This window comes from Salvelinus sp. IW2-2015, linkage group LG12 (genome assembly GCF_002910315.2).
Source record: "Salvelinus sp. IW2-2015 linkage group LG12, ASM291031v2, whole genome shotgun sequence".
NCBI lineage: Eukaryota > Metazoa > Chordata > Actinopteri > Salmoniformes > Salmonidae > Salvelinus > Salvelinus sp. IW2-2015.
Window position 1 is genome coordinate 7,491,525 of NC_036852.1, and position 66,528 is coordinate 7,558,052.

A 66,528-nucleotide genomic window follows, 5' to 3' on the forward strand; every position below is an offset into this window, starting at 1 on the left:
TGGGACGGCGCAGGTTCTACCCTCAACGCCCGCTCGATGTCCGCGTCCACTCCCATCACCGGAGCCACCAGCATGAGGCGGGAAGGATGGGAGTCGGATCGATGGGCCGGTCTCCGTGTCATAGAGACGAGACAGCGCGTCGGCCTTTGTGTTGAGGAACCTGGTCGGTAAGAGATCGTAAATCTAAAACGAGTAAAAAACATGGCCCACCTCGCCTGACGCGGATTCAATCTCCTCGCCTCTCGGATATACTCCAGATTGCGATGGTCAGTCCAGATGAGAAAAGGGTATTTAGCCCCCTCAAGCCAGTGTCTCACACCTTCAGGGCTTTTACCATAGCAAGTAACTCCTGTCCCCCACATCATAGTCCGCTCCGCCGGACCCAACTTCTTAGAAAAGAAAGCACAGGGACGGAGTTTCGGTGGCGTGCCCGAGCGCTGTGATAGCACGGCTCCACACCAGCCTCGGACGCATCCACCTCCACTATGAACGCTAATGAAGGGTCCGGATGCGCCAACACGGGAGCCTCAGTGAAACGTGCTTCAACTGGTTAAAAGCTCTCTCAGCCTGGCGACCACTGTAGACGCACCGGCCCTCCCTTTAGCAGTGAGGTATGGGGGCCGCACTTGGCCAAAACCCCGGATAAACCTCCGGGTAGTAATTGGCAAACCCTAAAAACCGCTGCACCTCCTTTACGGTGGTGGATCGGCCAATTACGCACGGCGTTAACGCGATCACTCTCCATAACCAACCCTGAGGTGAAATGCGATAACCCAGGAAGGAAACGGCTTGTTTGGAAAACACACATTTCTCAGCCTTGACGTATAGGTCATGCTCTACGCAGCCTCCCAAGAACCCTGCGCACCAGGGAAACATGCGCGGCGCGTGTAGCAGAATAGATCAGGATGTCATCAATATACACTACCACACCCTGCCCGTGCATGTCCCTGAGAATCTCATCTACAAAGGATTGGAAAACGGCTGGAGCATTCTTTAACCCATACGGCATGACGAGGTACTCATAGTGGCCTGATGTGGTCCTAAACGCTGTTTTCACTCGTCTCCCTCCCGAATACGCACAAAATTATACGCACTCCTAAGATCCAGTTTTGTGAAAAAACGTGCTCCGTGGAATGATTCCACCGCCGTAGCGATGAGAGGTAGCGGATAACTAAATCCCACTGTGATTGAATTTAGACCTCGATAATCAATGCACGGACGCAGACCTCCTCCTTCTTTCTCAACAAAAGAAACTCGAGGAGACGGGTGACATGGAGGGCCGAATGAACCCCTGTCTCAGAGCTTCCGTGACATATGTCTCCATAGCCAACGTCTCCTCCTGTGACAAGGGGTACACATGACTCCTGGGAGTGCAGCGTTCACCTGGAGGTTTATCACACAATCCCACCGTCGATGAGGTGGTAATTTAGTCGTTTCTTTTTACTAAAAGCGATAGCAAATCGGCATATTCTGGGGAATGCGCACAGTGGAAACCTGGTCTGGACTCTCCACCGAGGTGGCACCGATGGAAACTCCCACACACCTACCTGAACACTCTCTGACCACCCCTGAAGAGCTCCCTGTCCAGGAAATAAGGGGATTGTGAATGGCTAGCCAAGGAACCCCAACACCACTGGAAACCCAGGTGAATCAATCAGGTAGAAACTAATCTGCTCCCTATGATCCCCCTGTGTTACCATGTCCAGTGGAATCGTGGCCTCCCTGATCAGCCCTGACCCTAGTGGTCGGCTATTAAGGAGTGCACAGGGAAAGGAGGGTCTATCTGCACTAAGGAATACCCAACTTACGGGCTAGACCGCGATCCATAAAACTCCCAGCTGCGCCTGAGTCTACGAGCGCCTTATGCTGGAGAGAAGGGAAAAACGCAGGAAAAAAAATAACCAAAACATGTGACCGACAGGAAGCTCTGGTGAGTCTTGTGCCTACTCACCTGGGGTGATCGAGGAGTATTCCCCTGCCATCTCCACTCCCAGAGGCGCTCCTCCAACACCGGTCTGAAGTGTGTCCTCTCCTGCCACAATAGGTGCAAGAGAAGCCACCTCCTGGCCCCCCTAGATGCAGCCCCTCCAACTCCATCGGGGTTGAAGCGGGAGGACTGGGAGGTGGAACGGACAGGACCCCCTCTGAACGCCCGCGGGCAGCTAGCAGGTTGTCCAGTCGTATAGACATGTCAATTAACTCATCGAGAGAGAGCGTAGTGTCTCGACAAGCTAGCTCCCGACGGACGTCCTCCCGAAGGCTACATCGATAATGGTCCATCAGGGCCCTGTCATTCCACCCCGCGCCAGCACCAAGGTCCGGAACTCCAAAGCGAAGTCTTGCGCACTCCTCGTCTCCTGTCTGGTGGAACAGTCTCTCACCCACCGCTCGGCCCTCCTGAGGGTGGTCAAATACGGCCCGAAAGCGGCGAGTGAATTCTGGGTAGTTGTCTCGAACCGAGTCTGGGCCGTTCCAGACCGCATTAGCCCATTCCAGGGCTCTACCCGTCAGAACAGGAGATGAGGAGGCTAACACTCTCCTCTCCAGAAGGAGTCGGACGAACAGTGGCAAGTAGAGCTCCAACTGGAGCAAAAACCCCTGGCACCCGCCACCGCTCCATCGTACTCCCTTGGGAGCGCAAGACGCAATGCACCCGAACCTGATTGCTGACGTTGATAGGGAAGGTTGCGCCGTCTGGGAAGGAGCTGGGGTTGTAGTCGGGATACCACTCCTCTCCCATCGTTCCATCCTCGCCATCATCATGTCCATTGCCGTCCCTATCCGATGGAGAACGGAGGTGTGATGCTGGACACGCTCCCTCATCGATGGGAGAGGGGTGGTTGCTGCTTCTGCTGACTCCATATTGGGGTGCGGGCTTCTGTAAACAATTCCAGTGGTGGAAAACAGAGTCAGGTGCAGAGAGCAGGAATCTCTTTCAAAAAGGTGGAATTTTATTTCCTTAACGTAATCACCTACAAACCGGTGACGCCACACAAAACACTGGCGCGTAAAGAGAAATGTTCAAAGTCATAGAATAACAAAATCCACAAAATACACACCACAAACACGAAAACGAAAAACAAGCCCGCACAAAAGGGAGCGGGCAAACTGGGTTTAAATAACCCCTAATCTAAACCACAACAGGTGAAACAAATTAGACAAACTAAAAGATAACAGAAAAGGGGATCGGTGGCAGCTAGTAGACCGGAGACGACGACCGCCGAGCGCCGCCCGAACGGGAAGAGGCACATCCTCGGCGGGACTCGTAACAATTATATTTGGAGGAAAAAGGGGGAGGCTTGCAAGCCCAAAGAACACCATCCAAACAGTGAAGCATGGGGGTGGCAACATCATGTTGTGGGGTGCTTTGCTGCAGGAGGGATTGGCGCACTTCACAAAATACATGGCATCATGAGGAAGGAAAATGATGTGGATATATTGAAGCAAAATCTCAAAACATCAGTCAGGAAGTTAAAGCTTGGTCGCAAATGGGTCTTCCAAATGGACAATGACCCCAAGCATACTTCCAAAGTTGTGGCAAGATGGCTTAAGGACAACAAAGTCAAGGTATTGGAGTGGCCATCACAAAGCCTGACCTCAATCCTATCGAAAATTTGTGGGAAGAACTGAAAAAGCGTGTGCGAGCAAGGAGCCCTATAAACCTGATTCAGTTACACCAGCTCTGTCAGGAGGAATGGGCCACAATTCACCCAACTTATTGTGGGAAGCTTGTGGAAGGCTACCCGAAACGTTTGACCCAAGTTAAACAATTTAAAGGCAATGCTACAAATACTAATTGAGTGTATGCAAACTTCTGACCCACTGGGAATGTGATGGAAGCGAAATAAACTGAAATAAATCATTCTCTCTACTATTATTCTGACATTTCACATTCTTAAAATAAAGTGGTGATCCTAACTGACCTAAGACAGGGAATTTTTACTAGGATTAAATGTCAGAAATTGTGAAAAACTGAGTTTAAATGTATTTGGCTAAGGTGTATGTAAACTTCCGACTTCAACTGTATATACTGAACAAAAATATAAACGCAACATGCAACAACTTTGGCGATTTTACTGAACTACAGTTCATATATGGAAATAAGTCAATTTAAATTAATTAATTAGGCCCTAATCTATGGATTCACATGACTGGGCAGGAGCGCAGCCAATCAGAATTTGTTTTTTTCCCACAAAAGGGCTTTATTACAGACATAAATACTCCTCAGTGTCATCAGCTGTCTGGGTGTCTAGTCTCAGACGATCCTGCAGGTGAAGAAGCCGGATATGGAGGTTCGGCGTTATGTTAGAGAAATTAACATTAAATTATCTGTGAACATTCCTGTAGTCAGCATGCCAATTGCACGCTCTCTCAAAACTTGAGACATCTGTGGCATTGTGTTGTGTGACAAAACTGCACATTTAAGTGGCTTTTTATTGTCCCCCAGCACAAGGTGCACCTGTGTAATGATCATGCTGTTTAATCAGCTTCTTTATACGCCACACTTGTCAGGTGGATGGATTATCTTGGCAAATCCTCACCAACAGGGATATAAACTAATTTGTGCACAGAATTTGAGAGAAAAAAGCTTTTTGTGCGTATGGAACAATTCTGGGACCTTTTATTCAGCTCATGAAACATGGGACCAACACATTATATGTCGCGTTTATATTTTTCCTCAGTATATACAGTATAGTCTCTTCACTCTGTCCAGCTAGCTAACAGTCATCGAAATGAAAGCTTGACAGTCAATAAGCATCGAACATTCCAGAAAGCGATAGATAGAGGACAAGTTTTTAGCAAATTTTGGCGACAAGCTAAATTTGAACTGCGGCCCTCCGGACCTCGGTGAAGATCGAATGCGGCCCCCGTGGAACATTTGTTTGACATCCCCCCGGCCCTATAGCATCAAAAGTAGTGAACTATAAGGAATACGGTGACATTTCAGACACAAACAGAGACTCGGTCCCCTTTGATAGTTGAAGAGTAGCTGAAACAGATGTGATTCTCAACCTCAAGTAAAGAACCAGGTCATTAGTGCAGTATGACATCATCCTGACTCCTCACAAATACAGGCCGCTGTGTCCCAGGTGTTTGTCTTAGAGTAAGTCTCACCAAGCACCTTTGGGTCCCAGCTACTATACTCTCTCTGGCATATTCCTAGAAATGTACTTAACTCTCTTTGTAAACTGTCAAATAGCATAATTAATCCATTATAATATTCAACTAACTACAAAAGGCCTTAAGTCCAAGAGCTTATCAGAGTTGTTTTAGGCATTTGATAAGCAAGGCAATATTAGCGTTGTGTGTCAAGTATACTGTACATCATAATCATCTATTCCAAGAAAAACTATTTGAAACATTTTCTTGGAAATTAACTTTCATAGACATATAAGAAAAACTGAAAAATGTATTATAGATTAATTGTCATAGACGACATTTCAAACCCTAAACATTATAATGTTGTTAACACAGTGTGCCATTGTCTTAAAACCAACAACCTCTCCCACTTCAGAATTTCCTGGTTCAATGTTTGGGAGAACTTTTGTCTTGAGAAACCAAGCCATTGTTGTCAAATGGAGGTCTGTTGTAACCCAACACTGTCTTTTCACCACCAAGGGCTTACCCGAAGGCATTTCAACAGTAACTCAAGCCAGAGGTTTGGAACCAAATTACACAATCCCCGAAAACAAGTGAAAGTGACGACACCAGAGACGGGCCATGGGGACAATAGGCCCTTCATTCAGACCGCCTCTGTCCGTCCACCGTCAGTTGGACTCCATCTTGGATTCCCCACGCAGATGGAGGTCCCTTCATTGTTGTAGCACAGGTGTTATCACAAGTTCATGACAAATTCCAAGAGACATTAGCATGTTTTGATACGGGTGCACGTAGTTCAATGTTACAGTAGTGCATTGTTAATCACTGCAAGGACCACACAGTGATGTTTACATACTTATGTATAAATAATAACATAAGTGCTAGCTTCTTGTAGCATTTTGGCGTACATAATTAAAATGGCCAACCTTTCCATAAACAGTTCAAACCAGACGGCCTAGATCTGAACCAAAATAGAAAACAGACCAGTCTTCCAAAGGTCAACCTGATGGCTGAACAGAGGAGGCGTGAAAGAGGAACCAGCTCTAGGTAATCTGATATTGAGTGTTGTAACCGACACGAGAGGCCTGTGCACGTTCGGAAACAGCGGGGCCCAGGCCTGGATTCAAATAGTATTTGTTTCCGTTCAAATACTTTCAACATTTGACTTAGCCTGCACGGAGTGCCAGATTGGCAGTTTTTTTTCCCTTTTGGGACGATTCTATTGGTTCTTTTGCGCAAGGCGAGCTCAACCAAGGGCAGCTAAAGTATTTGAAAGTGCACAAATACTACTTGAGCCCGGCTCTGGTAAGGTCATTCTCACCCTGATAACCTCCAGTAGAACTCTATCTGTCTCTGGTCCACCACAACAAAACAAGACTGGAGTTAAACTCAGATGGCTCAACCTGCAGTGTCTGTCTTGCCCACCTCGCTGGTCCTCTCACCATGACTCATACTGTAGGTCCAATTCTTAAAACAATGGATGTGTAGTGTTATCTATCTTGGCAGAGTTTTACCATCTTATTGCAAGACTGCTTTCCCAGACTCCCAAACAAAGGTACTTTGTCTGAGTCAGTGTAGCAACAACCCCTGAATAAGATGAGGTTTTATGTCAAAAGTAATAAGTACATCAAAACTGTCTAACATTCTTTCCAAATTGTTTGGTAAAGAAGATAAAAAGACAAGGAAAATACTGTCTAACATTCTTTCCAAACAGTCAGGACACTGTCTGTGAAGTAATGGGGAAGGTAGAAGCCACACAGGTGGATGGGGAATAGGGGTCCCTTAAAGTAAAGCTTTCAAATGTGGGAATGTGAATGCATGACCCTCCATGGTCATCACCATCAAAGTCATATTAATCCATTGACATACTTGCTGCCAAAAATAGCCGAGTCACTTCTGGCTCATTGGGTCAAGTGTTCCCGTAATGAGCTTCTGGTGAGGTCTGTTACAGTTAATGTAGCCATGTGACATCACTGACAAGTGACAGGCCAGGGGTGGAGAGGTGGCCGAGGGTCTGGTGTGGACTGGAGAGCCAGGGTCTAACCTGTCTGTCTGCGTCTCTGTCTGTCTGTGTGTCTGTCTTTGTGTGTCTGTTTCCATGCCTGCCTATCTGTCTGTCTGTCTATAAGTCTCTTAGATAATGTGAAATGTTTGCTGAACTGTTGGATGACTCTCATTTGATTCACAATGGAATGACAAAGAGTCATGGATTTTCTATTCTAAAAGGGATTTTTCCTAGTGGAAAACTCCCCAACTAAAAGTCAGTGACCTAGTGAGAGTGGCTGACTGAGTATCATACTCAGAGCAATATCTACTAAAACACTAGCGATGCATCCCAAACAACAACATCCCAAACAACATCCTATTCCATATATAGTGCACTACATTTCCAACCTTCTGGAAATGTGATCGAGGGAGAGAGCAATGAAAAGAGAACGTTTCCATATAAGGGCTGATATAGAAAGTGTGGAGATTGGAGAAAGAAAATACTTTTTAAAAGTCGAGCAAAAGACTTGCTGTTGCTAATAGGCTCGTAAGGTTATAAGTCGGTAATAATAAAGTATTTACTCATACTTATTAACTCATTGAGTCCCACCATATCGCTGGTGATTTTTGGACTTTTAACCCCTTTTAAACATTGTGTGTTTGAGCTAGTCTTCTTGTACCATTGGAATCGTCTATATCTTCTGCATCCGTAAATACCAACCATTAGTCTGTTTGATTAGCGGAGGGATGAACTAGAACGGTGTTTGTGAGACAAGGGCGGAACCCGAAGGGGCCCGGGGGCGGGTCTTTTATACAAAAATGTCTGTAGAGTCCGAATGGTTTGAGCTACAAACTATTAAAAGCTTTCTATGAAACGCTAAGACTCCCACAAACAAGCACATGTGTTTTTTGCTCTATGATGCGTACAAGCCACACAAGGGTCATTAAAAGGTAAGGGGTTCTCCAATATAGAAGATCATTGGAAATCCCTGGACATGTGTCTATAACACTGTATGCTCACATAGTTGCTGACACAAACTCCAAACTCAACACAGTTGTCAGTGACTAGTTGGATATTCTTTTTCCAGTGAGCAAACAATTGATGTACTTAAAGCTTTCATATAAATTCATTTTTTATCAGGTTTGTGCTTAGACGGAACTTATTTTTTTATTGACATCTCATGAATGCAAATGTTTATGTAAATATAAGGGCTGGACATGTAGATAAATGAAAGTCCGATAAATGAAAATAAGATTTTTGCTGGAATCTTGGGACCAAAATGTTCTGAATAGTGCAATATATTTAAACATTAAAAAAAAAACGATTTGTTCAAGTTTTAAAAAATTGCCAGAAAATACAACTGTGTAACTTTGTGTGACTTAGAAATATGGTAATTTGCAGAGGAAAAAATTAAGAAATAAAAAAAGGTTTGTCCTCATGATTGGAAAAAACGCAGGACTATCAGATTACTAAATTTCGGTCCAATTTCCCTTGCTCTCCCTCCCCATGTAAGCATTTCGTGAGACCGCAGCCAATTTTCAACTTGATTATGACTAATGCAAGACTACCATTTAACCACACACCAAAATTAAATCTTAAGGTAACCCTAAAGACTTGAGGAAGCATGCTGTGGAAAATACTGAGAACTTAAATAGAGATTGTATAGATAAAAAATCTAAGGAAGATGGTTTGGAACGAGACAGTTGGCTAAATCAGTTTGGTATCGTTGCATCTGCAGAATCACTGCAGATACCCAGAGCTATACCAACTTTACGCAAAACTTAAACACAAACCCAGTATCATAATATGCATATTATTCATAGAATATGATCAATTATAGATTGATAGATAACACGTCAAGCAATGTGTGTATCGTAAAAATACCGCCATGCATTCACCCATAAAATTATGACAAAAGGTGGTGAACATGCACATCGGTCTTATTTGCGTAACTTGATTTAGTGAAGCTCAGAACCCATATCCTATAGTGAAAATAAGTGCCGCGCGATAGGCTACACAAAGTCTACTATACACATAATAGTAGAATAACCTTGATTAAACATTTCGTTTATTGTTTTGTATCGTTATAACCTGTATTAGTAGCATTGGTTGACCCGTAAGATAACGTCACCATTCCTTTTACACAAAGTAGCCGTATCTTAACTTGAAAATTATATTCAGAGTTGCTTACATTTTCTGAACAGGCTTCTTCCGTTTCTTAGCTGCGTACTGCGCCGTGCTCCCCAACATGATGTATCTCTCCCTAAGAAAGTCTATAGAATAAGACTATCCTATACGTGTCCCTCGTATTCTTGCAGGTCGTTATCGAAGACCCACGACTAGATAAAGCTCTGTATCATGTAAATATCCACAAGGAGTCCGCCGATGTACAGAACGTCTCATACGTCGACGCTCCAAATATGAACAGAAACTATAGACCAGACCGACAAAATCCAAAATTGCTTTTTGATATAAAAGTTTAGAGAAACTTTTCAAACTGCACAGCAGCTACAAATGGCTTGCGTGATCCGAATAAATTTGACACCGTCCTTCTTTTTTTTTCTTTTTTTTTAAGCTGTCATTCCTAATGCATTAACATACTGTACACTCCTCCAGTTGGGCGAAAGTAATGGCTGCTTTTTCTGCTGCTCGAACCAATCCAGAGCGCTGGTTCACCGTAGCTCACGCAGCAGGTACAGTAGGGCCGCTCGCTATTGGTGKAAAGCGCTTTCAGGAAATATAACACAGAAGAGAGAGATATACCTTTAAAGGGGCAATCTGCGGTTCAAACAATAATAAAGCGGCGGCCCCGTAACTATTTCGGTAAACCTGCGAGGGATGGGGCTGGAGAAATGTATCCACTCTGAAATTCATAGGCAGAGGCACAGAGCAATGGATGCAAGGACCGAGCATCCATCATATCAAAAGTATAGTTGTAACCATGTTTTGAGGCTATACAATGATCGTCTCTAATTACATTGTTACAYACAATAGAGTAAAACAAGCTTATATTTTGGGTTCTGATGGGGTACGACAGTCGAACTAAGCTCAAGAGGGAGTTAGAATTGACATTATTCAAGAATCCATACAGTATCATTAATTTACATGTCAAAAATTGGTTTAGAAATTGCAGATTGCCCCTTTAATGGTGGAGTTGTTTATGATATGTACAACGAGGACAAACTGTACATATTGTACTTACATATTTGCAACCTTTGATATCATGGAGAATGCGCTCAGAGCTATGTGCAATAACACATTTCAATTTAAATGCTGGCTATTGTCCTGGGCCTCTAACTTTATACTGGAATGCTAGATTAAAACATTTTTAATATACACAGTTTCAGATCATTTTATGTTAGTGCATGGAACTTTGGCAACCAGACATTTCCAAGGCCACTTTCTCCCATGCAGTAGAAGATAATAGATGGCCAGGTATTCCCTGGCTGCAGGGCTCTACCATAACCCTGTTACACTGTGGTTGTGCATGGTTCTATGATGCTGGGAGCTTTTCAGACACTCTTCCCATAAAGATGACTTATTGTTGCTGGTTCAATGATGAATGTGGTAATGGTTGCCTAGGGTTGTCTTGAAGAGTTGTTTGTTTATTTCAACAAAGATATCCTGTTATGTCCATGGGCTTTTGAAACTCCCCAAACCACAATCCATTAAATACACTTGCAAACTATGGACAGTTACTGTAAAAGGCCTTGTTTTATTCCGTCTCTTCTTCCTCTGTGATGGCTTAGCTTGGCCAATGGATCCTAGTAGTAGGACAGTAGTAGGACAGGACAGTGTCCTGTGTGAATTTAAGTATGCTCTCTCTAATTCTCTCTTTCTCTCTTTCTRTCTCTCTCTCGGAGGACCTGAGCCCTAGGACCATGCCTCAGGACGACCTGACATGATGACTCCTTGCTGTCCCCAGTCCACCTGGCATTGCTGCTGCTTCAGTTTCAACTGTTCTGCCTGCGGCTATGGAACCCTGACCTGTTCACCGGACGTGCTACCTGTCCCAGACCTTCTGTTTTCAACTCTCTAGAGACCGCAGGAGCGGTAGAGATACTCTTAATGATCGGCTATGAAAAGCCAACTGACATTTACTCCTGAGGTGCTGCACCCTCGACAACTACTGTGATTATTATTATTTGACCCTGCTGGTCATTTATGAACATTTGAACATCTTGGCCATATTCTGTTATAATCTCCACCCGCCACAGCCAGAAGAGGACTGGCCACCCCTCATAGCCTGGTTCCTCTCTAGGTTTCTTCCTAGGTTTTGGCCTTTCTAGGGAGTTTTTCCTAGCCACAGTGCTTCTACACCTGCATTGCTTGCTGTTTGGGGTTTTAGGCTGGGTATCTGTACAGCACTTTGAGATATCAGCTGATGTACGAAGGGCTATATAAATACATTTGATTTGATTTGATTTGATATTTCCAGCACATGATAATATTGGATAATTCAATTCTGAGGGAAACTGAAGTGAATGATTACCACTGACAATAGAGACTTACTGGTAAATATTCAACAACTTCAATGAAACACAATAGACAGGATTATAATCACATAGAATATAAACTAATAGAATAGGATAGATTAAAATAGAGCATCACTGTATCATGACTGTGCTACTACCAATCATGTGGACTGGGCCAGGGAGGCCAATGTTTGCTAACACGTCAATCTGTTCTATACTCAGGCTGCAGTGGTGTTGCCACCCCAGACTGTGATTGGTTTGGTTGGGTCGCCCAGGCATTGCTGTCTGACAGGGAGTGGAAAACCTCTGACCGACCATATTCCTCACAGAGCGTGAACTGTCTGCAGCACACATATTGAAACAGTGTCAGTGAAGACAAACAGTCACAGAAAGGACAGTAAAGCACACCACAGAATAGCTGACAGCTTTGACTCGGCTGGCAGAGAGGAGTGATACGTAATGTGTAAAATCAACTCACTTGACACTCCACAAAGTAGGTCCCCATACGACAACAGGCCATGGTTGCAAGTGAACTTCTTTGAAAAAGTAGGAGTTCAATCTATACCCTTCATTATTGTTCAATCTGTCACCCTTTACTCCTACACCCTGTCAGTAAACACTGAATAGAGGATTGGGGTTGAAAAGGTCTCTCTGTTCATGTTCTTGTTGATTAATCAGTCGATCACAATGTATTTTGGCCTCATATATTCAGCTGCTGGCAATGACATAGTGTTCCAACAGATTTCATAACCGCTGTTTATGTGTGGATCCACATATCGACAAAGTATTTGCCCATTTGTCAACTGAAGCAATGTATCGGGGTTTACACTATAATGGAAACTTTTAACACATGAAATCAGTCAACATTACTGTAGCACTAAAGCTTAATTGAATACAAAAACGTGACAAATGTATGTTGGGAAATACAGTGATATAAATGCAGAGGCTAAATTGAGTGCAATTCCAGAACTAACACCAGTTGGTTATTTTGTGCCTGTTTTTTTGTGTCTGTTATCCCCCTATTAACAACACTCACCAGAAATCATTTGTCATAGCTGCCTATTAAAGTGTCCTATCCAAGCCAGTATTGGAAATCACCGTCATAGCCAAGTCTCTGCCATAGTGAAGAACAAATGAACACATGGGGAAACCTATTTCGTTACCATAGAGCCACTGTTGTTGGTGCTTATAAACAAACCAGTTACAAGTAAGCAGCTATTTATGATATGCCACCATCTGGCATCATGAAATTACTTTTACGGTTGAATCCAGTTAAATCAAAGTTTGACTTGCAATAAAGAAAATCTGTCCGGATAACATACAGGAAACTGACACCCAGACCTTAGTTAGTGAAGTTGTCTTGGTAGCACTGTAATTATGTAGATTGCAGAGGGAGTGTAAATTGTATGAATTAAAATGAAGAAACGACTGTGAGAACAAATGGAGTTTATAAAACCCTTGACATTCATTCGACGCACGGTMRCATTATTGTCACGATGGAGTTRAGATCTGAAATTCTACTTCAATCTGAAATGTGATTTATAAAAGGCTGTTCAAATAGCTGTAGTATGATACGAATTAAATGGTTATCATCAAGGTAGAATTATCACATCAGTTTATGCAACCAGAAAAGAAGCTCTATCTGACTTGTCAAGAAATAAAGATGCAAACATTAACAAAATTGCACTCTTAACATGAGCTAATTAAAGAATTACACGTTTAGAGTTGTACAATTCAGAGAYGTTTATATTGTTTGGCGGGGACAGGGTGAAACTGTGGTTCGTTTCCAGTTCTAGATGGCGAATCAAAGATTGTTTACCATCGTTTTTAACAAGACACGCAGAGGTGATTTTAATACACTAGTAAATCTGTTGAAAACAGTTTTAAATGTTACCCATTGAACTTTTACTGGGTAGCATTTAGTTCTATAACCAGCTTCATGAAGTGAAATGAGCGCTGTGTCATTTTTGCATTCTTCTCAAGTTTGACATCTTTCTGCACCTGCATCCATGATATAGCSCTTCAGAAAACMGATGTGCTTTCAGGAGAAACAAAATAAAATGCCATTTATATATCATCTGCCTTCGCCGAGGATTTGTTGGCATGAAGGGACTAAGATATACTTGTTTGTGAGTGTCATAACCAAGGGCAGTTTAGGATGCACAATGGGAAAAGAAAAGAAATTAGCKGAGGGAGAGTATCTAATACAATACTCTGATTTAATAGATATGAGGCATGAAGTGGGTGGAAAATATACCTTCGCTGCCTGGTCTCTACCCTCAAATAAAGCTACCCCCCTGGTCCCCTCGGCTCACCCTGCAGTGACTGATTGATATTACAGGCGTATTAGAGCAAGGAATTCTGCCCCTAGAGGTCAACACCAGAACCTTTGTAGGATAGGTTGGCAATTTACAAGAACAGAGGCCGAGGAATTTGGCACTCTGACCATTCTACACAATCCATTTATAAGTATATCTGAAAATCGCTGACCATGGTTATTCATGTTCACAGCATTTCTGTTTTCCTGATACTGATGCCGTCTGACAGTGTTGGAGTCTAGCCTGACGAGTCGGCGTGGACGATGCTGTTTTGAATTGAGCGTAATGTCTTACTCTGCCCTTCGCCCTTCATTTTATGAAACACTGACTGAAGCATTGGTTCTTCAAAAGACTGAACTGGCTCGAAATTCACAACTCAAGCTGTTGGATGGCRTCCCTGTCCAGCAATCAACTTGTGCTGTACTTATAAGGGTGCAGAACTGGTGGAAAAACAACAACAACCATAGCTAAATCTGATACTATCACATAGGTCTGGGAACAGTTACAGGAGCTTACCTCCAATCAAAATGGCTGCCGAAGGTTGTGATTTGGCATCGTTTCATTGGCTACAAGTTGTTTGTGTTGACCTCTCTTTGAAGTAGAGAGGGGAAGTCCGGGGTTTGTCTGGTTCACAGAGAAAGGAAGGGAATAAGTCCATTGTTAAATCCAGAAGTGGCCCTTACCCTTTACTCAGATCTGAGTAGCCATATCTAAGCACTTGATCTGTGGAAGAGGAAAATAAAGAGTCTACAAGGGAATACAAGTCTTCTCCTCAGTGAAGTTCTTTCATCTCTCTGCACTCTCATTATATTTATGGGTACAGTAATGTACAGTGGGGCAAAAAAGTATTTAGTCAGCCACCAATTGTGCAAGTTCTCCAACTTAAAAAGATGAGAGAGGCCTGTAATTTTCATCATAGGTACACTTCAACTATGACAGACAAAAATGAGAAAAAAATTCCAGAAAATCACATTGTAGGATTTTTTACGAATTTATTTGCAAATTATGGTGGAAAATAAGTATTTGGTCACCTACAAACAAGCAAGATTTCTGGCTCTCAAGGACCTGTAACTTCTTCTAAGAGGCTCCTCTGTCCTCCACTCGTCACCTGTATTAATGGCACCTGTTTGAACTTGTGTATTAGTATAAAGACACCTGTCCACAACCTCAAACAGTCACACTCCACACTCCACCATGGCCAAGACCAAAGAGCTGTCAAAGGACACCAGAAACAAAATTGTAGACCTCACCAGGCTGGGAAGACTGAATCTGCAATAGGTAAGCAGCTTGGTTTGAAGAAATCAACTGTGGGAGCAATTATTAGGAAATGGAAGACATACAAGACCACTGATAATCTCCCTCGATCTGGGGCTCCACGCAAGATTCTCCCCCGTGGGGTCAAAATGATCACAAGGTGAGCAAAATCCCAGAACCACACGGGGGGACCTAGTGAATGACCTGCAGAGAGCTGGGACCAAAGTAACAAAGCCTACCATCAGTAACACACTACGCCGCCAGGGACTCAAATCCTGCAGTGCCAGACGTGTCCCCCTGCTTAAGCCAGTACATGTCCAGGCCCGCTGAAGTTTGCTAGAGAGTATTTGGATGATCCAGAAGAAGATTGGGAGAATGTCATATGGTCAGATGAAACCAAAATATAACTTTTTGGTAAAAACTCGTCGTGTTTGGAGGACAAAGAATGCTGAGTTGCATCCAAAGAACACCATACCTAATGTGAAGCATGGGGTGGAAACATCATGCTTTGGGGCTGTTTTTCTGCAAAGGGACCAGGACGACTGATCCGTGTAAAGGAAAGAATGAAATGGGGCCATGTATTGTGAGATTCTGTGTGAAAACCTTTCCATCAGCAAAGGCATTGAAGATGAAACTGGCTGGGTCTTTCAGCATGACAATGATCCCAAACACACCGCCTGGGCAACGAAGGAGTGGCTTCGTAGGAAGCATTTCAAGGTCCTGGAGTGGCCTAGCCAGTCTCCAGATCTCAACCCCATAGAAATCTTTGGAGGGAGTTGAAAGTCCGTGTTGCCCAGCAACAGCCCCAAAACATCATGCTCTAGAGAGATCTGCATGGAGGAATGGGCCAAAATACCAGCAACAGTGTGTGGAAAACCTTGTGAAGACTTACAGAAAACGTTTACCTCTGTCATTGCCAACAAAGGGTATATAACAAAGTATTGAGATATAATTTGCAAATAAATTCATAAAAAATCCTACAATGTGATTTGGATTCTTTTCTCATTTTGTCTGTCATAGTTGAAGTGTACCTATGATGAAAATTACAGGCCTCTCTCATCTTTTAAGTTTGGAGAACTTCACAATTGGTGGCTGACTAAAATACTTTTTTGCCCCACTGTATCATGGTACATAATATTGAATATATTATGAGTATATGCTAAGAGGATATCTGTCATCATTCTGATGCTGTAAATCATTTAAGCACTGCTCTCTGCCCGGTGGTGGACCTTGCAATGTTCCTCTCAACGAATAGCTTATACGTCTTGTATAGATGTATGAAACAATGATGAAAATGAAAGACACACTATCTCCTCCTTAAAATACCAAACCTGAGAGAGGCCATCCTTCAAACTCAGTCCAGGTTTGACCCTGGACCAACCACCACGCACATGCGCGCGCGCCACACACACCACAACACACACACCACACACACACAACACACACACACACACACCACACACACACACACACACACACACACACACACACACACACACACACTTTCAGTCTTATAGTCATCCTCAATTTAATTTACTTCTGAGAGACCCGTGATTGCGGACAGATGTTGGCGTAGTGGACATAGTGTGTGTGTGCAAAACAGGGTGGAGGGGGGGGGGAGTTGGTTGGTCGGGTCATTGTTTAAACTTTACCTTACCGTCTGGTCATGGCTTTTTCCATGGCAGCTCTAACTCTCTCTCTCTCCAGCCCAATGAATCACAATTGGGTTTATTGGAAGGGACTTAACCCCTGTGGTCGATCGGTCGGCCTTTTGGAAGACAAATTGGTCCCGTTTCTCATCTTGTTTTTTATGAGAGATTATTAGCTGTGAACTTTTTAAAGGAGGCGAGGGTAGTGAGTTATGCTCGATGTCACGCAGAGTACTGAGTGGTCTTTAGGACTGTAGTCTTGCCAGTGCATTCCTACTCAGGAAACYATTTGTTTGTATCAAACACTGAAGTCAGCCTTCACTTTAGCCTCGCCTCTATACTTTCAACAGAGACTGAAGACCACCTTTATTCAAACAGTGTGTGAGGTAGAGTACTCCTAAGTGCCTACCTAGATGACATGTTTTGAATAGTCAGGCTAGGGTGTGTTCTTGGCCTCTACAGTGTAGATGGAAGGGCTCTAAGTACGTTTCTCTCCTGTGAGTAGATCATGTCTACGCACACTGGGTCTCCTGACGGTAGAAGTGGACACGGATCCAGTCATCTCAGATCTCTACAATTTCCAAGGAGGTAGGAGATAGGAGTTGGTMTGGGATTTAAGGGATATCGCTGCTGCCCAACCTACTGGGAAATGTTGGGCCAACTAAACTGTAAACTCCGGTCTGTACCCTACAGGTTTAAGGGCAGGGGTAAGTTTGGCAGTGGTGGAAAAAGTACTTGATTGTCATACTTGAGTAAAAGAAGATACCTTAATAGAAAATGATTCACCCAGTAAAATACTGTTTGAGTAAAAGTCTAAAAGTATTTGGTTCTAAATATACTTAAGTATAAAAAGTAAATGGAATTGCTCAAATGTACTTAAGTATCAAAAGTAAAAGTACAAATTATTTCATATTCCTTATATTAAGCAAACCAGARGGCACAATTMGTATTTTTTATTGACAGATAGCCAGGAGCACACTCAAACACTCAGACATAATTTACAAACAAAAAATGTGTYCTTAGTGAGTCTGCCAGATCAGAGACAGTAGGGATGACCAGGTATGTTCTCTTGATAAGTGTGTGAATTGGACCATTTTCCTGTCAAAATGTAACGAGTATGTCACGTCCATTTCTGTTTCACCTGTCCTTGTGCTTGTCTCCACCCCCCTCCAGGTGTCGTCCATCTTCCCCACTTATCCCCTGGGTATTTATACCTGTGTTTTCTGGCTTTCTGTGCCAGTTCGTCTTGTTTGTTAATAAAGTCAACCAGTGGTTCGCCTCAGCGCCTGCTTTTTCCCAGTCTCTCTTTTTCTCYTCCTCCTGGTTTTGACCCTTGCCTGTCCTGACTCTGAGCCTGCCTGCCGTCCTGTACCTTGGCCCCACTACTCTGGATTATCGACCCCTGCTTGCCTTGACCTGTCATTTGCCTGCCCCTGTTGCAATAAACATGGTTAGTTCAACACAGTCTGCACTTGGGTCTTACCTGAAACCTGATTGTACTGTTGGGTGTCAGGGAAATGTATGGAGTAAAAAGTACATTATTTTCTTTAGGAATGTAGTAAAGTAAAAGTTAGCAAAAATAGTGAAGTACAGACACCCCAAAAAACGACTTAAGTAGTACTTTAAAGTATTTTTACTAAAGTATTTTACACCCCTGAAGTTTGGGTACCTTATAGTTTGGGTTTGAGTATAGRTAACAGGTCTGACTGCTAACAACCAGGCTAGCGTTCTCCTACCGGGTCACACCACTCCTAATGCTCAATTTTCTCCAAGTGTGAGAAAATAAACATGTTAATGATGAGTGGAGCTGCGCGTTGAATGAGGCCAGCTCCACATGTGCTTTGAGTTGGGAAGGGGGATTGGGAGACTCAGGTCTGACAAAGCCCCATTGGTCACTGATATAAGGCTGCAGCACTTTCAGGCTCTTCCATGGGCCACCCCATAGACTCCCACGCATGTTATAATCATTTAGGTGCAGGTTGTCATTGTTGAGCGAATTTGAATCAGAACATTAATGAATCAGACCGATATATTTTCAGATTGTCTAGATCAGAGTAACCTACTCTTAATCAGCTTCCTAAATCGAACACTTGTTGACTTAAAAACAAAAACAACACTTAACACAGGGAATAATTAATACAGGTAAAGGAGTAATCATCCAAGGCTGCCATCTCGGTGCTTTGGCAACCACGGAATTCCTACTGGTGCTATGTAACATAACGCATGTGTGTAATCAAAATCAAATCAAATCAAATGCTATTAGTCACATGCGCTGAATACAACAGGTGTAGACCTCACAGTGAAATGCTTACTTACGAGCCCCTAACCAACAACGCAGGTAAAAAAAAAAAAATACAGATAAGAATAAGAGATAAAAGTAACAAGTAATTAAAGATTTAATCATGCTTTTCAGATTGAAAACATTACCGCCATTTGTACCTTTGGTGAAGTGCAAACTGGGCAGTAGACTCACCTTATCTCCAGGCCATCAGACTTTTAAAGAGTCACCACTAGCCGGCTACCACCCGGTACACAACCCTGAACCTTAGAGACTGCTGCCATATGTACTGTACATAGTCATTAAAACTGGTCACTTTAATCATGTTGGCATACTTTTTAACCCAATATGTATATACTGTATTCTAGTCGAGGCTCATCCTATATAACTACTGCTGTACACACCTTTTCTATTCATATACTGTCCACACTGTCTATACACCCCATCCTATACTATATATTTATATTCCGGACACTGACATTTCTCGTTCTAATATTTCTATATTTGTTAATTCCTTTCTTTTTAATTTTGGCATTTGCGTGTATTGTTTTGTATTGTTAGGTATTACTGCACTGTTGGAGTGTCACGAACGTCGTCAGGGAAATGACCGGACCAAGGTGCAGCGTGGTCAGCGTACATTTCTTTTTATTATGAATGTCGCCAACAAAGAAACAACAAAAACGAACGTGCTTACTAGGGCTATACAGGCCACTAACAAAGTCAACTACCCACAACTAAGGTGGAAAAACAGGCTATCGTTGTCTCCCAATCAGAGACAACGATAGACAGCTGTCCCTGATTGAGAACCATACCCGGTCAAAACATAGAAACAGAAAACATAGAAATAAAGAAACTAGAATGCCCACCCTAGTCACACCCTGGCCTAACCAAAATAGAGAATAAAAGCCTCTCTATGGCCAGGGCGTGACATGGAGCTAGGAACGTAAGCATTTCACTACACCCGTGATAACATCTGCAAAATATGTGTACGTGACCAAAAACATTTTATTTCATTTGAATGTCCCCTTTCTTCCTTCACTCAACTCCATAAAAGTTCAGGTGGACTCACATGAATAATGAAGAAGAGATGCATAGTTTTCATCACTATCAGAATTTCATGGCAACAACATCCCACTGGGCATACACTCCATGTTTGTTCAACGTCATTTCATTGAAATTACGTGGAAACCAAATTGATTCAACCAGTGTGTGCCTATCTTCTTTTCCAAGTTCCCAAAATAATAAACTACAATAATAAACCCCACTTGATCCTACTGCCAAGCTCCACTGTGTAATGTATCATTATATTGAATATCACGTCTACCTGGCTGGCAAAACACGGAGAGATGGGAGAATGGGATTTATTCGGAATGCACTTCTCTCATGTTTATCTTACTGGAAGTGTTTTCAAGATCGGAGTTGGAGTTTTGGTAAAAATGTCAACATAAATAACAGAATAACAGATCATCCATGACAGCAGTCTTCACACATCTACTTTCCTCTACTTGACCGTCTGTTAACTGTGGCATCCTAAGCGGGTGGGGCGCTACAGTGATCTTGGAGGGAGACAAACAGCTCGCCTTGGGTCCAAGGGCATCGCATTTATGACAACTGGGTCTGGCCTCGATCCCCAACCTTTGGGTTGTCCCAACTGATGACCACCACTCGCTCTGGACAAGTAGCATAGGCACATGTCGTGGTCCCACAAAAGACATGGACACCACCTTACAGAATCATGTAAATGTTTCTGACGAAGAATGCAAATAAGGAGGCCCCTGAGGATCAACAGTAACTACATAAAATACATTTACAGAGAGGAAAAAATGTCAAACAACATCTGCAAATGTCARTTACAGTGTTTGTTCTATTAGCATGCAGCAGCAGTGCCATTGAAGAGTGGGCCTACTGTTTAACYCTGGTAGCTGCAGTGGAACCAATGTCTTGTTTTCCATTCATTCACATAAGCCCAGTAATCAGTATGGCTAATCAGAAGTTGGAAAAGCCAGCACAAATAAATAGGTGTGAAGGAATTCTCTCCCCCTCAGCCCGACCAACAGATGGGAACACTCCGAAGTGGAACATTTGTGTTTGGGTGCTTTCTACACGCCACACTTTCCCTCCGACTACTTTAGGATCTATTATGTGGGTTTGCCTTATGCCTTTTTATCGGACATGTGTGGTGTTTAAGTGTGTTTAGTAACACATCGACAATAACTCAGATCAAGGCCCTTTTTTGTACAGTAAGGCATTCATGTTTTGATTTTGTGGGACCAATGTCTATACTTGTGTGCGTGGTATTGCAGGCAATCTGAGGGACATACTTATTTCTAATTGTGCTACTTGCATGTCGATATGACCTGTTTGAGAAAATGCTCAGAATAACTCTCTTGGAGTTAGGATAGTAGTATACTACTCTGTACTGAGAACACAAACATGTGGTTGTATTATATGTGACCAGCACAAAGTCAAAGTTCCTAACCTCTGCGGCTTTGCCTTTTCATAAAACAGTGTGCTGCGGTGCCTCACTGCACGGTGGCCTACTGTAGCCTGGACACGAGAGGAGAGGCGATTGCGTCGAGTCAACAGCAGTGCCTGGTGTTGAGGCTATCCCTCTAAGTGGGTAGAGTGAGCCCCTTCCCTCTGAAAAAKTGTGTTCGCACGCAAGGGGCTGTGGGGCCCCATGTCCCAGCATTCTCAGGTGGTGACTTCAGGAGAAGACTGTGAAGCTGGAGCTGAAGAACTGAGAGTGGGCCAGGCCTATTTGGCCCATTGGGACCCGCCATCCACAGCCTCCCAGCCCCAGTCTGTTATTGAAGAGTGTTATTGAAGAGTGGGGCCTCCTCTGCTCTTGGCCGGGCTCTGTCCCTCCACTCATCTGTAGTTGATTAGGGCCCCAGTTGGTCGGTTGGTTTCTCCCTGGTTCCCCAGCGCTGACATGAGGTATGGGCCAAGCGAGGCCCAGGCTACACTCCCAGCGATAAACATGACGGCTTCCCATGAACTCATGCATCCCCTTGTAGTGAATGAGAAATCGAACATTTTCGACCTAACAGTTAACACTCACTTCAAGCAGAACAGAGAGCGATAAAAGATCCCAGTTAATGTTAATGTTGCTGTTAATGTTAATGTTACATTTGCTGATGTATTTTGTCCTTATTGGTGTTGATTTGATAGGGGAAGGTTGTGTTACAGTAGCAAGCATGTGGTACTATGCCGTAGCCAGTCTACTATGCCATAGTCAGCTGCTACACTATASSATGTGGCTTTGAGTAGCTGTCAAAAAACACAACGGCACAAGCAAGGAGCTGACACTTCCTATTGCGTACAATAACAGCATCCTTGTAGATGCAAACATTTGACAGTAAATACATTATACGTGGAAATATAGCCTAGTCCTTACATGTTTTTGTTTTTTTAGAATGTCACATTTAGTTTCCTTTCAGCGTTTAACCTTGGTTTTCGTTACGTCACTGTCTGATGAAAATGTCTTATCTCCAATACAAACAGTTTTCAGGAAGTGAAAAATGAGCATATTTTCCCATTTAACTTCAGAAGCGATTTTGAGTACATTTTACATCTTGGTCTTAGTTATGAAATGTTCCGAGTAAATTTGGGGAGTTGATGCTTTTAGCAAATGTAAAAAATTACAATTGGCCCATTTTTTTTTAACGATGTTATCAGACAGCGACATTAGGTAAAGTTCCATTCTCACTATTAGTCAGTGGATGTCGTTATTATTTTAGCTGCTTAAKTTGATCTGATAAGACGTGTGAGTTAAAGTGCAAATTCCCCGCTACAGGCCTGCACTCTCTCGCCCTCTCTCCATGCCTATTGGCTTCATCCATGCATTTCAATGCATGGGATTATGGTCGCTGACTGGGAAATGTTTTTCCTGGAAACACGACAGTTTCCTTTTCCATTGGCCCTTCCCTCCTCTGCATCACTGAACACTTGCTCATGTCAAAAACATTTTTAAACTCACGCGCATAGGACCGCTGTTCAACACACAGACTTTAAAAGTCAAATGTCAATCAGCCATCACATTGTTCAAGGCACATGCAGAGGGTGAATTACGGTTAGGCCGTGCTTTTCATGGCAGTCTTTTCCCTATTTTCTCTTAGAGGGATGAATGCCAGCTGGGTATGTGCAGAGAGGAATGGTGTGGGCCTAAATTACAAAACAAATTCTGAGGTCAATTTACAATTTGATTTTGGATACCCCACATTCTGTCACTACTCTTAATATATGGGAAATATATCTTCTCGTGATTTAACTGGATATTTATACATTTATTATCAATGTATTATTCAAATGTTCAAAGGGTTGGATACATTAGATTAACGAGGCAATATATACTGAATAATGGTTGCAATAAACTTAACCAAGAATGAGCATATTGAAACTATTTGATCTGAAAAAGAGGAGGAGGAGGGAGCTACTAGATTAGACGCACAGCAGTTAAAAAAAACCTCTCTCTTAAAAGGGCTGATGGTCATTTCATAATATTGATAATGTTAGAGAGGAAATACGTTTTGGCCCTCCATATACTGAGCCAAAAGCATACACTTTCATGTACCGCGTTTTCAATCATTTCTCTGTGTGTTTAATGTTTATCTGTCCTTATTAACTTACTTTACAGTTTTTTTTGTTTGCTTTCTGTGTACGTCCATCCACACAGCTAGCAAGCTGAGCTAGCTACCCACTGGGCACATCAGTTCAATGTCTAGGAGACGGTCTTCAAGGTAAAGCCAAAGACGGCCATTACCGGATGTCGAGTGACGTCACTGAATTCAAATGTGAAATCGCCCAAAACCTGACTGGAGTTTTCAGGGAGAGTGGCAGCGAGCCAACCTCGAACTGGTAAGTCCCTATCCCAAAATATTGGTCAAATGGAGAAGATATATGAAATGCAGTATGTAACAACGTTTCATGAAATGTTTGGCCTCTTATTTAACAAGCTATTATACATTCTTAGAAAAAGGTGCTATCTAGAACCTAAAAGGGTACTTCGGATGTCTCCATAGGAGAACCATTTGAAGAACAATGTTTGGTTCCAGGTAGAACCCTTTCCTGACAGGGTTCTACATCAAACTCAAAAGAGTTCTACTTGAAACCAAAAAGGTTCTACCTGGTTCTGCCTGGAACCAAAAAGGCTTCTCCTATAGGGACAGTGCAGCTCGTTATTTGGGTTAGCCCAGTTGAACTTTGCATGTAGCCTACTGCCGACTATTTGACAAAGTGAGGAGGACGTTTATTGAATTGTGCCTCTGTCTCTCTAGGTGGCCAGGAGGTGCCGCTATAACCTCTGTCAGTGTAACATCAGATGAGAAGAGAGGCGAGAGAGAGAGATGCGAGAGAGGACGGACAGAGAGCGAGAGGAGAGCGGAGGAAAGAGGGAGAGAGAGAGGAGAGAGAGACGAGAGAGAGAGAAGAGAAGAGAAGAGAGAGAGAGGAGAGAGAGGAGAGAGTAGAAGAGAGAGAGAGAGAGAGAGAGAGAGAGAGACAGAGGAGAGAGACAGAGAGAAGAAGAAAAGGAAACACTATCTCAGACAGTTTTCTTGGTGGTAGTCCAGGTGTGGATGCATTTTTCTTTGATGCATTCATCGGCCTGTACAGTGTTTGCTCAGTTATACATTTAGCTCACCTTTTAACAGCTTTCGATTATGGATAATACTGTAAATCTAATTTGGCCAAGCCTAAGCCTGCTGTAAACACTCATAATAAACCCATAATATGCTTGCTTAGAACAGGGCTTTTATTCTTTCTGGAGATTGTCAGTATCGGAGACTTAACTGAGGAAGCTATGGACATGTTTTGAGTGACATTTTTGAACTTGTGTCTCTTCTGTATCTCATGACGAATCTTCTCGACCCAGAAAGGCTTGGAGAGAATCTCATTGCATACCACCTCGCATCCTCTCTCCTTTCTCGTCACCTATTCTCACAACCCATGGATGAGAAAGCCAGAGGCCCCTCCCCTATTGGACTCTCCTCCAATGGGTTTCGACAGGAAGCGAAGGGAGATGAGAGAGGATCAATTGAGATTCTCCACATAGAGACATCCATGGTAGAAATGACTGTGAGCGGGCCTAACTGGTGTGACCTGAGGAAGAACTTGCCCAAAACTGATGTAGATGAAGGACATTTATCAATGGTCTGCTATGCTCCTTATGGGTGCCAAAGATTCTAGTAAGTCAAGTAAAGTCATCTTCTGGTCATCTCTAAGAAGTCAAAGGCCTCATGTTTCATATTTAACCGTATCCTTTTGTGTTAAATTCGTCAAAATGCTTTAAGTTTATATAAGCTTTTTGAAGGCAGTCAATTTGGTGGGGAACTTCCCTAGCACCAACAAAACGTTTTTTAAAAACTGCCCCTATTGCGTTACAAAGTGCAGATCAGGCTATTGTTTGATTTGGACCAGAGAAACCAACTGCCAGTCTGGGACCAACCTCAAAGTGAAATCACAAGTAACGTGTAACATTGGGACAAGTGATCTGGGTGGAAAATGAGAGAGAGGTTGTTTGAACAGGGCAGGCGTTGGCAGATTTGATGAGTTTTCAATCCAGTGAGGTCCGGGTCCTCTGATCAGGAATCCAGTAGTAGTGCTTCACTTCATTTCACTCAGGACTTGGCTCTTACTGGTGTGTATGTGCGTGTGCGTGTGTGTATGTGTGTGGTGTTGTTACTCAAACCAGACATCATATAGTACTATTTTACTGCTTCAGACTCGTCGTCGTAAAAACATAGTGACCACCAGCCACTCAAAGCAATGGCCTTAATTGCCTCTGCATTTTCTCACAGTATCCAGAAAAACAATGACACTAAACGGCTTTCTGATTACTAAACTACTTAGCCTACTTTTTTTTCTGATGCATTCGTAAAGCTGGCATGTATGTTTCAGTCACTCAAGACTTTGGGCGAGGTGTTGTTGTGTGTGTTGTGTGTGTGTGTGTGGTTGTGTGTGTGTGTGTGTGTGTGTTGTGTGTGTGTGTGTGTGTGTGGTGTGTGGTGGTGTGTGTGTGTGTGGTGTGTGTGTTGTGTGTGTGTTGTGTGTGTGTGTGTGTGTTGTGTGTGTGTGTGTGTGTGTGTGTGTGGAGGATATTCATAAAGCTGTTCTTTGCTCCTGTAGAGAGAGGGATTGAGGATTGGGGCAGACAGAGTGAGGCCAGTAAACAGCGGGATGTTTTAGTTAGCTCGTTTTTTAATCCTCCTTTTTATTTACTGATTTAATCTGAATACTGTTCAGAGCTGGAGTGGTTGTTGGGTTTAATATATTCTGTCTCAGAGGCTGGGAGGCTCTGGTTGTATAGGGGTTTAATATGATTCTGTCTCAGAGGCTGGGAGCTCTGGTGTTATAGGTTATATGATTCTGTCTCAGATTGCTGGGAGGCTCTGGTTGTATAGGGGTTAATTATGATTCTCTGTCTCAGAGCTGGGAGGGCTCTGGTTGTATAGGGGTTTAATAATTGTCTCAAAGGGTGGGTGGCTCTGGTTGTATAGGGGTTTAATATGATTCTGTCTCAGAGGCTGGGAGGCCTCGGTTGTATAGGGGTTTAATATGATTCTGTCTCAGAGGCTGGAGGCTCTGTGTATTAGGGGTTTAATAGATTCTGTCTCAGTGGACGATGGTAACTAGAAATAGTGGGAGGATGGGGGACGCACAGTATAGTCGCAGACCGCATGGAGTCGACAAAGCAATGTTTAAAAAAAATCATCAAAGATGATTTAGTTAAATATATTTTTGTGAAATAGAATGGAATGAAAGTTGATGGTGACTGTTGGATGTACTTACACAGTGTTGGGAAGAGATCACAGCAGTGACTGAAAGGGGTTATAAGACATGAGTTGAGGTGTTCGAAAGCTTCAGTGCAGGGACAGGGGTTGAGGTTTCAGAGGCTTCAGTGCAGTTCAGGGGTTGAGGTGTTCTAGAGGCTTCAGTGCAGGACAGGGGTGAGGTGTTCGATAAGGCTCAGATGCAGGACAGGGTGTTGAGGTGTCTCAAAGGTTCTTCAGTCCGACAGGACAGGGGGTTGAGTGTTTCAAAGGCTTCAGTGCAGGACAGCCTTTGGCTGTTGATAGTGTTCAGAAGCTTCCGTGCAGGACAGGGGTTGAGGTGTTCAGAGCTTCAGTGCAGGACAGGGGTTTGAGGTGTTCGAACGGCATTTCGTCAGTGCAGGACAGGGGTTGAGGTGTTCAAAAGGCTTTTCAGTTGCAGGACGGGGTTGAGGTGTTCAAAGCTTCAGATGCAGGACAGGGTTGGGTGTGAAGGCTTCAGTGCAGGACAGGGTGCTGAGGTGTCAAGGCTATCACGTGCAGGGACATAGGGGTTGAGGTGTCTCCAAAGCTTCAGTGCAGTGACGGTGAGTTCAGAGTCCGTTGCAGGTGGTTGAGGGTTTTCAGAAGGCTTCAGTGCAGGAAGGGGTTGAGGTGTTCGAGCTTCAGTGCACAGGGTGAGGTGTTCAAGAGCTCAGTGCAGGACAGGGGTTTGAGGTGTTCAAAGGTTTTCAGTGCAGGACAGGGGTTGAGGTGTTCAAAGGCTTCAGTGCAGGACAGGGGTATGGTGTTCAGAGGCTTCAGTGCAGGACAGGGATTGAGGTGTCCAAAGGTTCAGTGCAGGTCAGGGGTTGAGGTGTTCAGAGGCTTCATGCAATCAGGGTTGAGGTGTTCAGAGGCTTCCAGTGCAGGAAGGGTTACATTTTTTGTCATTTAGCAGACGCTCTTATCCAGAGCGACTTACAGTAGAGTGCATACATTTTATTACATTTTACATACTGAGACAAGGATATCCCTACCGGCCAAACCCTCCCTAACCCGGACGACGCTATGCCAATTGTGCGTCGCCCCACGGACCTCCCGGTTGCGGCCGGCTGCGACAGAGCCTGGGCGTGAACCCAGAGACTCTGGTGGCGCAGCTAGCACTGCGATGCAGTGCCCTAGACCACTGCGCCACCCGGGTTGAGGTGTTCAGAAGTTTCAGTGCAGGACAGGGGTTGAGGTGTTCAGAAGTTTCAGTGCAGGACAGGGGTTGAGGTGTTCAGCGGGTTTCAGTGCAGGACATGCTCATCGTGGATGGATGCGGTTGGAAAGCTCAACTCTTCCACTGAGGGTAGGACAGGATTTTTGACTGGGAAGACAAAAAAACAATAACACAACACAGTTAGAAGTGCTAAGAATTTGTTAGTCCAAGCAAGGATTAATCTACCTGCTACTTCTCCTGTAGTTTGAAGAAATGAATTTGAATTGAATAATAACCTAAAAATGCTCATCTATCACTATTCACTATCTCAATCTTTCAATATTTCCAACAATGTCACCAACTCACCAAGCTTCTAAATCAGACAGGCGTAGGACTAGGTTAGTTCTCTGATCCTTTGATTGAGTGGACAACATGTTAGTTCATACTGCAAAAGCTTTGATTGGTTGGAGGTCGTACTCTGGAAGGCCTATGAAAGCGGGTGAAAAGCACGTGCCTCCTAGGTTTTGTATTGAAGTCAATGTAGTCAGAGGAGGATGGAAAATATCTGTTCTCCGGCTACACCATGGTGCTACCCTACAGAGTGTTGTTGAGGCTACTGTAGACCATTGCAAAACAGTGTGTTTTAATTAGGTATTTGGTGACATTTGAATATATTTACTATAGTTTTATCTGAAAAGGATTGCATTTTATTATTGCTTCACTATTTGTATTTTTATGAAATTCACTGAGAAGCATGGTCCTCCCCTTCCTCCTCCGAGGAGCTTCCATTGGTGTGTGTGTGTAATGTGTTAACAATAACTGTCTTATTAGGTCCAGACAGAGTGAGGGAATGTTTTACCTCATCCCAACACATCCAGTCCTCCACCCTGTCCTCACTCTTCCATCCAACTGATGTTACGCCCTCTGTCCTCTTCTCTGAAATCATCCTTTGTCCTGGCTTGGACCACATACAGTTGAAGTCGGAAGTTTACATACACCTTAGCCAAATACATTTAAACTAAGTTTTTCACAATTTCTGACATTTAATCCTAGTAAAAATCCCCTGTCTTAGGTCAGTTAGGATCACCACTTTATTTTAAGAATGTGAAATGTCAGAATAATAGTAGACAGAATGATTTATTTCAGCTTTTATTTCTTTCATCACATTCCCAGTGGGTCAGAAGTTTGCATACACTCAATTAGTATTTGGTAGCATTGCCTTTAAATTGTTTAACTTGGGTCAAACGTTTCAGGTAGCCTTCCACAAGCATCCCACAATAAGTTGGGTGAATTGTGGCCCATTCCTCCAGACAGAGCTGGTGTAACTGAGTCAGGTTTGTAGGCCTCCTTGCTCGCACACGCTTTTTCCGTTCTGCCCACAATTTCTATACGATTGAGGTCAGGGATTTGTGATGGCCACTCCAATACCTTGACTGATGTCTTGAGATGTTGCTTCAATATATCCACATAATTTTCCTTTCTCATGATGCCATCTATTTTGTGAAGTGCACAACCCCCACAACATGATGCTGCCACCCCCGTGCCTCACGGTTGGGATGGTGTTCTTCGGCTTGCAAGTCTCCTCCTTTTCCCTCCAAACATAACGATGGTCATTATGGCCAAACAGTTCTATTTTTGTTTCATCAGACCAGAGGACATTTCTCCAAAAAGTACGATCTTTGTCCCCATGTGCAGTGGCAAACCGTAGTCTGGCTTTTTTATGGTGGTTTTGGAGCAGTGGCTTCTTCCTTGCTGAGAGTCCTTTCAGGTTATGTCGATATAGGACTCGTTTTACTGTGGATATAGATACTTTTGTACCTGTTTCCTCCAGCATCTTCACAYGGTCCTTTGCTGTTGTTCTGGGATTGATTTGCACTTTTCGCACCAAAGTGTGTTCATCTCTAGGAGACAGAACGCGTCTCATTCCTGAGCGGTATGACGGCTGCGTGGTCCCATGGTGTTTATACTTGTGTACTATTGTTTGTACAGATGAATGTGGATACCTTCAGGCGTTTGGAAATTGCTACTAAGGAGGAACCAGACTTGTGGAGGTCTACAATTTTTTTTATGAGGTCTTGGCTCATTTCTTTTGATTTTCCCATGATGTCAAGCAAAGGTAGGCCTTGAAATACATCCACAGGTACACCTCCAATTGACTCAAATTATGTCACTTAGCCTATCAGAAGCTTCGAAAGCCATGACATAATTTTGTGGATTTTTCCAAGCTGTTTAAAGGCACAGTCAACTWAGTGTGTGTAAACTTCTGACCCACTGGAATTGTGAAACAGTGAATTATAAGTGAAATGATCTGTCTGTAAACAATCGTTTGAAAAATTACTTGTGTCATGCACAAAGTCCTAGATGTCCTAACCAACTTGCCAAAACTATAGTTTGTTAACAAGAAATTTGTGGCGAGGTTGAAAAACGAGTTTTAATGACTCCAACCTAAGTGTATGTAAACTTCCGACTTCAACTTTAGATGGATCTTTGTTGTTTTGAGACAGAGGAAGGGATGTCACAATGGCCTGTGACTCAGCACATCTGCATCTGCACCCCAATTCGTCCATCCTTCCTTCATCGATCCGTTTTCCTAGTGACTGATGGGATTGAACTAACTGTGTGGTCCTCTAATTCCCATTCTAACGGGAAGTTATGCTCTTGGCGGCCCAGGCCCCTCTTCTTCTTCACATAATCATTTGTCTCTAGCAGGCCAGAGAATTTCACTGGCGTCCCTCCAACAGAACGGTCTGAGTGTCTGGGCCTGAGCTAACTCAAACCCCTGGCTGTCTCTCTGGCCCTGCCCACACCAGCCGCCTGCCAACAGCCCTGCTTATCATTACTTGCAGAATGTGCCCATCCTAAACACCCTTATTTCTAGAAACAAACACTCCGTCTCTGCCAGTCTAGCCCACTCTGTTATTGGCAGATTATACCTCTGAATTCAGGTAAGATTTCAATTAGACTGGTCAGCTGGGTATTGCTTAATGGTAAAGAGCAATTTAAAGCATCCTTTGTATTTTGCTACCAACACTTTTCTCTGAGCCTACAACAGCCTTTTGCTTTTGCTTGTTTGGCATGGTATCCATTATGCATTCCTTACTCGAGGTACTTGGTACTTGGAGTTTTGAAGCATTTCACCCAGTGTACAACCTTCACAACAAGTCAGCTGTCTTGATGGCAAGTAAATCAGTCTATCGCCTCGTAATTCTCCATCAGTATTGCCACCCCTGTTTCATAAAAGTAATCAAACAGATGTCCGGACCACTTTTATTACTTGATAATAAAATACATCCATATCATAAATCTCCCACGGTGGAGTCCCTCACTTCCCCAGGCACTTTATAAAATTTGGTCAGGGAGTGATATTGAACACAGTCATATACGGTCATAACAGGACAACTCACAGTTCAAATGTACAAAGAAGTTCCCAAGCCAGAGTCTATGTTAACCCCTTTAAACCTCACCGTAATACATTCTCTCAACCTCAACTGTAAACCTAACCTCTGTACACTCCATCAAAATACAACTTGAACGTTAAGGTTGACTGAGAAGGATGCTTTTCACTAGTCATTTCACCACTCTATCACCAACTGTCACGTCTCTGTTGAACACGTTACTTTCATAAGGAGTGGTTGTTGATCAGTAGTGTTCCACTGTTCTCATTGCAGTACTCAGAATTTACCACAGGGTGGCGCAGTCAGAACATTTGACTTCCATACAACTACTGTATCCTTTTCACCACAAGAGGGAAGTGTCTCACTATCACAGAAAATCTAATACCACAGATAGAACAATGAGCCATATATTAAACTGGATGTATGAAGCATCCGGTTGGCATTTCCGCTCACTAGTGGCCGGCAGTGGGAGAATATCGAGCGAGATGGACTTTGGCCGACATTCTTGCTCATTTTCTCATCGATTAAACATTTGATCTCCATACAGGTTTCTGTTACCAAACTAAAATCTGTAACAAACAGAGTGGACTGCGTTTTGTAGACTTTACCCTTTGCCAAAGTAAAAAAAAGAAGTGCATTGTTTCGAGCGCACACGCGCACGTCACAGAGTAGGCGTTCCCTAACTGAAATATGCAAATAACGCGCCAATAAGATCTCACTAGCTCGTGCTTGACTCTGCCCACCTCCTTGCTCGTTCTGGCCACTATGATTAATTTGCTCCCATTGGAAACGACAGGCTCTGGTCTATCTTGGGTTAGTTATAAAACTCCTTGCTAATACTGTAGTGGAGGTGGACCAATGGATCGAGTCAAAGGCAAAGAAAAAATAGAGGTACTTTTATGAATGGACTTACACATCAAGAGCTTATCCAGGAGAGTGCAAGGCTTTCAGCACTGCTTGGTGCTTACCATGAAATAAAATAACAAATTCTCCTAGCTTATAAGGATGTCTCGTGATTAACATGACAGCTTTTATTACACTGTTAAATCTTATGGAATGAATGTTAATCACTCTTAGGTTTTAGGATTAAGAGGCTTTAACAATAAAACTTGAACAATAAACTGTATTTGCCCTGTCTGTGTGAAATTATGTTTTTTTTCTTTTCTCATCTAATAGCGAATGAGCACAAAGGGAGAAATCCATATGATATGTAATGATGGATAAATAGGCATCATTCATCCACCCTTCCAACGTGACAATGGGGCTCACTGTTCCTAAGAAGTTTGTGCAGAGGCTTGAACCATTTGTTAGATTTGAAAAAAACCCTGCATTGTGTGACGAGTAGGTGAGTCATTTCTAGGTGAGAAAATTGCTTTCCTTGTTCGTCCACTTTCCAATTAGTCACACTCATGCCGCAGACGCAGCTCTGTAATAAAATGGGGTTTAATTGAGTTGAAATGTGGGATCTGACACAAAGGAGAACTAGAGCCAATTAATTGTTATGTTTGGGGCCTCCGTTGGACCTGCATACCAAACAAGGCTATTGGTCCAGTCAGTGGCCTAACTCTCTTAGTCCACAGGAAAATAGTGTTCATTAAAAGGCAGATCACACATCAAGGCGCTGTGTTTACCATTAAGCACTGGGATGTACTCAATATTAGGAATAGTCACTTTAGCACTATCTTTATTCATTTGTATTAATTGCTGTTGAATAGACTGTATATTGTCTCTGGCTATTTCCCTGAAGAGTTGTAGCTATCTGCTCTAAATAATTCAATTTCATTTTGACAATCCTGTAACACTGAGTCAGTCCACAGCAGAAATGACAGTGGAAATGTATCTGGCCTTCTAAGAGAGTGTCGAAAAGATGCTGGAGATGCCTCTGCCTTTCAAGCAAAACTTGGCAGAGGCCATGTAAGGTGAGCAAGATGTTTTGTGAGATCTATTTTCCCTGTTTCATCTAATTAGAGACAAAGCTTTTTAGCAGATMTCTCACATCAGTCACGCCACACACCGTGTGTGTGTGATGTAGTTAGTCTGTTTACTGAATTTCCSGASTGATAATTGGCAGTGCAAAGACACAGCCATGCTCCTACCGTGTTATGACTGTGGGGAACCTGGAAGGCCTCTGCCAACACACACACTCTCCTCAGTTTGTTACTTTCATAACCTAAGGATGTACAATTTGCTCCACTATATTTTGTCTGGTAGGATTATGCTGTAAATAAGATACAACTTTAGGAGATGACTGCCTGCTCTAATGAATGCAAAGCTGCAAAGTTAATGCCAGGGTGTCAGGTGCAATGACAAGTGATATTGGGCTCCCACTTTTAATTAAATCTAAATGGGCCTGCAGTCAACTGAGTAATTACACCCAGGGAACTGAATTATCTTGTTGAAAGTTTGTCACAACTAAGTCTGGAAAGACAATCGTAATGGAACTTGGGAACTGGCTTCTCACACTGAGAGAGAAAAATACAAAGTACAGAGACCTTTCAATGGTCTGCCTGCATTCAAAAAGCAGTAATTCAAAAAAATACAAATAGGATGGAACTACAGTAGATGAAAAAGGTGAACATACTCTAGGACCCAAAGTAACCCATCCAGATACACACAAACACAATTCCAGTAGTTTGTTAATGACAGTATAGCCTAGCAGACTACCTGCAGATGATTCAGTGCTGGTTGAATTGTTTTGCTGATGGGGTTTCTGCAGGTGCAATGCAGTTACACATGAAATAGCAAAAGCCAATTTCCCCCAGTGACCGTTCATATGAGGATGATTTATCAGTTATCATAGAGTAATAATGATTAGGCCTATATCACCTCTTACTGCTGAGCGCACCAGGCAGGCAGGCAGACAGGCAGAGAAGCAGGCAGGCAGAGGCAGGCAGGCTTGCAGAGAGGCAGCCAGGCAGGCAGGCAGAGAGGCAGGCAGAGAGGCAGGCAGGCAGAGGGGCAGGCAGCCAGGCAGGCAAAGAGGCAGGCAGAGAGGCAGACAGGCTATTTCCACAGGGCTATCTGTACAGGCAGCCAGCCACACAGGCAGCAAGGCAAGAAGGCAGGTATACAGTCAGGCAAACAGGCGGGCAGGCAGCCTCCTTATGGACAGTAAATGCACGTTGGATAGTGGGAGTGAGACACAAGGTTATTATGATCTCTGGGGTCAGAGGGCAGTGTATTGTTCTTGTGTTGTATGAATCTTTCAAAACCAAACTACAGGTATATAAATGAGTAACAGTCGTTAATGGGGATGATGTCCCCTTTAGTTTGATAGGGAAACAAGGATTCATCAAAGTAAACAGAAAGGAACAGACTTCATTAAACGCAGTTCAAAGAATAACACCATCTGTTCCCTCTTTTCTGAATCACTTCTCTTCTTCATTTCTGCCTAGTTTTGCAATTACAAGCTTGTGAATTCTTCTAAAAACTGGTTTAACACGGCATTGGTTTAACACTGTTTTCAAACTGGAATTCGTACTTGGTGAAACGGCCACGTCAGTTTGCGATATAACAACAACAAAGAAGTTACTTCAAACAACGAACCCAGTTTTTCCCCCGCGCTGACATCATTGCACACCATTGCACTATGCTGGATGCTCCTCTCCTCCGTTTCATCAACAAAAGAAAAATCATGACTCTGAATGATTGGCTATGAAAAGCCAACTGACATTTACTCCTGAGGTGCTGACCTGTTGCACCCTCGACAACCACTGTGATTATTATTATCTGACCCTGCTGGTCATCTGTGAACGTTTGAACATCTTGGCCATGTTCTGTTGTAGTCTCCACCCGGCACAGTCGGAAGAGGACTGGCCACCCCTCAGAGCCTGGTTCCTCTCTAGGCTTCTTCCTAGCCACCGTGCTTCTACATCTGCATTGCTTGCTGTTTGGGGTTTTAGGCTGGGTTTCTGTACAGCGCTTTGTGATATCGGCTGATGTAAAAAGGGCTTTATAAACACATTTGATTGATTGATTGATGATAAATGTGCTGGGGGCGAACAATGACGCTGTTTCACCTTATGCGGATTTCAGATTGAACACTGAGTTGGTTTAACATTTCTCTAACGTTGCTCTGTTGGGGATCCCCTCTCTCTGCAAGTTTGACATTCACAACTCTTTGGGGAAGTGCTGAGTGCAGGAACTATTCCTGGCTGTAACAATGTAGCATCCATCTTCACAGGCAGATACTGTGTTATTTATTCTTGTAACCCTGGCCCCCCAAAAATGTACTTCATAACCTTCCCAATGCACCTCTGAACAGAAGCGTCAAAAACATAAACCCCGGAGCAGACTTTGTGCTAGCAATTTTGCGAGAACTGCTTATCTTGCAATATTCAATATCCATAGCGGAAACCTATTGAAATAGTAATTGAGTCTGGAATGGAAGTCCTTTCTCCTAGGAAGCTTGCCATGTCAGGGGCTAAGTCCCATTATATCTTCATTATAGCTTATGGGATATTCGCTGAAGAATAGAATAGAGCAACTTGGATGAGCTGGAGTTGAGCATTTTCTTGTTTTATTGTGGCTGTATTATGCAAAACTCTCCTTTCTCAAGAGCCCCAGAACCTTAAATGTGCATCCCAAGTGGCACCCTCATCCCTACGCAGTGCACCACTTTTGACCAGGGCCCATAGGGAATAGGGTTYCATTTTGGACAGAGCCTAAGCCATGGGGATATTCTAACAAGATGATTCAATGAGTTTCCTGTTCCCGTTCTTCTTCCATTTGTCTGAACACATCCAGGTCTCCGTCCCAAATGTCAGCCTATTTCCTGTACATTCTGTAGTGCACTATTTCTGACTAGAGCTCTATGGGTGCTGTTTGGGACGCACGCAAGATTTAGCCTATTGTCTAGCAAGGGAGATAATCCACACAACTCAGACTACAGGACCATGGGCTTCCAAGTCAAGTGATTCATTAATTAATGTACTGTATCCTCTTTTACTGGAATTAGCTACAACTCAAAGAGAGTGAGGTAGCTACATTGTTCAAAAGAAATTCTGTGTGTTTTCATCGTTGATGTCTTTAGATAAATACAGCCGCATGACGTATTCATCCATGAGAATACTTGCATTTATTTTTTATTTTATGCCATTTTGTAGACAGTAGGAGAAGAGATGGAAAAGTCACCAGCTTTGGCTTTACCATTGTTCAAGCTTCACAGAGCAGTCGAGACGAAATGAATTTATGTTGATGCCTTCAGGGCCATATCAAAGTATGGCTTATTGTCGCAATAAAAAGTATGTTCTCTGCACACCAAGGCCAGGAGGAAAGCTGGGATACAATTGTAAGAGAACACAATGGGTGCCTTTCGAACGGTTATTTGATTTCTAATAATAAAAAGACATTGAATGGGAAGTGCGGCTGGTTGCTGGTTGCAAGGCTGACTTCCTGATTATTGCCTTTCAAGCGCCTGGTGCTTGTGTATAGCTGTCTAGGCCAAGCTATAGCTTCAGTGACCCTGGAATGACTCCTGTAGAAAAGTTTTTCATCTCCTTGAGAGGTGTCAGTGGCCCTYCTGAAGTCACGACCGAGTCCCAAGTGGCACCCTATTCCCCCCATAGGACCCTGGTCAAAAGTACCCTAGTGCACAAAATAAGAAATAGGGTGCTATTTGGGACACATCTTATGTAAGCGTTTTCCTCTCTGATGGTTGGTCCCCTGACCAATAGGACTTGATATGATGTCAGTGAGGACGGCTGTTGGATAGATGTCTCAATGGCGTTATTGTCTTTACCTCYATCAGACAGAGCACTCTAGCTAATGCACTCAAACACACACTGAGTCACTGGCTTTGACGTTAGACTTGATTAGAGAATTGAAGGAAAAATCTGTTTGGAGAAAGGTTAGCAATTGTCCCATACTTTGATTAGGAAGACAAATGGAAATAAATACTTTCAACTTGCAATCAAATGGCCAAAAGTAAGTGCTCTTTGCCAGCTCATAGATCAGGTGATGTGTGATCTTGAGATTGGCTTGTATTGTCTTGTATCCCGACCAAGAATAATGCGCAATTAGAGTAAAACGATTTCCCAGAGGCACCATGGTTTTTTGAAAAGTGTGCTGGCTCAGGTCTGCAGGAATGTTTCTGGGGTTGTTCGAATTGCATTAAACCCACATAGCGCTGCTTGGCACTACTCAAGGATTCAGAACTTCCCTTCAGCAGCCTCGGGCACAGCATCGCTCTATTCTAGCTTGATGAAAATAGAAAACACAAAATCCTCCATAAGCTTCTACATCTCATTAACACATGCTATTGAAGTGCAAACTTTTGCCCCTATATCTTGGGTTTCTGAAACCAGATGTTGCGTTGAATAATCKGATTTTTCGACTGGATACAAAAAACTCTTAATTTGGAGAAAAAACACGCAGTGGCTGATTTAGTCCATGACCATGCAAATGTATCAAATGTGTAGCTTGATACATACGCACCGCTAATCGAATGGGACTTTCATGTGATAAAACAACAGACATGCATTATCTTCAACAGAAACTGGACCACATTTAGTCACCGATACCGTATTTTGGGATGTTAATACTTTGAGCATTTATCAGGGCATTCCTGTTGATATGCCCTGTCTGAGCTACATGGACGCCTTTCTACCTAGCTGGGGCAGTGTCTAAGGAACGTTTGTTCCCCTTGTGACTCAGCTGTCTTCAATGTCCTTTTGAAACTTCCCTGTTGTTACCTTGTTGATACAAAAAGTCCTTCCTCTCTGGAACCGAGTGTTTTATTGCTAATTAGACACTGTTTTCATTAGTCACAACAAGGTTGTTTCTCTTTAATCATATGGTAATATATTAGTRACAGAGACTTGCATAAGAAGAAGGGGAATTTACATTTTTGACTGATTTGTTTCCAGTATTGTCATAGGTGAAATGTCTGTCGAGTTTCATGAAAGTGTTTTTTTGTGTTCTTATGGTCCTTGCCGTAGCATGTCCTTTTCTCAGTTATTGGTACCTTCAGGCCAAAAAAACAAACATCCAGTTTGGCGTTAGGAAAGATGCCTATGCCTTGATTTAAGATTACTACTGGACGTCAATTTAGAAAAAAATAGAAAACAGATATTACATTCAGCAATGCTATACATTATTATACATTAAGCCCTCTCAACATCCTCATAATTGAAATTCAAACAAGGTACTATCTTTTGAGTATAAAAATATTTTTAAAAAGGAAAACAAAAGGGTTATTATATGTTAGGATTGTTAATTTCTCTAGTTTTTACATCTTTTCGAAACCCCAACAATCTGATATTGGTTTAACTATTGRACTCTAATTGTAAGCTTGAAGTTAGTCACATGTAATGAATATTCATTGTTTATTAAAGTGCTTCTGTATATTGATTGATGAGGGAAATAAGGCTGTAATGTGGCTGAACTAGCCAAATCCACTAATTTGAATGGGTGTCCACATCATTTTGTATATGTAGTGTATATATGGGCAATACAAAATCTTCGTGGCAAAATCTGCAGAGCTGAGATGGTTGTATGCCCCATATAAATGTTGCCTTGAAATCAGATGACCATCATAGGCATTTCCAATTCTGTAGAAAATATTTGGCATCTTGAGTTGACAACTGGCCCCGGTTTAGAATCGGAAAAAGTCCTGTTTCAAATGAAGTATTCTTCTTTCTATTCTTCCTCGTTCAAAATCTCTAGTAGAACCTTTTCGCTTTGAGAGGCACCGCCATACGAGTCGACAGAATCACCACACTCGGCCTCGTTGGTGTAGTAAGTGCCCTTACGCTTGCCGGTGTAGCACAGCAGCACCAGCGCCAGCGCCAGGAGAATCACCAGGAACAGCGCAAAAAGGACTCCTGGGAAGGGAGAGAGACGGGTATAAATTAGACTGACAGAGGGGAGAATGGTCTCTGAAAATATAGAATACTCTTTTAAAGAGTAATATGTTTTTTCATAAGACACGTTATCATAGTAGTAATCGTGAACTAGAAAATCAAAGAAACATAAAAATGTTATGTGTTAGGTCATTGATTTCAGGTAGGTGGATCGGCAGGTCGCCTAGCGTTTTAAGATTGTTGGGCCAGTAACCGAAAGGTCACTGGTTCAAATCCCTAAGGTGAAAAACCTGTCGACGTGCCCTTGAGCGAGACACTTCTATACGTTCCTCTGGATAAGAGCACCTGCGAACTGACTTCAAATGGAAGTAAAATAAATGACATTTCTTTGATAGAGTAAAAAAAAAGATGTCAGAGCGCTGTTGCCTCCGCATGGCGAGGGAAACGATAACAAACTATATAGGTGAAACCAGAAACAATGAGTGGAGGACTTCCCATTTACGTAATACTCATGGAATTAGTTCCGTTTTCAGACTACAGAGAGAACAATAATGCTTCCACATCTGGATAAGCATCTCTAAAGCTTAGGGGTTAGGCCGGGTTAATGGAAAGCGCCTCGTGACAACTGCTCATAGAAAAACGGCTTTATAAATACATTGTGATTGATATATTTCTCACCTACGACGATGGCTTGAAAGGATCCATCATCTACGATGGCGGCTCCCACTGCAAATGACACCAGAACAGACAACACGATAATGACATCAGAGAGACAGAGCCTTGTAGTCAACACACAGATATGTACATTACCTACTGATTCATCATTACATTTCCCTTCAGATTTCACCATACATTCATTACACTAGCTTGTTTGACGCTCGCTTGCATTGCTTATGTCCGTAGTTTGACTCTGGTTTAGACTATACAGTACTGACAGAGTTGTGTGTACAGTATACGATGTGGCTTTGAGTACAGCTATACTGTTGACTTTAAGTAGCCTCTCTCCTGATTCTCCTGTGTCTGAAGCATTGGAGGCAGCTTGACGTACAAGTACACCCCCTGGACAGGACGCTAGTCTAGCACAGGGCCTGTTGACTGACTGTTATTCTCTCACTAAAACAGTGACAGGTAGAAGGTGCCTTTCTACCTGTCAAAAGTGGAAGGGAGACTAAATAAAGAGTGATGAAGGAGATGCTAAGTATAAGTTATTGCAATGGAACAGCTGTCCAATCCACCTTGACTCTAATCTAGCCGAGGGACACAAACACTCCAATCAGCTCAATGTGTGTCATCCCCTCCCCCCAACCTATCTTACAGTGCATCACGCACGCACACACATACACACACACCCTTCCCGGAACAACTTCCAGGTGTGTAGGGAAAAAAAGTCACACTTCAAAAGTGTGCTGGGACGCTTCGGTGTGCAATACCTCATTAACTCTTAATTACCTGCTTCATCAGAGGAGTTAGCCTATCATTAATGATTCATTAATCACTATCGCAAAATGTGCAACCCCTTTCCAAGGATGCCTCCCAAACGGCACCCTACTCCCTTCATAGTGCACTACTTTTGACCAGGGCCCCTGGTGCTCTGGTCAAAAAGTAGCACACTCCATAGTGTATGTTGTGCACACCAAGTCATTATCAAGATACATGTGTCGATAACCACCCTCCCTGAACAGGGGCACAAGTGTAGTGGATGACGTGGCGGAGGTTGAGCTGAGAGTGGGAGGTTGCTGCATTCAGAAGACTAGCTACCCGGGGGTGAAAGAGGGTAAGAGGTGTTAGTAGTGTGTGTGTGTGTCAGTACTGAAAGAATACATGTTTGAGCAGGGAGAGGAGAGTTCACAGGGCTTATTAACTCTCACTGTTTGAGGTCAGAGACAGGATGGTAATTGAGACTGAGGCATGTAGGCTTCAGGGAAAGACTGCTCTCTCTGTCTGCTCACACTCACACACACACACACAGACACACTGAGAGACTTCAGGGAGAGATGGCTCGTGCTCGCTCTCTGTCTGCTCACACCCAGCCTTGTCATATCCATATCCCCTGCCTGTTCTTACAACATTTGCATATATCTCCCTTTTTATATTCATACATACACTACATGACCAAAAGGATGTGGACACCTGCTTGTCGAACATCTCATTCCAAAATCACGGGCATTAATGTGGAGTTGGTCCATATGAGTGAAAAGACCTAAGCCTTTTTTATAGGTAAATATTATGGTCTTCAGAAATCATACACGGATACAGTGGCTTGCGAAAGTATTCACCCCCCTTGGCATTTTTCCAGCTTTGCAGCTCCTTCATGGTTATCTTTGGTCTCTTTGTTGCCTCTCTGATTTATGCCCTCCTTGCCTGGTCTGTGAGTTTTGGTGGGCGGCCCTCTCTTGGCAGGTTTGTTGTGGTGCCATATTTTTTCAATGTTTTAATAATGTATTTAATGGTGCTCCATGGGATGTTCAAAGTTTCAGATTTTTTTTATAACCCAACCCTGATCTGTACTTCTCCACAACTTTGTCCCTGACCTGTTTGGAGAGCTCCTTGGTCTTGGTGGTTCCGCTTGCTTTGTGGTGCCCCATGCTTAGTGGTGGTGCAGACCCTGGGGCCTTTCAGAACAGGTGTATATTTACATTTACATTTACATTTAAGTCATTTAGCAGACTGAGATCATGTGACAGATCATGTGACACTTAGATTGCACACAGGTGGACTTTATTTAACTAATTACGTCACTTCTGAAGGTAATTGGTTGCACCAGATCTTATTTAGGGGCTTCATAGCAAAGGGGGTGAATACATATGCCCGCACCACTTATCCATTTTTGATTTCTTTGAATTTTTTAAAATCTTTTTCATTTGGACTATTTTGTGTATGTCCATTACATGAAATCCTAATAAAAATCTATTTAAATTACAGGTTGTAATGCACCAAAATAGGAAACACTCCAAGGATGAATACTTTTGCATGGCACTGTACAGATAGAAGGGGGGAGAGAGAAATGCAAACATGTTGTCTACTCCAAAGTGAAAAATACACTCTATATACAAAGTTGTATGTGGACACCCTTCAAATTAGTGGATTCGGATGTTTCAGCCACATTACTGACAGGTGTATAAAATCGAGCACACCGCCATGCGATCTCCATAGACAAACATTGGCAGTAGAATGGCCTTACTGAAGAGCTCAGGGACTTGTGGCACCGTCACAGGATGCCACCTTTCCAACAAGTCAGTTGGTCAAATTTCTGCCCTGCTCGAGCTGCCCCGGTCAACTGTAAGGGATTTTATTGTGAAGCGGAAACGTCTAGGAGCAACAACGGCTCAGCCGCGAAGTGGTAGGCCACACAAGCTCACAGAACGGGATCGCCGAGTTCTGAAGCGGGACGCACATAAAAATCATCTGTCCTTGGTTGCAACACATACTACCAAGTTCCAAACTGCCTCTGGAAGCAATGTAAGCACAAGAACTGTTCATTTGGAGCTTCATGAAATGGGTTTCCATGGCCGAGCAGCCACACACAAACCTAAGATCACCATGTACAATGCCAAGCGTTGGCTGTGGTGGTGTAAAGCTTGCCGCCATTGGACTCTGGAGGGATGAATCACGCTTCACGCTTCATCTGGCAGTCCGGCAGACAAATCTGGGTTTGGCAGATGCCAGGAGAATGCTACCTGCCTTAATTTCCTAGTGTCAACTGTAAAGTTTGGTGGAGGAGGAATAATTGTCTGGGGCTTTTTTTCATGGTTCGGGCTAGGCCCCTTTGTTCCAGTGAAGGGACATTTTATAGCTACAGCATACAATGGCATTCTAGACAATTCTGTGTTTCCAGTTTTGTGGCAACAGTTTGGGGAAGGCCCTTTTCTGTCTCAGCATGACAATGCCCCCTTGCAAAGCGAGGTCTATGCAGAAATGGTATGTCGAGATCGGTGTGGAAGAACTTGACTGGTCTGCACAGACCCCTGACCTCAACTCCGTCGAACACCTTTGGGATGAATTGGAACGCCGACTGCAAGCCAGGCCTAATCGCCCCATATCAGTGCCCAGCCTCACTAATGCTCTTGTGGCTGAATGGAAGCAAGTCCCTGCAGCAATGTTCCAACATCTAGTAGAAAGCCTTCCCAGAAGAATGGAGGCTACTATAGCAGCAAAGGGGGGACAAACTCCATATTACTGCCCATGATTTTGGAATGAGATGTTCGACGAGCAGGCGTCCACATACTTTTGGTCATGTAGTGTATCTTTGGCAAACGCTGTATTACCAAATTATTCTCCTAGGTGCCAATATTTTTGTTCCGTATGAACATTAAAGCTCGTTTTGCTTTAATTTCCTTTCTTCTTTTCTTAATTTTTTGTGGGTATTAAAATGATAGTTAGGATGATGTCCCCCTCTCCCCTTAGTAATCCCGCCTCCTACATCCAAGTGTTTGACATGGGGGAGGGGCCCAGTAACTTTATGATCAAACTTGATCAATCTCTCATCCAAATATAATCAAACGTCTGTGCAAAACATGATTTTGACCGTTCACGACCTTTACAAACACAAGCAGAGGTGACAATTTCATTCAGCGCAAATAGGACATTTTAAGACTCACAAAAAGACAATCTTAAACGGTAATGAAGTTGATAATGGAATGGGTTTTAAGAGTAGCCAATCCAGTCATGACGCACAGTACCCAGGGTTCTACCTGGAACCAAAAAGGGTTCTCCTATGGGGACAGCCGAAGAACCTTTTGGGACCCTTTTATCTAAGAGTATATAATGTCATATCAATGGCAGATTTTTTTGTCATTTTTCCTGTCAATATAATTGACAGGAGAGGTATGAATAGATATGTGAATGTTATGAGTAAAGACATTTAGGCCTACGTGTGCACACAGTGCCATAGAACGAGAGAGGCGATTTAAGGTATCATGCCTCAGACCCGATCCTATTTAGAAAACGTTGTTGTTGGTTTAAAAGGCAAATTGTTTAAATTGTTAAAAAGCAAATTGTTTTAAGCAAATTGTTTAAAGTGGATTAAAAAACAAACTTATTTGAAATATTTGTGGTGATAACGTAGATTACATGGCTTAAATGCAATGCAATTTCATTTTCCATGTCTGGAGAAGTGCGAAAATGATCTGTAAGATGGTTCCATGACGTTTATGAAACGTTACATTTGCGAGCAGTGTAACAGTGAGTGGACATTCCCCCTTTCTCTTTATATTGGATCTTTATCCAGCTCCCGTGAAAAGTTTAGATATGCGCTAAACCGTCTAAGTTACCTTGTCTGTATTATACGCCCACGGGGAGCAATTATGGTACCTGTAACTGTATTTAGACATAGCCTAGTGAATTTAATCTTGCTTATTGACTACGATTGGCATGTCCATGTCCAAATGCCACCGCCTATGTTTAACCATGTATTTCCACATTGAAGCAATGCAATTAGAACAATGTGGACTGCAAACATGTTCAACATATTTAACGAACTAGGCTATAACGGATTAGCATTCGAATTGGAGTTGATGACAAGACTGTAAACTTGAAGCAACCACATATTTTGCCATGGAYCACATTCTGATTGGCTATTGAGTGGCCAAGCCTTGACACACACACAACTTGTTTATTCATATAAACCCAGGCCTTTCCCGCCACCGACAGCAATTGGGCCCATAATTGTGGTTGTGAAAATATCTCAAATATTTCTGCCCCCCCCCCTACATGTGTTATTACCTAACACAAAAAAAGTGCAATAGCATCAACTGTAATAAAGTGTTAATTTAAGTCTGAATTGGCAACCCCCATGGTGTTAGGGACCAACACTCTAGGGGTGTCATTTTGTGAACACTATTTCGGTGGATCACATATAATTTCCAAGAAAGTGTTAAATTGAGCACTGTGGGTGTTAAAATACGGATCTAAAATTTGCTGTGTACATACAACTGTCTATTATAGTGAAGAAGGTAAACTACAACCAACAAGTAAGAAAAAAATGAAAACTAGGGTAAGAATAAAATGAGGAAAGTAGAAAATGTCAAAACAGGACAAATCAAGAGACGGCCACACTGGACAGGACAGGACCGGACAAGACAATGCAAGACTTGTGGAAAAGTTGCAGGTTACCATAGGGCTGTTAATAGTAGGTAGGAGGTACTATTTTAATGGGCGATTGTTAATAAACTCAATAGGAAGTGTCGTTTGTCCTTGGACATTGATGATGGCGTCCRCTGTGTTTCCTCAATGTAGTGTAGTATGCAGAGTTTTGGGGATGCAAGAATGGTAATATGGAGGATGACTGAGGGAATGCTCAGAACTTTTTTCCAGTAATTCTCAATGATAGGAGAAGACCAGAATGCATAAAGGTGAGTGTCAGGAAAGTATTTTTGGCAGACTGGACACAGATGCGATCAACAAGCCCCACCAGGGACAGAAATAGGGAATTATTAATGAAAAGAGCAATGTTGGCAATATACAGTTGAAGTCGGAAGTTTACATACACTTAGGTTGGAGTCATTGAAAKTCGTTTTTAAACCACTCCACAAATGTCTTGTTAACAAACTATAGTTTTGGCAAATCAGTTAGGACATCTACTTTGTGCATGACACAAGTAATTGTTCCAACAATTGTTTACAGACAGATTATTTCACTTGTGGGTCAGATGTTTACATACACTAAGATGACAGTTCCGTTAAACAGCGTGGAAAATTCCAGAAAATGTCGACATGGCTTTAGAAGCTTCTGATAGGCTAATTGACATCATTTAAGTCAATTGGAGGTGTACCTGTGGATGTATTTCAAGGCCTACCTTCATACATGAGAAAATCAAAAGAAATCAGCCAAGACCTCAGAAAAAAAATTGTAGACCTCCACAAGTCTGGTTCATCCTTAGGAGCAATTTTCAAATGCCTGAAGGCACCACATTCATCTGTACAAACAATAGTACGCAAGTATAAACACCATGGGACCACGCAGCTGTCATACCGCTCAGGAAGGAGACACGTTCTGTCTCCTAGAGATGAACGTACTTTGGTGCGAAAAGTGCAAATCAATCCCAGAACAACAACAACGGACCCTGTGAAGATGCTGGAGGAAACAGGTACAAAAGTATCTATAGCCACAGTAAAACGATTCCTATATCGACATAACCTGAAAGGCCGCTCAGCAAGGAAGAAGCCACTGCTCCAAAACCGCCATAAAAAAGCCAGACTACGGTTTGCAACTGTACATGGGGACAAAGATGTTACTTCTTTGGAGGAAAATTTCCTCTGGTCTATGAAACGAAAATAGAACTGTTTGGCCATAATGACTATCGTTATGTTTGGAGGAAAAAGGGGAGGCTTGCAACCCGAAAAACACCATCCCAACCGTGAAGCACGGGATGGCAGAATCATGTTGTGGGATATTTTGCTGCAGGAGAGGACTGATGCACTTCACAAAAATAGATTGGCATCATGAGTAGAGGGAAAGTATGTGCATATATTGAAGCAACATCTCAAGACATCATCAGGAAGTTAAAGCTTGGTCGCAAATGGGTCTTCCAAATGACTATGACCCCAAGCATACTCCAAAGTTGTGGCAAATGGTAAGGAGACAACAAGTCAAGGTACATGGATGGCCATCACAAAGCTCTGACTCCAATCCTATAGAAAATGTGTGGGCAGAACTGAAAAAGTGTGTGCGAACAAGGAGACCTACAAACCTGACTCAGTTACACCAGCTCTGTCAAGAGGAATGGCCAAAATTCACCCAACTTATTGTGGGAAACTTGTGGAAAGCTACCCAAAATGTTTGACTCAAGTTAAACAATTAAGGCAATTACCAAATATTAATTGAGTGTATGTAACCCACTTCTGACCCACTGGGAGTGTGATGAAAGAAAATAACACTGAAATAAATCATTCTCTCTACTATTATTCTTACATTTCACATTCCTAAAATTATGTGATTAACCTAACTGACCTAAGACAGGAAATATTACTAGGATTAAATGTCAGGAATTGTGAAAAACTTAGTTTAAATGTATTTGGCTTAGGTGTATGTAAACTTCCGACTTCAATTGTATTTGTCCGCCACTATAGGTATTTTTCACACTTTGGTGTAGACAGACATGTTGGCATTTCTCTCTCTCCCCTTCGTTCTTTATCAATGTGTGATTTCTGAAGACAGTAATGTATACCTAAAAAGCATCTGAGTTGTTTCAGTCATATCTGCAGAAGTTTTGTCAGAACTCCTGCGAAAGCAAGCAAATAGTTAAAAGATACATTAGCTACAAACACAAAATACTGTACTGCTGAAGAGACAAAAGAAAGCCCCATTGCACTTTGCACAAGTGCAATGGGGCTTTCTTTTGAAGACAGTAATGTAGTTACCTAAAAAAGCATCTGCGATTGTTTCAGTCATATCTGCAGAATTGTCAGAACTCCTGCGAAAGCAAGCAAATAGTTAAAAGATACATTAGCTACAAACACAAAATACTGTACTGCTGAAGAGACAATAGAAAGCCCCATTGCACTTTGCACAAGTGCAATGGGGCTTTCTTTGAAGACAGTAATGTAGTTACCTAAAAGAGCATCTGTGGTTGTTTCAGTCATATCTGCGGAAGTTCAGAACTCCTGCGAAAGCAAGCAAATAGTTAAAAGATACATTAGCTACAAACACAAAATACTGTACTGCTGAAGAGACAAAAAGAAAGCCCCATTGCACTTTGCACAAGTGCAATGGGCTTTCTTTTGAAGACAGTAATGTAGTTACCTAAAAGAGCATCTGTGGTTGTTTCAGTCATATCTGCGGAAGTTGTCAGAACTCCTGCGAAAGCAAGAAAATAGTTAAAAAGATACATTTAGCTACAAACACAAAATTACGTACTGCTGAAGAGACAAAAGAAAGCCCCATTGCACTTTGCACCAAGTGCAATGGGCTTTCTTTTGAAGACCGTAAATGTAGTTACCTAAAAGAGCATCTTTGGTTGTTTCAGTCATATCTGCGGAAGTTGTCAGAACTCCTGCGAAAGCAAGCAAATAGTTAAAAGATACATTAGCTACAAACACCAAAATACTCTACGCTGAAGAGACAACAGAAAGCCCCATTGCACTTTGCACAAGTGCAATGGGGCTTTCTTTTGAAGACAGTAATGTAGTTACCTAAAAAAGCATTGTGTTGTTTCAGTCATATGTGCAAAAGTTGTCAGACTCCTGCGAAAGCAAGCAAATAGTAAAAAGATACATTAGCTACAAACACAAACATACCGCTATTGCTGAAAGAGACAATACGAAAGCCCCATTGCACTTTGCACAAGTGCAATGGGGCTTTCTTTTGAAGACAGTAATGTACTTACCTACAGAAGCGTCTGAGATTGTTTCAGTCATATGTGCAGGAGTTGTTAGAACTCCTGCGAAAGCAAGCAAATAGTTAAAAGATACATTAGCTACAAACACAAAATACTGTACTGATGAAGAGACAAAAGAAAGCCCTATTGCACTTTGCATAACCACACCTGAACAAGTCTAAATCCAGTGAAAATGTTCTGCGGACCAATGAAAAGAAAAAACATGGGGAATGTTTGATAATGCTTTGGGGTTCCTTTTGTACTTTGGGCCTTGAATATGTGCAAGACAGTAGTAGCCTATAATCAGTTAGAATACCAGGTTTACATCATGCTTCCCTTTTTTTCCATCAAGTTTACTATTTTTGAAAAATGGAATCTATGACATTATTTAGGATGCTTAAGACAGACGATTATACTATACAAAATTAAATGAATTATTTGAACAACTGTGCAGAAAGTGTGGTTTCACATAAAACATTTCTAAATAGTGTGCCTTCAACAGGATTTGACTTCATAACAAAGTGTCCCATAGTTCCCTAATCTACCTGCTGAGCTACCAGTCAAGTGAACCTACATGTGCAAAATCCTAACTATATTCGTAAGTACGGTGTCCAGTAGAGGTCAGTGACTGAAAGCAGCTTGGAATTGAAGAAAGCACCGAAACCACAATGAAATAAGTMGGATCTCACATTTTGCAACACATGGTTTGAAAAAAGCACGTGATGAAACGAAGCCTTGGACGTAATTGATGACGTACTTCTGACGTACTTCTGATAGAGTGCTACACGTATCGATACACTTCTTCGAAGTTAGCTGTTTAGAGATTTCAACGCATGCCTCGGAGCCTTACGACATGTACAATATAAGGTCATGAAGGGTTTACTTTGAATTTAAACACATTCACTTACTGTAGGCAGTCACTTGGTGAAGGTTTCAGGACCTGAAGTTATTGAATGCAACAACCATTTCTCTGTCACTAACAAACACAGTCATGGGTGGGTATCTCTCACATTCACTTGAAAGGAATCCTMGGAGAAATGCAAATAAGGCTTACAACCTACAATGTAAAAACGTCACCCCCCCAAAATACCATAACTCTACTGGTTCTATTTTTGGTTGGCGGTAAGGAGGCGCATGTGTCAAGCCCACGTTAGTTTGCAATTTCGTCATGTAAAAACTGGCGCACTGGCATTTTCCAGCCCTAACGCCAGGTTCCGCAATTGACCTGTCCTAACATCAGATCACTTGCGCTGAAGGGGAGGGGTGGCAATGTTTGAGGTGTGTCCTTAAAGGTCARGAASAGTCATTCTGATTCCCATGTAAAATAGCCTTTTGAGTGACTAAAAACTATCACCCATAATATTTTGTGTGGATAGAAATGCTCAATATTTGAGAAAAATAACTCTTTCTCTCATAGCTAACTCCCTGGAAGTTTGAACAGACAGGCTGAGTGGGCAGGGAGTTTATAATCATGAGCTTGCATTGACTGACAGCTCTTTGAAATGCCTATGTCAAGAAATGTGGATGTAGTGAGCAGTGTTGCAGTAAAATCCTCTCAAGCTAATTTGGTGATACACGAAGCAACTCAAACGACATTGAAATTGCATCAATGATGGCAATTTTGTTTTTTATACATCTGCAGTTGTCTGTTGCGATGCAGTTCACAGCAGCACTGATGGATGTGTTGACATGAGTTTTGAACGACCCTCCCCCCTTTTGTTCAATGCTGGCTGGAGACCTAGCTAGTCAGTAAGTAGCTAACACCAGACCCCAGATGAAAGGGGAGACATCAAATTTTGGCGCCAGTAGAGTAGCTATCTAGCTATATAAACCACGCCCCTCTGCAAACACGCCTTCTCCACTGTTGGTTGCAAGGTGGTACTTATTTAAAGAAGGGTAATTTGACTCATATCTGCAGAAGATAGGMACATTAGTTACAAATGCAACACAGTACATTTCTTGCTCAGAGACTGAACAAGTACCACTGCAAGCTACAGTACACTAGAGCTTAAGGCTAAGAAGATTAATCAGTAGAACAAACAAGGAAGTGTCTCTCTCTGCCCCTGAGGGTGTGACTCTGCTGGTTCCCCTTGCTGCTGAGTTACAGCATCCCAAACGGCTCGCTATTCCCTATATAGTGCCCCACTTTTGACCAGGGCACATAGAGCTCTGGTCTCAAGTAGTGCACTAAATAGGTAACAGGGGGCAATTTGAGACAAAATCACAGTATGCTGTATGCATGCCTCTTCTACTGTTTCTGTATCCAGAACATTTGTTTCCCCAAGACAGAGCAGAACCCCATCCATAGGATGTCCCCCCCTGGGAGGAAACAAGTTGCACTGGCGSCCAACCACGGGGACTGAGCCGGTAGTTGGTGGCATGGCACAAAATAGACTCCACAGCCCCACTGACTGACTGATACAAATATTTGTATGAGGACTAAATGTGCCTGAGAACAGAATACATTCCCAAAAGGAGAGCTAATCGATTATCTGAGGGCTGCCTGCACAGCTTTGAACTCTGCTGGTTCATCATTTCCACGAGACCAGGGCAGGGGCATCATATCTCCTATCTCCTCTGGCCCACAGCTTAATGGCAGGCTACATGATGATAGTGCTTTAGAAAGAAGCATTGTTGCTGCTCTGGGTTTATTTGGAATTAACATACAACCTTGAACCTAACACGATATTTTAGTTTGGGGTAATAGTTTCCTGTTCATCGATAGTAACAACATTGTCTCCTACTTCACTTTCCATTACCTTACTCAAAGTAAGCTCAAAAGAGTGGGGAGACTAAGTACAGTGGGGAGTTGTACGTGGCAATTGTAGTTCAATTCTAGTACAGTACACACAGTTGTAGCGCTTGTTGTTCTCGATTCAAACTTTGACCCAGTTTGTGTCAGATTGTTATATTGAATATTTTCAAGACAATGCTGATGCAAATATGACATATAGGGGAGAACATTGTCTAGTATCACTGCAAGGGAAAGGTAGAGTACGAGCTTTGCTTTGATATTAGCTGGGTTCTTTTCAGGAGGGCGTCCCAGATTCCCAAGTTAACTCCAGGCAGTCGGTTGGTCTTTTGATAAAGGGATGATGGCTGACTGTAACATTCCCCCATATATCCCTCTGATGTTTCCCCTCTCTCTGACCTCCCCTCAGCTGCCCAGAGGTATAGAGTGGTTGATAGGCCAGGCAGGGGCCAAATTGACGGCAATTTACATTTATTTTGTTTTGAAGCAGAAGTCCTTGGAGAGGAGGGTGAGATGAGATGGCTTTGTAGTGAGATCATTTGGGGCTCTGGCCCAGCGCTCTGTAGTTAATGAGGTACAGACAGAGAGCCTCATATGAAGGAGAGCGGTGTAATGTACTGTAAGTATGGGCTTCCTGGTGCTGCAGGGGCCATTCACTTATTGTTATGGCTTTAAGAGGTTGGACAAGTATATTATTGCCTGGGGGGGATATGGGCTAGAGGGCATCTGGGGGGGTTGTTCAGCGAAGAAAATGTTCAGCTGATTAAAACAAGGACATCTATGCATTCATGTGGGTGTCAGAGAGAGGGAAAGAGCGAGAGAGATTTGCTGAAACAACAATGGTTGCCCTTTGTATAGTTCCTACAGATATATCCACACTTAAGGGAGTAGTTCTCTATTAAGGTTAACGACACTATCTTAGACCCTTTCCCTAAACCCTTTCCTACAGCAGATTTAACTATTCTAAAGCAAATGTTCTCCACACCCAGTCCCCTATATAACGGCCACTTGGGCTTCGTCTGCACGCCAGGTGTTCTGGACGAGGATTAGTGTAGAACTGGTCTCAACACACAGCCCCATCCTTTCCTCCTCAATGACATCATCCATGATGCAATAGTACAGTCAGAGCCCAGCGCAGTAAGTGGGCTATGCTGTAGCATGCAGTATGGCCTATGTATTTGTACTATATATGRATCACTTATGCTATAGTTACTCAATACTATCTGCCCTTCTGCTACGGTGACTCTCCCTATAGTGATTGCCCCAAGGACAGCAACATCAGTAGTATCTGCCCTTCTGCTCCGGTGACTGTCCCTATAGTGACTGCCCCAAGGACAGCAACATCAGTAGTATCTGCCCTTTTGATACAGTGACTGTCCCTATAGTGACTGCCCCAAGGGTGACTGTCCCTATAGTGACTGCTTCAAGCGTGACTGTCCATATAGTGACTGACCCAAGGGCAGCAACGTCAATAGTATCTGCCCTTCTGCTACGGTGACTGCCCCAAGGGTGACTGTCCCTATAGTGACTGCCCCAAGGGTGACTGTCCCTATAGTGACTCCCCCAAGGGTGACTGTCCCTATAGTGACTGCCCCAAGGGTGACAATCCCTATAGTGACTGCCCCAAGGGTGACTGTTCCTATAGTGACTCCCCCAAGGGTGACTGTCCCTATAGTGACTCCCCCAAGGGTGACTATCCCTATAGTGACTGCCCCAAGGGTGACTGTCCCTATAGTGACTCCCCCAAGGTTGACTATCCTATAGTGACTCCCCCAAGGGTGACACTATCCCTATAGGGACTCCCCCAAGGGTGACTTCCCTATAGTGACTCCCCCAAGGTGACTATCCCTATATGACTCCCCCAAGGGTGACTGCCCTATAGGACTTCCCCAAGGGTGACCATCCCTATAGTGACTCCCCCAAGGGTGACTGTCCCTATAGTGACTCCCCCAAGGGTGACTGTCCCTATAGTGACTCCCCCAAGGGTGACTGTCCCTATAGTGACTCCCCCAAGGGTGACTATCCCTATAGTGATTGCCCCAAAGGCAGCAACATCAGTAGTATCTGCCCTTCTGCTATGATGACTATCCATATAGTGACTGCCCCAAGGACAGCAACATCAATAGTATCTGCCCTTCTGCTCCGGTGACTATCCCTATAGTGACTGCCCCAAGGACAGCAACATCAATAGTATCTGCCCTTCTCATTAGAGAAGGTTGTTCAAACGTTAAAGAACTTAAAGCATCACAATGGTCTTTTCCAGTGAATGGAGGATGTACCATATGATTTCGATCTGGCTATTGAATTTGGATCAACATAATACTTTTGTGAAGGAGCTACCTATAGGTGTGTGGCTGTTCCTTTAACAAGGCTACAACACTTACAGCAACCCATGTCCTGATTAAGATAGCAGCAGCTTCTTCTATCTCCTCCTTCTCCTCTTGCTTTTTAAATGTATTTCTACTCTGATTTCCCAGCTGTCAAAGCAGCAGTTTGAGGCGAAGGCCGTGCTGCAGGCACTCTCCCAGGACCTGACTACGGCGCTGCTCTGAGCCAAGGAGGTGACCTTGAGTCCCCTGCCTGGTCTGCTGGGCACAGGCCATTTGACATGCCTGACAGATGCTTTCTCTCCTCACATTAACTTGTGAGAGGTGTGAAGAGAGAAAGAGAGGTGGGGGAGAGAGAGAAGCCCCGTTTCTACCTGGTTCTAACTTGCATCCTTTGTCCTGATATTGTCCACATTCTGATTGTGCCCACATTTTTAGACAGGTGTAGATGATTTAAAGATGCATTGGGATCTGAAGGTGACCGGATGTCCTGACCACCTCCCGGAGGTAGTCAGACACGCATTATGTCTGAATATCTTACCTGTGTTGACCGATCTGGATAGTGAAACCATTTCATTCATCATCATCCCGCCCTCTAGAATRGTTGGCAGGTAACGCCATTGACTTATTGCATCAATATATGTCTTAAAAGAAAGAAAGAAATATTGAAAGAATAACTGTCAAATCATTTGCGTACAGGGAGGGGCCAGGATATCTGGTCACAATGCAGACACAGTGTACACGGATAAGAGACACATCTTACTACCATCTGTAGACGCAACGGATACAGCGCGGGCATAGTCCGAATGTGGATAAGATCAGGACAAAGGACGCATGTTAGAACCAGGTATAAACGAGGCTAGAGAGAGAATAGAGAGAGAGGGGGGACGGGGGGGAGAGGGAGAGAGGGGGGAAGGGGAGATGGAGAGGGGGAGAGGGAGAGAGAGGAAACAGGTCTAATTTGAGGCAGTGGACCCAGACTTGACTCCTCAGGTTTAAACCTCAGTGAGTCATTGAGCTGGAGCAAGATTACAGGCAGGAAGGACTAATGAGACTGAATGATCATACTGAGATGTTTGAGTAGCCCTTTACACTTGTACATGTGTACAGGTTGAAAATGGCAGACTTGGGCACTGATAAGCGCATAAATTGGAACACAGTGTCTGCACAATAACATTCTGAACATGACGTCAGTGCTCAGTTCTTCGCAACGCTGTATGGGTTTTGACTGACAGCCGTTTTGAACTTGAGCACCGCACGCGACAAGAAGTTGCCTRCATCCCTCCCGCTCATTCTTTTGTCGTCCGAGTGAGAGAAATTATGTAAATTAAGATGACTCTATGTATTTCTAAAGAAATACCGCTTTGATGTCATACAAGCAAGCCAAACACCTGTCAATCCAAATGTGCACTTCACATTTCCATATCGTAAAGCTCATGTCATATACAGTGTCAACGTTTATGATCAGTATGATTGATATAGTTGACATGGTGTCATAGCCTGGGTTGTCCTGAACAGAACGACCCTGTGTCTGTCTATCGTGAAGAACACACACCTGAATGCACTCATGACTCCTTTCTATGCTCACCAAAATTACGATTTCTCTGACTTGCCCTGTGAAAGAGTAACACTGGTACGATCATATTTTATAACTTGACAATAGAAAGCTTTCAAATGATTCCCACCTGACCCAGATTGCGATATATAATGCGATATATATATATATATATAACAGTAATTGTGTGATGGTGGGGATGCAGGGCTGTTCCAAACACAACTAACATCTACATGCTCTAGGCCACTTGGAAACACCAGTTAGTTCTCTCACTCAAACTCTTGTCATTTTTCTTGTCTTATGTTGCACCTACCTCACATTTTCAAGGAATATTCTTATCCTGTTACTGAATGTATCCAGAGTATTTTCAGATTTCGTTATCAACAAATGCAGTGGAAAGTACAGTAAATGTAAAATGCACATAAAATCAACAGTGTAATGTTTGGATTCACTCTTGTCAGGTGAACTGTTGTGTCCTCATTTTTGGTCTAATAATTTCCCCATAGTCTCCAAAAGGTTCCCTTTCAATTGTCACCATGCTTCTGCATATGATTTCTTCTGTAAGAAACATTTAAAATTAGACCAATCCATAGAGGCCAATTCCTATGAGCGTAAAGGGAAACTTAACGCAGAATGGTAAGATAAAATCGTGAGATTTTTGACAGGAAGCCAAGTTAAGATCCACATACCAAGGTGGTAGTGGATTTGGAATTGATCATGTATTTTAAGTTGAGTAACTGCTACTAGCGTATATATATTATTTTAAACCTGTTGTGTTTCTTTCTTTATACTTTAGTTAGAACACAATTGGTAGCAAAAAGTTATATTTGTCTTCAGTCCATAAGCTTGATCAATGTAAACTATGTTTTAGTAGCTGATGTTCAGTACTGCTCTCTTGGGAACAACATTACTTCGTTTTAGACACATTTGTAGCATCTAAGTCAACAGGAAACATAAGCATAAAGGATATAGCGGATAGTCACACACCTGCTAATCAACATCTGATTGTCTCACCTCAATGAACTCTCCCTCACAAAAAAATACAAAATGACTGCCTTACAATTCGAATCTAACCAGTGAGTGCATTCTAGAATGATCTCTTTGCTTCTTCACTGTCTCCCAAGGCTGTTCTGACAGTCCAAAGCATGCTGTGTCCCTTTGTTATTCAGGTAGCATTGCCTTCCTCTCAGACAGCATCACGCCGAGCCTGTCGTACGACTACAGTACGGAGTCACTTTGATGCAGACATACACGGATCCCGTCACTGAAGAGGGGAGAGAGAGCTAAGGGTTTAATTCGGTCACTTTGACTGGTGAGACATGCTGTGTTGGATGGCACTGTGATAGCTGTCCTTTATCGAACAAACCGAGGGGAATATGAGCGGAGAAGATTCTCACAGGAATGTTTTCATGTACATGATGTATGTCAGTGAGAGAAAGTGACTCTCTCCTTGTTGTAAGAGAACCTCTTCATAACACCGCGTTGAACAATGACGAAGCTTTGTCAGTTAACAGTTKAAATTCAGTTCAAATGTGGCCTAATATTGTTCCAAAGATTTAACAAGAGAGAAACAGAAAGACACATTTGTTTCTCTTCAAAGCTATCTCACAATATTTACCCCTACCCTTTATAAAAGCAATGGGAGCACAATTATCTCTGTTCCTTCAGTACCCCCACCAGTACATATTTTTGTTATGGCCCCTGGACAAGCACACCTGATTCTACTTGTCAACTAATCATGACAAGTTGAATCAGGGGCTACAACAAAAATCTGTGCTGTTGGGGGTACTCGAGGACCGGAGTTGGGAAACACTGGTTTAATTGGGAGACTGTTACTCTCTTGTGAAATCTTTGGAACAATTTTAGACCACATTTGAATTGAATTGGTGGGGTGGCAGATAGCCTAGCGGTTAAGAGCATTGGGTCAGTAACTTGAATAGATGGAGAAAAAAAGTATATCATGCAAGTTTTGCGCCAATACACATCGAGGATCGTAATTTGAATCAGTTTGCTACAGCAGGAAAATACTCCTGCATGAAATGTGGATTATAATTAATGGAGGAGATGGAGACCCGCACACTGCCTGAACAAATAAATAAAATCCAAAACTGAGGCTTGAATGCTAAATAAAGATTTTATGTCATTTCGATTTCCAGGAGCAATTATGGCTAAGTGCCTTGCTCAAGGGGACATTGTCAGATTGTTCACCTAGTCGGCTCAGGGATTCAAACCAGCAACCTTTCAATTACTGGCCCAATGCTCTTAACCGCTAGGCTACATGCCACACAGAAAGCTGTTGTAAATTTGAACATCATGGTGGGCAAAAAAATCATAGTACCAATCATTTATGATATTTCTCTGTCCGCTTTTGTATACTGTATAATGCAGATCATGCATTCTATTGTACTAGGTAACAATTACAGAATTTCTGATGTATTTTCTTGCTTGATCATGTGACATGCAATTATCCTTGAAATAGAAACAGGTGTGTGTGCCGACCATTTATACTGAGGATGGAAACTTTTGTTTCGATCTTTTTGGGCACCATGATGTTCAAATTAGCATCTTTATTGCATTCAAGCCTCAGTTGTGGATCTCCATCTCCGCCAGTATTCTTATTTGGACTCCTACGCACCTGGAACCAACACTCTTTAGTAGTAACCTTTAAAGAGCGCAGACGGCCTCCTATCATTTAAATAACATAATTAATTCATGTACATTTTGTAGGGGTTGATACATTTTTCGTAAGGGAAAAAGAAGTCTGAAATTTCTGTGGAAATTGCAAACTTCAGAAGACTTTGTAAACATTCTGTAAGAAACATAAAAATGTAGCCCTATCCATATAGGCCAATTCCCACAAGAATTGGCCTATATACTTAACACTACAAGGTAAGTATAATTAACAGTACAAATTTCCTGCAGTGCTCCTGCAAATGGGTGATCAAATTAAGGTCCTACATCTGTATTCATTCACACGCTATTCAGATGCTAATTTTATTATTTTCAGAGTGTGTGTGTGATGTGTGGTGTGTGTGTGTGTGTGTGTGTGTGGTGTGTGTGTGTGTGTGTGTGTGTGTGTGTGTGTGTGGTGTGTGTTGTGTGTGTGATACGAGAGAGATAGAGGGTGAATTTGAGCTGCTACCAGTCACTCTGTCCTTATCACTAGAGCAGAAGTTGTGGTGGTGGAGGCTTTCCCACCCAGACTTGGCTGGCTGATAAACAGACACTCCCCATAATCTGCAGGTCCATAGTGTGATACACCCTTCTAACCCTCTCTGGGGACTCTCTCTCTCTCTCTCTCTCTCTCGTACCTTCTTCACTCTTTCAAAGCCATCTTTTCTTCCTGAGGAGGAACTAACAACTAAGAGGTCATTTCCTGTCTGTTCATTCTGTTGTCTAAAGCTCTTTTCTCTGGACCATCTCTAGGGCAACCTCTAACCTCCTCAGTCACCTGCTCTGGGCTCTGACACTCTAGGAATGTTGGCGTAGATTCTGCGTGCATCCCAAATGGTACCTTATTCCCTTTGATCCATATAGGGAATAGGATGCCATTTGGAATGAGGCCATTGTCTGAGATCCTGCTTTAGAACCGTGTGGGATTGAATTAATATACTTGTATTTCCTAATGAGTTTGCATAGAACATGAATAAAACATGACTTAGGAGGATAGTAGTAGGATTGTGGGCGATCCTTTTGGCCTAAGAATATCTTATAGTCTAAATATTTCCACCTACATAAAGATTTGTTTTAGGTTTTGTCCAACAGGATACACATCCTTTGGATTAGCTTTGTCTTCACAGCTGGTCCAAGCAAAGTTTGTCCTCTCTTGTCTTGTCCACCACTTCCCTAAATACCACTAGAGTAGTACCTAGTAGGTCTGTGGTTGTATCGTGTGGAAGAATGTGGTACACTCACCAGCTACGGAGGGTTGTGTGAAGAGTTGTGTGAAAATTTTTCCGACCGATGAGGTGAAGACCTTTTCCGATGACGAGGGGACTATCGTACCTGCTGTGGTTGATGCCTCCATGATGAACAGTCAATACTGGACATACAGAATGCAGAGAAATAGTGAATGGGTTATTGGGAGAGATTCATTTCATAAATGAAACATAGCCCTTTCCCCTTTTACATATACAGAATTTCATAGCAGTTAAGAGTGGATTTTCTCATACAGTCAAAGTGGGGTATGTCGCTATTCAAAACCACCCACATTACACCAATGGCTAAATGCATTATCAGGATTATTCCTCAGTCTGAAAATCACTGATATGACAGAATTTATACAGCTATTAAGGACGTTGGCTTGAAGCTCTCGTCACTTTGTAGACAAGTGCAACTTGTCTACAAAGTCCATCATAGGACGACAATACAAACTCCTTAATAGAAACAATAACAGGCAAGAAATGCAGAACTCACCAAGTCCAAGTCAAGCAATAAGTTTTCCTTTAACTCCCTTTCCGCGATGAATTTGTGCAACTGTTATGCAGTTAATAAGTTGACAGGAGTGTTAAGTTGGAGACCCATGCGCAATGTGTTTTTTTCTCTCTCCCTTGAATGGGTGTGGGCCACATTTGTTGCTCTGTGAGCTGATCTGCTAATTCCCCTGGTAGACAAGGTCTCTTACGTAGCCACGAGTTAAGCATGCAGGCCCCTCCCTTTTACAAATGGGCCACAGCTGCTGGGTGATTGTCTCACACATTAGAACTGGCTGGGATAAGGTTGTGGATAGGGCTAGGGGATAGGGAGGAGTGGAGGCACACACAGGAAGCCTGTGAACTACTGTAGTGTAGAGTGATAGTGTCACACYGATAGGGTCKTTGGACAGTGTGAGGGCTAGGGTTATGGAGGGGAGGGAGAGAGAATACCTGCCTAGTCGGCATGTTTCCTAGCAGTTAAGAGAGTTGGGTAACCAAAACGTGACTGGTTTGAATCCCAGAGCCAACTAGGTGAAAAATTGGTCAACGTGCCCTTGAGCAAGGCACTTAAGCCTAGTTGCTCTGGATAAGAGCATCTGCTAAATGACTCAAATGTAAAAAATGGAACCAGTCCTAGTCTGGACAGCTAGGCAGTGTTAAGGCAGAAAAGAGTTACAGACAGACTCTTAAAACTAGGCTGAATCTCTCCCTCTAAACTAGATAGAACAACTAAGTGTTATTACACATTGTCTCCCTCTGTGACTGCTAGTTGAGTGTTGTTATAGCAGTCAGGGTAGGTGATCTGTAAACATAATGACTTTTTAATCGCCACCCTTTTTTCAGTGATACTGAAACTAATGTTTGTTGTCATGTCTGCAGATGCTAAACGGTTTCTAAGCAAGGCCAGATGGTGCTCAGTTGTATAGGCAATTACACAAATTACAAAGACAAACATTTACCTGTGAAATAGGCCTACAGACTTAACGAATATGAAAATGCCCACTTGGCAGGTTTAATCACAAGTTAGTTAAGTAATTTAAATTGTAATTTTAAACTAAGTCAATTACCTACATAATAAGTAGCCTACGGACTAGAATTAAAACCCTGTTCCAAATTTGACAGGCAGAAAATAGGTGGCATAATCACATCAACGTATTGATTGGCCGACTATGCAGTTCAGGCTGGATGGGAGAGTGTTGTGGGTTGTGTTGCGTTGTGTTGTGTGTGTGCATACATGCGTGCGTGCGTGCGTGGATGTTTGTGTTGTGGAGTTCCCTTTGTTGTTTCTTGCCTTTGTGGACATTCAACCACAACACTAAGCCTGTCATTTCATATGACCTGTGCTTGATGAGAGCCTGCCCACTGCTAGGCTGCCAGAGCATTGAGGTCTTGAGGGTAAACGTCACAGCTGAGAAAATACTGAGGAGGATCGCTCCCTCCATGGGAGAGTGGCTTACTACGGTCTTCACCAGAATTGATTATACAGTAAGTATTACCTACTTTGAAGAGCATCTGTTATCATGCTGAACATGACAAGATGCTCTGATTACTGATGACGGCACAGAGAAGAGGCTGTGATGTGGTAGATACAGTTGAAGTCGGAAGTTTACATACAGTTTAGCCAAATACATTTAAACTCAGTTCTTCACAATTCCTGACATTTAATCCTAGTATTTTTTTTTTAGGTCAGTTAGGATCACCACTTTATTTTAAGAATGTGAAATGTCAGAATAATAGTAGAGAGAATTATTTCTTTCAGCTTTTATTTCTTTCATCACATTCTCAGTGGGTCAGAAGTTTGCTTACACTCAAATACATTAGTATTTGGTAGCATTGTCTTTAAATGTTTTAACTTTGGTCAAACATTTCGGGTAGCCTTCCTCAAGCTTCCCACAATAAGTTGGGTGAARTMTGGCCCATTCCTCCTGACAGAGCTGGTGTAACTGAGTCAGGTTTGTATGCCTCCTTGCTCGCACACACTTTTTCAGGTCTGCCCACAAGTTTTCTATAAGATTGAGGTCAGGGCTTTGTGATGGCCACTCCAATACCTTGACTTTGTTGTCCTTAAGCCATTTTGCCATAACTTTGGAAGTATGCTTGGGGTCATTGTCCATTTGGAAGACCCATTTGCGACCAAGCTTTAACTTCCTGACTGATGTCTTGAGATGTTGCTTCAATATATCCACATACTTTTCCTACTTCATGATGCCATCTATTTTGTGAAGTGCACCGGTGCCTCCTGCAGCAAAGCACCCCCACAACATGATGCTGCCACCCCCGTGCTTCACGGTTGGGATGGTGTTCTTCGGCTTGCAAGCGACCCTCTTTTTCCTTCAAACATAACGATGGTCATTATGGCCAAACAGTTCTATTTTCGTTTCATCAGACCAGAGGACATTTCTCCAAAAAGTACCACCTTTGTCCCCATGTGCAGTTGCAAACCGTAGTCTGGCTTTTTTATGGCGGTTTTGGAGCAGTGGCTTTTTCCTTGCTCAGGGCCTTTCAGGTTATGTCGATATTGGACTTATTTTACCGTGGATATAGATACTTCTGTACCTGTTTGTGTCTCCTTCCTGAGCGGTATGATGGCTGCGTGGTCCCATGGTGTTTGTACTTGCGTACTATTCTATGTACAGATGAACGTGGTACCTTCAGGCATTTGGAAATTGCTCCCAAGGATGAACCAGACTTGTGGAGGTCTACAATTTTAATTCTGAGGTCTTGGCAAATGATGTCACTTAGCCTATCAGAAGCTTCTAAAGCCATGACATCATTTTCTGGAATTTTGCAAGCTGTTTAAAGGCACAGTCAACTTGGTGTATGTGTAAACTTCTGACCCACTGGAATTGTGATACAGTGAATTATAAGTGAAATAATCTGTCTGTAAACAATTGTTGGAAAAATGACTTGTGTCATGCACAAAGTAGACGTCCTAACCGACTTGCCAATACTATAGTTTGTTAACAAGAAATTTGTGGAGTGGTTGAAAAACGAGTTTTAATGACTTCAACGTAAGTGTATGTAAACTTCCGACTTCAACTGTAAGTGTTAGAAAAACATCTAGCCCACTTTGTACCTGAGCAATTTCAAGACTGGGAATCAACATACTGTACAGGATGTGCCTCTTCACYGTCAATTTCTCTTGATTACCACCTTCAACGGAGTCTTATTATGAGGTCATTATTTTTGCTAGATGTACTTAGATGTTGTCAAAAACACTATACAGCTATAATTAAGAGGTATATTCATGYTCTCTCCTGGATCTTCACACCCATGCACAGCCACATACTAGGTTGAGATACACTTGCCTCTCCTAATCTTGTGGCTGGCTGGAAGTGCAAATATGCCATGACAAGCAATTTACTGTATGGAAGTGGTGAGAGACAGAACAGAATATTATTATCCTCCCACACAGAGACTCAACTTCCTATCCTACCTTACAAATAAAGGTTTTCTTGTGTTTCCCTGTAACAAGTAGTCTTTGGTTCAAACAGCTACACCCATTGAAGCTCAAAGTACTTCCATATCAATCTCTGTTCTCCATGAGCTATTTCAGTTTAGAGTTTGCCTTTCAGTCCTAGGAAGGACTCTCAAACCCTCACTATCAGGAGCCTGAAAGGTCCCACTGATCACTGTTACTGTCATTTTTATTTGACAAGTCTCAAATAAATTAGCCACTCGCTAGGAAATTGCTGTCATGTGGCTCCGGTGTTAAAGGAGTGTTAGTGGCACTGCTACAGTAGCTGAGTCTTAGGGATATTTTTCACGAGTGTCCCTGGACAAAGATCTGAGGGTCCATGTTTCACTCTAGGCTATGAGTTGCAGCTGGTAATTTTGTTGGCCAAGTTGTTTATTCCTCTGACCTCTGCCCTCACCTTGACTTAAACGCTTTAGTCTTATTTGTTTTCCGGTTATTTTTAGGTTTCATATCCTATCTACAAGGTTGGCACATTCACCAATGCCCATTTTCTCTCTCCTATTTTCTGTCAGTTTTTTTTACACCCATTACGTTCCACGTTAGACATTTCCCTCGTTCCCTAATATAACTCAAAGAGGCCAATGTATTCCGTTAGTTTGCAAGTAGAAGTAGAATTGAAGTAGTCACATTTGCACTTAGCCTCATCAGTCTGAGGAAAGGTAGATGGATACATTGGAAGCTTATGGGAAAGGTTAACCTGGTGTAATGAGGGAGCGGAGGAAAGCAGGTCAGAGATGGCGGGATGCTGGGAAAGGTCAGGGTGACACTGTCGGAGTGGCGCTCTCAATCTGTCTCTCTCTCTCTCTTTTCTCTATTTCACTATCTCTCTCTCTGCATTATAGATGCTGGTTGCTGCTTTATTACAGTCAAAGACTAAGCACCATGTCGCACTCCTCTTTCATTCAGTCTAGCAACGGACTTGATGAACTAATGAACTACTCATTCATAACTTTTACTGTGAAAAACACAATAAGTTCCTGACTGTAATAAATGTAATAAACAAATCAATCCATGTGAAGTAGTTTTTTGCAGTCATGATCATTTCTTTAGATAGTACCTTATCTAGTACCTAGCATCCCGCAGGTTGAGAGCTTCAAGTTCTTTGGTGTCCACATCACCAAGAAACTATCATGGTCCAAACACAGTCGTGAAGAGGGCACGACAAAGCCTATTCCCTCTCAGGAGACTGAAAAGATTTGGCATGGGTCCTCAGATACTTAAAAGTTCTACAGCTGCACCATTGAGAGCATCCTGACTGGTTGCATCACTGCCTGGTATGGCAACTGCTCGGCCTCCGACCGCAAGGCACTACAGAGGGTAGTGCGTACGGCCCAGTACATCACTGGGGCCAAGCTTTCGGCCATCAGGGACCTCTATACCAGGTGGTGTCAGAGGAAGGCCCTAAAAATGGGCAAAGACTCCAGCCACCCTAGTCATTGACTGTTCTCTCTGCTACCGCACGGCAAGCAGTACCGGAGCGCCAAATCTAGGTCCAAAAGGCTTCTAAACAGCTTCAACCCCAAGCCATAAGACTCCTGAACAGCTAATAATGGCTACCCAGATTATTTGCATTGCCCCACCCCTCTTTTACGCTGCTGCTACTCTCTGTTTATTATCTATGCATAGTCGCTTTAACTCTACCTACATGTACATATTACCTCCATTACCTCGACTAACTGGTGCCCCCGCATATTGACTCTGTACCGGTACCCCCTGTATATACAGTGGCAAGAAAAAGTATGTGAACCATTTGGAAATACCTGGATTTCTGCATAAATTGGTCATAAAATTTGATCTGATCTTCATTTAGGTCGGAACAATAGACAAACACAGTCTGCTTAAACTAATAACACAAACAATTATACGTTTTCAAGTCTTTATTGAACACACAGTGTAAAAATTCACAGTGTAGGGTGGGAAAAGTATGTGAACCCTTGGATTTAATAACTGGTTGACCCTCCTTTGGCAGCAATAACCTCAACCAAACGTTTTCTGTAGTTGCAGATCAGACCTGCACAACGGTCAGGAGGAATTTTGGACCATTCATCTTTACCAAACCGTTTCAGTTCAGCAATATTCTTGGGATGTCTGGTGTGAACTGCTCTCGTAAGGTCATGCCACAGCATCTCAAATCGGGTCAGGACTCTGACTGGGCCACTCCAGAAGGGGTATTTTCTTCTGTTGAAGCCATTCTGTTGTTAATTTACTTCTGTGTTTTGGGTCATTATCCTGTTGCATCACCCAACTTCTGTTGAGCTTCAATTGAAGTACAGATAGCCTAACATTCTCCTGCAAAATGTCTTAATAAACTRGGAAATTCATTTTTCCGTTGAAGATAGCAAGCTGTCCAGGCCCTGAGGCAGCAAAGCAGCCCCAAACCATGATGCTCCCTCCACTATAATTTACAGTTGGGATGAGGTTTTGATGTTGGTGTGCTGTGCATTTTTTTCTCCACACATAGTGTTGTGTGTTCCTTCCAATCAACTAAACTGTAGTTTGATCTGTCCACATAATATTTTGCCAGTAGGCTGTGGAACATCCAGGTGCACTTTTGGAAACTTCAGACGTGCAGCAATGTTATTTTCTGGATAGCAGTGGCTTCTTGTAAAGGCTGATTTCCTCCTCTTCGTCTGAAGTAGCAGGGATCGGACCAAGACGCAGAGGGGTAAGTGTCCATGTTTTAATATAATTAACTGAACACGACAAAATATACAAAATAACAAAGTAACCTAACCGAAACAGTCCCGTGTGGCACGAACACAGARACAGGAAACAAACACCCACAAACCAACAGTGAAAACAGGCAACCTAAATATGGTTCCCAATCAGAGACAATGCAAAACATCTGTCTCTGATTGAGAACCATATCAGGCCAATTGACAAACCTAAACATAGAAACACATAACATAGACTGCCCACCCCAACTCACGCCCTGACCATACTAACTAAAGACAAAACAAAGGAAAATAAAGGTCAGAACGTGACACTTCTTCCGTGTTGTTCTCCCATGAACACCATTCTTGTTTAGTGTTTTACGTATCGTAGACTCGTCAACAGAGATGTTAGCATGTTCCATAGATTTCTGTAAGTCTTTAGCTGACACTAGGATTCTTCTTAACCTCATTGAGCATTCTGCGCTGTGCTCTTGCAGTCATCTTTGCAGGATGGCAACTCCTAGGGAGAGTAGCAACAGTGCTGAACTTTCTCCATGTATAGACAATTTGTCTTACTGTAGACTGATGAACATCTAGGCTTTTAGAGAGCGTATTTTTTAGAGATAATTTTGTAACCCTTTCCACCTTTATGCAAGTCAACAATTCTTAATCTTAGGTCTTCTGAGATCTCTTTTGTTCGAGGCATGGTTCACATCAGGCAATGCTTCTTGTGAATAGCAAACTCAAATTTTGTGGGTGTTTTTTATAGGGCAAGGCAGCTCTAACCAACATCTCCAATCTCGTCTCATTGATTGTACTCC

At 42.8% G+C, this 66,528-nt stretch overlaps 2 protein-coding genes and 1 non-coding gene across 4 annotated transcripts in view; all 3 read right to left on the reverse strand.

The window, feature by feature from the left end:
* Window positions 1-9,685, reverse strand: part of LOC111970972 (aryl hydrocarbon receptor) — an 87,515-nt gene extending 77,830 nt beyond the window's left edge. Inside the window, exon 1 of the mRNA XM_023997763.2 lies at window positions 9,279-9,685. Within this exon, the coding sequence (XP_023853531.2) occupies window positions 9,279-9,337 (59 nt within the window). The 5' untranslated portion in view covers window positions 9,338-9,685. The remainder of the gene's footprint in view (window positions 1-9,278) is intronic.
* Window positions 9,686-38,127: 28,442 nt separating this feature from the next.
* Window positions 38,128-47,772, reverse strand: LOC139022610 (glycophorin-C-like). The gene is made up of 4 exons (XM_070445963.1): window positions 47,762-47,772; window positions 47,571-47,623; window positions 39,892-39,939; window positions 38,128-39,234 (listed from the first exon to the last, which is right to left on the reverse strand). Exons 2-4 carry the CDS (start codon window positions 47,599-47,601, stop codon window positions 39,050-39,052), a joined length of 264 nt encoding a protein of 87 aa, XP_070302064.1. The 5' UTR covers window positions 47,602-47,623; window positions 47,762-47,772; the 3' UTR covers window positions 38,128-39,049.
* A 165-nt stretch (window positions 47,773-47,937) lies between these two features.
* On the reverse strand, window positions 47,938-59,770 carry LOC111970977 (uncharacterized). 2 transcript variants are annotated; one of them, XR_011480677.1, is made up of 6 exons: window positions 59,577-59,770; window positions 59,076-59,202; window positions 48,532-48,589; window positions 48,342-48,389; window positions 48,149-48,202; window positions 47,938-48,006 (listed from the first exon to the last, which is right to left on the reverse strand). It is a non-coding gene; the product is annotated as an uncharacterized protein (transcript). The 2 variants fall into 2 exon arrangements; XR_011480678.1 differs by lacking the exon at window positions 48,342-48,389 and having other exon boundaries at window positions 48,536-48,589; window positions 59,577-59,769.
* Window positions 59,771-66,528: the final 6,758 nt, after the last annotated feature.

What these genes read in the sequence shown, in the direction of transcription:
- LOC139022610 (XM_070445963.1), bottom strand. Translation starts at nt 47,601, where the DNA reads ATGACTGAAACAATCGCAGATGCTTTTTTAG. An exon ending in AATCGCAGATGCTTTTTTAG is followed by an intron (nt 39,940 to 47,570) that starts GTAACTACATTA and finishes TGTCATTTGCAG; the next exon opens with TGGGAGCCGCCATCGTAGAT. An exon ending in CTTTCAAGCCATCGTCGTAG is followed by an intron (nt 39,235 to 39,891) that starts GTGAGAAATATA and finishes CTCCCTTCCCAG; the next exon opens with GAGTCCTTTTTGCGCTGTTC.